General features: G+C 32.9%; 3 protein-coding genes and 6 pseudogenes across 3 annotated transcripts; all 9 read left to right on the forward strand.

The window, feature by feature from the left end:
• Positions 1-1,976: 1,976 nt before the first annotated feature.
• On the forward strand, positions 1,977-2,563 carry LOC137814107 (heterodimeric geranylgeranyl pyrophosphate synthase large subunit 1, chloroplastic-like; annotated as a pseudogene).
• Positions 2,564-7,554: 4,991 nt separating this feature from the next.
• Positions 7,555-9,426, forward strand: LOC137814103 (3,9-dihydroxypterocarpan 6A-monooxygenase-like). Its single transcript, XM_068616675.1, has 2 exons — positions 7,555-8,542; positions 8,658-9,426. Exons 1-2 carry the CDS (start codon positions 7,637-7,639, stop codon positions 9,264-9,266), a joined length of 1,515 nt encoding a protein of 504 aa, XP_068472776.1. The 5' UTR covers positions 7,555-7,636; the 3' UTR covers positions 9,267-9,426.
• A 20,247-nt stretch (positions 9,427-29,673) lies between these two features.
• On the forward strand, positions 29,674-31,558 carry LOC137814104 (3,9-dihydroxypterocarpan 6A-monooxygenase-like; annotated as a pseudogene).
• Positions 31,559-32,503: 945 nt separating this feature from the next.
• LOC137816007 (uncharacterized) lies at positions 32,504-37,507 on the forward strand (annotated as a pseudogene).
• A 146-nt stretch (positions 37,508-37,653) lies between these two features.
• Positions 37,654-38,082, forward strand: LOC137816009 (uncharacterized). The gene has a single exon (XM_068619112.1). The coding sequence runs from the start codon at positions 37,654-37,656 to the stop codon at positions 38,080-38,082; it is 429 nt and encodes a 142-aa protein (XP_068475213.1).
• Positions 38,083-40,257: 2,175 nt separating this feature from the next.
• Positions 40,258-41,669, forward strand: LOC137816010 (uncharacterized; annotated as a pseudogene).
• A 7,315-nt stretch (positions 41,670-48,984) lies between these two features.
• LOC137814110 (3,9-dihydroxypterocarpan 6A-monooxygenase-like) lies at positions 48,985-52,905 on the forward strand (annotated as a pseudogene).
• Positions 50,061-51,652, forward strand: LOC137814108 (T-complex protein 1 subunit gamma-like; annotated as a pseudogene).
• Positions 52,906-58,748: 5,843 nt separating the features above from the next.
• Positions 58,749-60,661, forward strand: LOC137814105 (3,9-dihydroxypterocarpan 6A-monooxygenase-like). Its single transcript, XM_068616676.1, has 2 exons — positions 58,749-59,760; positions 59,874-60,661. Exons 1-2 carry the CDS (start codon positions 58,855-58,857, stop codon positions 60,480-60,482), a joined length of 1,515 nt encoding a protein of 504 aa, XP_068472777.1. The 5' UTR covers positions 58,749-58,854; the 3' UTR covers positions 60,483-60,661.
• The last annotated feature ends 287 nt before the right edge of the window (positions 60,662-60,948 follow it).

The raw sequence follows: 60,948 nt of genomic DNA on the forward strand, positions 1-60,948 counted from the left end.
AAGACATATTTTGGAATTTAAAATAGGAATGGAAAGAGATGAGTGAAAGGAAACTTAGGAGATGGTGGAATTGTGAATGAGCATGCCACTTGGATGGTGAATTGAATCCAAGATAAGTGTAAATGCCGCCACTTGAGAGCTCACAACACTCACAAGATAAGACCAATGGTTTAGAGAGACAATGCTCACAAACTCTAACACAATTTGTGTATAGTAACTTTAGTCTTCATTCAACATATCAATACATGAGGTAGGCCTGCCTATTTATAGATTTAGGAGTCTTGAAAGAGAAGTAAAAAGGGTAGAATGGGAAATGGGAAAAAGTGGGCAGCCATAGGGTTTGACTAAGTCAATCCTATATTCTAGGCTTATCCTTCTAGAAACTAGGTCAAAATGCCTTCAAATGGGCTAGGAACAAGCTAGAATGCTACCCACATCCCCTATTATGCTAAAGACACTTTATTCTAGCTTATTTATACTATTTGGACCCCTACAAATGAGCTCAACTTATTTACAACTTTTTTCTAAATATTTAAGAAGACTAATAGGAAGAACTTCAAGTGCTCTGAACCTTATCCATTCCTCCTATTTATGAGGTCTTCATTTGCTTATTGAGATGACCCTTCACACTACAAGAAAAACATCAAATAGAAACCAATTTGTAGGGACCAAAATAATTAGTTGCAATAGTAACTAAATTAGAGATCATTTTAGAAACTAAAAAAAAAAAATTGGTTTCTAAATTAGTTTCTATTATTGTTAAATAGTTTCTAAATTGGTATCTAATTAGCTATCAAGGTTTTAACTACCAATTATTTAGTTTCTAAATTTGGTAGCAAAAACCTTGGTTTCTAATTAGATACCAATTTAGAAACCATTTAACAATAATAGAAACTAATTTAGAAACCAAAAATTTATTTAGTCCCTAAAATGGTCTCTAATTTAGTCACTATAACAACTAATTATTTTGATCTCTAAAATTTGTTTCTATTTCATGATTTTCTTGTAGTGTCATAGTTGGCATCCTTGGTCATCTTCTTGTGGACTTGGTTTTGGAGTCTTTGTGGGTTTGCATCACCTAGTTATGGCTTTTTCTTAGTTTCATAAATAACAACACCAAGAATTGGAAAGAAATATAAAAGGTAGCCTACACAAAACAAAGAGCTACAATATTATCTGGAACAAAATTCTATGTTACCCTTATTGGCACTTCATTACCATCATATTAACAAATTAGTTTCCTAAGTGGTTACGGTATAAACAGAAAAACTGATAACATAAAAAAGCTTAAGGAAAAGTAGAAATTAAAGGAATGAAATAATAAAAAAAATAAAGAATTGATTTACTTGGGGAAGTATCAGGGGCAACCAAAGCAATGCCCTTAGCAGCAACGACCTTGAGCACCAGCAACGACACCTTGAGTACCAAAGACTTCCAAACACTCAAAACCATAAAAATATTTGAAAACACAAGCAAACAATAAAACAAAATTCATTCAAACAAACCTAACAAAAAAAACCCAAAATTTCATATATATATGAAAAGGCGAGATAGATGACAAACAAACTTACCAAAGCTTAGTGTTGTCCAGGTGAGAAGTGAGGAAGAAAGTCGAACAAGAATGTGAGACAATGAGGAAAGACGGTGAGGAAGAACGTAAGACAGAGACGAAGAAAGCAAGTAGGCAGAACGCAAGAGCGAGGAAGAAAGCACGAAGAACGCCGCGAGAGGGAGACACAGTGTATTGTGTGTTGAGTGCATCTTTTTTTCACGAGAGAAGGAAGAAGAAAAGTTTTTTCCCGAAAAATTAGATTATATTTTATTTCAGTTTTTTCTTAGATCCAAAAGGCCACGTATAGATAACCGTGGCTTAAAGTATTACAATTTTTATAATCGTGGCTTAAAGTGTCAACAGGTTAAAAACTGTAGCTTCTTATAAATTTTAAGCCACATCTCTAAAATTGTGTCATTTACTATGTTTAGGAAACAATTTTATACTTATGGTATATTTTAGCATTGCCTAAACTAAAAAATGTTGTAATGACGAAGAGCGTGTCTCCCACCCGAGTGGTTTGCGAGATAGTGGAGTTGGCAAAATCAATCGGAGCAGAAGGTGTTACGGGAGGACAAGTGATGGATGTGAGTTCAGAAGGGTTGTTGAGTGAGGTGGTTTTGGAGAGATTGGAATTCATTCACCTTTGCAAATTGGCAGCATAGCTGGAAGGTGCGGTTGTGTTAGGGGAAATAATGGGGGGTGGGTCGGACGAGGAAGTTGAGATATTAAGGATGTTTGGTCGTTGCGTTGGGTTGATGGGTCAGGTTGTGGATGATATTCTGGATGTTAATGAATCGATGGAGGAATTGAGGAAGACGACGAGGAAGGACTTGGTGGCTGATAAACTGACATATCCCAAGGTTTTGGGGGTGGATAAGTCTAAGGAGATTGGTTGAAAATTGGTGGAGGATTCCAAGGAAATCTTGGCTGGGTTTGATACCCCAAAGATAGCTCTACTCTTTGTTGTAACTAATTACATTGTAGGAAAAATTAATTAGGAAATGAAAATTGATGCTTTGACAATTCTTGGAATGATATACAACTCTTGATGTGATGAGTTTAGAAATAAATATTTATAATAAAGGCTAAATTTATAATTAAATGGTATAAAAAAATATTAAGATAATATTATTCAGAGTTATAATGTACTTGCATAAAAACATATAGATTATCTATAAATCATTACTCTTAGAAAAATGAAAATGATACATTCACAGCAGTATGCATCTGTTTATAGTTCTCAAGACTTACATGGTAAAGGGTGTTTTCATCATTGGAAAAAAAATTGGGCAAACAAAAATTCGAAGGGTGTTTCTGTTATTGAAGGAAAGAGTTAGATTTTGAAATGTACAAAACTGTGTTAGGGAAGAAAGCGGGTTTTCGTTAACATGGATAGTTTACACTGAACAGTTTCTTCCAATTGTTGTGCGAATGGAAAGACGAACTGCGAACGAAAGTCCATGTAGAGTAAGTCAAATGTTAAGTATTTGTACTTCATTCAATATAACACAAGAACAATTTATAATCCAGAAACCTAAACAATTGTGTTGGATTAGAATTTTGTGAATTATTTGCAATATTGTCCAATGAGGTCAATAGCGAAAGAAGTTCAATAAAGTCACCGCTTGAGACTTACAATTGCAAATAATTAAAGGATTTATCAATATACATTAAGAAATCTTTCACACCGATAACAACAATAGGTTACACAAACTCCTCAAATGCATCAGTAATCTCAATGCATGTGTTCAAGTTCACTCCACTTTGAAAGCATATCCCTCAAGGAACATGCACAACATTGTATTGTTTGGTTCCTAAGGTGATGAATTTAGTTTTATTCTTTTGGCAGGATTGGTTGTGAGGTTCGGCGGGGTTCTTGGTGGCTAAACGTGATGTATCTCCTAGCTTCATTTGAGTGAGAATACATCAGGGATATTTGGTATCAAATTGTGAAAATATGCAAAATGTATTAGAGAATGGTGATTTGTGTATTTTTTTTTTAAAGTAGTGTTTGATAAACTTGAATAAACAAAGTTTAAGCTAGGTAAATACATTGTTAAGCTATTTCTATTAAAAAATGAGTGTGAAAAATTTTGTTAAATGCAACTTCAATACACACAATAAAGAAACTCTTAAAAAACTATTTTTTGCAAAACTTTCATTCTTTGATTAGATGCAAATAAAAAACATGCAATATTAAAATATAAGAGATTAGAAAGATTTATACATGTTATTTTTAGACTGGTTCATCTTACAAATCTAAACTACGTTTAGCTCTTGATCAACACCATCAATGTTCCACTAATATAGACTAATGTTACAAGTTACAAGCCAAATATTACTTGGACCTAAATACTTCCTACTAAACTATAACTATTATTTGGATTCAACCACTCCAAAAATATTCATTGGACATAATCACTTCTAACTTAGTACAACTATTGTTTGGAATAAAACACGGTTGACTAAAACACTTTAATAAACAAATGCTATTCTTAGTAGGTGGGTTTATGGCTAACTCAACCTCATAAATTTGGTTTGTAAGGTAGAAATTAGCCCCCTATTTATAGCCGATTTAGGATCTCCAACAAGAGCTGACAAGAGTTGAATAACAATGATATAATAATGTCAAAGAGCTTTACTATGATTATTTTTTAATGGTTTTGATACTATCTTAGTAAGTGATTTTATGCTTAACTCAACCTCACAAAATCAACTTGTAAGGTGAGGATTGCACCCCTCTTATAAATTATAATTCAAATTTATTCATAGTATACGTGGGATCTCTAGTAATTATGATCTAAACAATAACACACTAAAAGAAAATAACATCCTATCACAAATACTACTTTGAGTACATTCTTCTAGATTGCTATGAAGACAAACAATATTCTTCTTCACAAAAGCGAAGACTAAGGTCCAAACAAATAGCTTTTCTCTTTTTAGCGTAAATCATAGGTTCTTACACACCTTGCTAACTTTGTACGATTGGTGCGCTCTCCCTTGAGCGAAACATTTCTTAACCACAAATACTTTTGTTGCGACTCTTACTTATATTCTCATTTACTAAAATGGGAGACACTTGCATAATATTTGTGTTAAAAAGATTTTTTTTGTAAGAAATTTACAAATATAAGATTCTTCACTAGTCATATAATTCAGATATGAAAATTGTTAGAATGTATGGCCTTAAACGAGAAGGGTGGGGGAGGGGGGGGGAGTGAATTGTTTAAAGGGAGTTTTCGAAAACTTTTTAAGCTATAATGAAATTGTTTGCAAGAAACCAGATTAGGAATTCAGTTAGCCAAGAAACAAAGCTCAAAACAGTAAAGCACCAGAAAAAAATCGGTTGTTTCGAAGAAACAATCGGTTTTTTATACCAGTAAAAACAACAACAACTTAATTTAAAGAGTTTAAGGAAGAGAGAGATGCACAAATAGTTTATACTGGTTCACTCTTAAACCAAGAGCTACATCCAATTTCCCTAAAACCACTGGAGAATCCACTAAGTAATCAAAACCAGATTACATACACACACCACCAAAGAAGTGACCTTGATCCCCTCAAGAAACATACTTTCTTTGGCTCAGCACACACACCAAGAATGTTGATCTTGACAACCTCAAGAGCACACAACCCTTCTTGGCTTTACAACACCAGAATGTACAAAGTATTCAGAACGAAATACACTTGTTACAGAATGAACTGAAATCAATACAGATGTAATCATATTCCACTCTCTCTTGATAAACCAAAGCTCAAAGATGAAAACTCAAATCTTTGAAAAACAATTTGTGAAAAACTCAAATTTGTTTTTCTATCTCCTTAAAAAAATGAGATGCATATAAAATTACCTTCCGGACTCCATTTTCTGGAATATGTGTTCCGTATTTCTTTTTCCAGAATAAATTTTTTGAATTACGAAATTTCTTATTCGGAATGGGCTTTTCATTTTTGTTTCTGGATTTTCATTTCCAGAACACAATAATCACTCTTCCGGATATTCTTTTCTAAAATGTATTATTTCAATTCTGGATTTTATTATCTGTAATAGAATTTTGATTTTTGTTTCCAGATTTTTATTTCCTAAATTCAACAACCTCTTCCGGATTTATTTTTCCAGAATATATTATTTTCAATTCCGAATTTTATTTCCAAAATAAAGGGTATTTTTGGAAATTAAAATAATATGTTGGGTGCAGGTTAAAAATGATTGGGTGTAAGATGCATTTGCCTTGAAAATATACAGGTGCCGGAGACTTAAACCAATAGGGTTTCAGCGGTGTAGCTTGGGCCTAAGAATGGTTTGGGCTCTGACCAAATACTTATTTACTCCTGCTATTTACAATTCCATATTCTACTAAATGCACCTCTTTAAATCTTTTTTATTTAAAATGATATGTTTACTTTCATTTGATCTTTTTTTTTGTTTCATGCTCTAAAAAAATGTGTTAGATTAAAGCGGACTGTTTCTTCCTGCACCTCCATATCTTCTTCTGCCACCTCCATACACATCATGAAAATACATTTTTATCCTTTTTTGTCACCCTCATAAACTAGTTTCTGGATTATGTAATTCGGAAAACATTTGAAAAAAGACTTCCGGATTACATAATCCGGAAGCTAAATAAGAGTTCTGGATTATGTAATCCGGAAAGTAATAATGCATCTCAAAAAAGGTTTCCGGATTACATAATCCGGAAGCTAATTATAAATTTGAAAAATGACTTCTGGATTATATAATTCGAAATATTATAGAGGGACATTTTTGAAAATTCAAAAATTTATGGAGGTGAGAGAAGAAGGTATGGAGGTGCAGAAAGAAACAGTCATTAAAGTGTTTAGAGGAATATGTTTTAGAACACTCTACATCTCAGCAAGTATTTGTCGGAAAAAATCTTAAAAAAGTACCTTTATAAATATTCAAAAAATAATTTTTTTTCTACATAATGCATTCTGAAATGTAAAAAGAGTGTTACAAAAATTAAAATTAGTTCTTTAAATATTCTGAAACATTTTGGAATACATTTTTGTTTCATAGCATTTGAAAAATACTTTCTAATTTGTTTTCTTAATATTGTGAAAATTACTTTCTAATTTGTTTTCTTAATATTGTGAAAATTACTTTCTCAAACATAAAAATAAAAGAATATTATGAAAAGGATAAACAAATAATTCTCAAGCATTTTGTTAATCTCTTTTAGCATTTCAAAATACTAACTAAAATACATTTTATTTTCTTAAAAGAAAGTATTTCCTATAATATAAAACAAGGAAGAAAAAATAAAGATAAATATATTATTGAAATAAAAGAATTAAAATGAGTGTCTTTTTTATAATATAATGTAATAGTATATATTAACATTCCTTCCCCTCATTGAGTATAAAATTTACCTTTATCAATTAATAATTTTATATACACTACTACAAGAAAATCATGAAATAGAAACCAATTTTTAGAGACAAAAAATAATTAGTTACTATAGTGATTAAATGGTTTCTAAATTAATATCTAATTAGAAATCAATATTTTTGCTACCAAATTTAGAAACTAAATAAATGGTAGTTAAAACTTTCGTAATTAATTATATACCAATTTAGAAACCATTTAATACAAACTAATTTAGAAACAAAATGGTATGTAACTTAATTATTATAACAACTAATTATTATTTTTATTTAAAATTAGTTTTTATTTCATGTTTTTATATATATATTTTGCAATTCACATAGATCCACTTTTTATGGGTCCACTTTTCATAATTGAGAAGGTTTGGGAGTGCTCGATGTGTTTTGGTTTGACTACCTTAATCTTTAATCAAATTGGTTGAAATATTGCTATCAGTGGTGTGATTCCAAATATAAAATAACATTAATAAATTTGATTTCATATCTAAAAAGATAAAGTATACCTAGTATGATTTCCGTGTAAATATTTTTACATTTATTTAATCCGAAACTACTTATATAATGCATGGCAAATTACTATGTGAGTAAGACCCATAATGGTAGTGTTATGGAACTGAGTAATACTTTGGACTCCAAGAAAAAGAAGCAAATAGTGTGACCAAAAACTCATCTATGGATGCTGCTGGTGCAACCCTTTTGGGTTACATCTTCTCCTCCTCCTTAGCTTTCCTTCTTCTCACTCTACTTTTGAAGTACTTTGGCATTTTACGAACCAAAAATGGCAGTGTTGGAGCTCCACCATCTCCACCGTCGCTTCCCATCATCGGTCATCTTCACCTTGTGGGTTCCATCATACCGAAATCATTGCAAGCTCTGGCTCGCCGTTATGGCCCTCTCATTCAGCTCCGTTTAGGTGCCTCAACATGCGTAGTTGTATCCAACGCCCAAGTCGCCAAAGAAGTCATGAAAACACATGACCTCAATTTCTGTAACCGACCCCAGTTTGGATCCTCAGAGAACTACTTATACAAAGGCTCTGATTTCGTCACTGTCCCATATGGTCCTTATTGGCGCTTCATCAAAAAGCTTTGCGTTACTCAACTTCTCTCCACCACGCAGCTTGGGCGCTTACGGCACATCCGGCAGCAGGAGATAGAGAAGCTCTTGAAATCTCTCCTGGAGTGTTCCTCTGAAGGCAGGGAAACGGATTTGAGCCGTGATCTTTCTGCTTTGACCAACAATGTCCTGTGTCGGATGGCCATGAGTACGACCTGTTTGGACCACGACGTTAATGATGGTGAGGATATTTTTGGCCTGGTGACAGAGTTTATGCACTTGGGAGCCAAGTTGAGCATGGGTGAGGTGTTGGGACCATTGGGAAAATTTGACTTGTTTGGGTATGGAAAGAAGCTTGTCAGAATAGTTGGTAAATTCGACCGGATTATGGAGCGCATCTTACAGGAACATGAAGCGAACAACTCCGAAAGAGGGGACATGATGGATATTCTATTGCGAGTCCACAAAGATCCAAATGCTGAGATGAGGTTAACAAGGAATGATATCAAGGCCTTCTTCCTGGTAAGTTCTTATCTTTTGCCTTGGATATTCACTGTTTTTTTATGTAAAAAAGTTTCACATTTTTAGAACGGAGTAGAGTAGAAAAGTGACTATAGTTTTTGTGGTGTGTTGCAAGGATATTTTCCTAGCGGGAACAGACACGTCTTCAACAGCTTCCCAATGGGCCATGGCAGAAATCATGAACAATGCAGGAGTGTTGACAAAGGTGAGGGCAGAGATTGAAGAAGTGGTGGGTTCTAGCAGGTTGGTTACTGAATCAGACCTTCAAAATCTACCTTATCTCCAAGCTGTTGTGAAGGAAGTGCTAAGACTCCACCCTACGGCACCGTTCACTATTAGAGAATCAAAAGAGGACTGCACCATCAACGGGTATGATATAAAGGGCCAGACACGGACACTGATAAATATGTACGCCATCATGCGGGACCCAGAAGCGTGGGCGAACCCAGAAGAGTTTATACCAGAAAGGTTCTTGGTAGACGACAGTGATGAGACGAAGGGTGGTGATTTCAGGTACCTTCCATTTGGATCTGGGAGGAGGGGATGCCCTGGATCTTCACTTGCCTTAACGGTTATACAAGGGACAGTTGCATCATTGATCCAATGTTTTGATTGGAAGACGAAAGGGGGAGAGAGAGTTTGTTTGGAAGAAGGATCATCATTTTCTACAGGATTGGCAAAACCACTTGTTTGTTATCCTGTCACTCGTTTTAATCCTTTTTAAATCTACACTGCTGTTATCTCTATCAAAAGTACTGTTCTGTCATCTACTATGATGTTGTTTTTAGGTTCATCATCTACTCATTCACCATTGGTGTTGTTTGTTACCACTGTTGTCATGTAACTGTGATTTTGTAAACATATTTATAGTTTCTGTCAAATAATGAGGTGTCTCAGTGTGCATTGTGCATTGTGCTGTCTTCAATTAATTAACCAACTAAAAGGAGAAATCAAAAAGAATATTCGTTTTAATTACTTAATATCTTTGTTTCATAGTTTAGTAAAAAAAATTAATTACTTGAAAAATAAAAAATTTAGATTTAAAAGTTATTTTATTATTTTAAACTGAAAAATACTTTTATATTAAAATTTATTGAATACAGTCAGGTCTAGCTTAAAGAAATTGTATCAGTTTGGTTGGATTCATACTTTAATGATCAAAAAGTCTAGTTTCATCCGATCCTATATTGGATAAATTTTTTATTCAAATTAAGTACTCAAATAAATTTAATTTAATTTAATATATACCTAAATTCATTTAGATTGTTGGTTGAATGGACTGAGCTAAAATTAACCTCACTTCAAAATTCCTAAAGTATTGATCAGGAGTGCCTCATTGAAATAACATGACATGATATTGTTCACCTATTCAATGTAGCTTTTTTCAAAATCAGTTGTGACTATAGCCAAGGCATAGATATAAATACCAAAAAAAAAAACATCTCATGGCAGTAATGTTGTTCTTCTATTGCTTGATCCTCCAGTTCACCAAAATGTTGCAAAGTCAGCAGCCCACTAATTAGTATTGCAGAAAATAATTAGATACAATGAAATGATAGAATCCAAGTTCGAAACAAAAATAAAATACTTTGATTGGTTAAAAGTTTCTCTATAAACACTAATGACAGGAAAAAAAATGGCTTTTCCGAAGAGCTAATTTTAATTATGCACAACTATGCACATAAGCTTAATTTTAGTTTATAGAAGAAGTTTATTTAATTATTAATGCTTATCTTCGTCTTAAATATAAGTACTAATGGAGATGTTTATCTAAACAGGATTTAGAACAACTTGTAAGATGAAGTGTAGCTATTTTACCTGGATGGAGAATAGGAAAAAGCATGCAATTAAGGCCTAACAATGAATGGAGGTTGTAGAAATTGTCAATGCCCTTGTCAATGTGAAACATCCAAGCAACCAGATACCGATCAAGTTCAAAATGAAAGCAACAAATTGTAAGGTAAGATGATTGATCTTTTGAAGTTTTTAGTTCCAGATAGAGTCTTGTATGCAAGCATCCCTGTAAATTGCCACAGTGAATAAAAGAAGGTAGTTTCTAACATGAAAGTATCTATTGATATTGATTTACATTCAGCTTATGAAAAAAAATCATACATGGAGACAAAACAAAATCAAATCTTATTTGAACTTAAGTACATGATAAAATGCTTAAATTTAGTTATTCAAATAAATTTTGTGTTGAAAATATTTGCAGTTAAATGAATGTAGTTGAGTGTAGTGTAAAATCTGTAGAACAAATATAAATTATTCTCATGTGAAGCTGAAGTTCTTATCTCTTGAAGTTTGGTGTGATTTGAACATATGGAACTTGCAAAATCATAATTATGAAGACATGGCACAGGTATATGGATAATAGAAATTTGTGCGGGATTTCATAGTTTGCGTGATTAAGGTAAGGCTCTTGAGATGAACTGAATGCATTGGTTAACTTTAAACATGTTAGCAGCTGGTGGCATGCTTGAAAGTACCTTAAATAGATTTTATGTTTATTTTAGGTATTATCATTCTTCACCAATCCTTACACTTTTATTTACTCGTCCTTCATTGTAGAGTCTATGTATTGCAGGTTTGTCTAATGGTTATCAACAGTTTTCTACCAGTTTTTCTGTTGTCTCAGGGGGGAACATTTTGTCAATGGGGTGCAGAGAATTTCTAGCCAGAAGATTCCCACTCCTGGATTCTCAGTCAACAGGAGTCACTCACATATGAACATAGATTATAATATTAATGGAGATGCCTTTCCGGTGTAGAGTCTACTATGGTACCACTGTCACAACTTCAGTAGCAGAAGCAGCATGTTGGTGGCCAAAATAGTCATGTATTATTGCAGAACCTCAACAGTCAAATGGGTATTGGAGTGAGATCTGGTTTACTACAGAAGCCAATTACAAACTCAAATGGTGCTATAAATAGTGGATATGGCTTAATTGGAAACAATATACAGCTTGCAAACGAACCTGACACTTCTTTCAGCTATGCCTCCACTTATGCCAATTCACGTAAACACTTGCACCGGCACTTTGATCAAAATCAGAAACAAGTAAGGTAATATTTTTCTCACTCCTTCTAATTTTGTTTTACCTGTAACCCAACACCTGTATTAAGCTTCATAACCTTTTAGGACTATGTTTTTTTGTGAGTATACACATCTGTGTGTCTGTATACATATTACATGTTCTGTATTGAATGATAGCAAAGGGTAATAATGTAAGAGAAAGTTGTAGACTAGGGTACAAAAGAAATTGATGATTAAGTTTGTGTATGGAGTGAAAGCTATTAGTGTAAGAATATTACGTGGCACCTCACGATTATTTATCTTATTAATTGATCAATTACCATAATTATCATATTATATTATTGGTAATTACTTGATGGACGTAATTACTATTACCATAAATAATTAGGGTTGGGTGTATTATAAAAATAGAGATGACCAGACAACTAAAGGGACACCCTCATTCCCTAAAGGGATTTTCGAGCCTCTCATCTCTTTGTCTCACTACTCACATAATTCCATTCTAAACGATACACCCTAAAGGGGAAACCGATCAAGATCATGTCTTCGTCCCTCAGCCATACGATCACAGGTCTACTAGGTATTATTTAATCATTATTCTCGTTTCATTATATGATTAAGGAATCCTAATCCAACATGTGGTATCAGAGCGTTTATGTTGCTTAATCGATTCTTCTTTCGTTTTCCCTAAATTTCACTAGTGCAAAAAGAAGAAAAGGATACGCTTTATTTAGTGCGGCTTTTGCGCTACCAGCTTTCGTAAAAAACGCGGTGGCATTTTTGAAATTTTTTTGATTTACGAATGCGGTTATTTGAATAGCCGCATTCGTAAATCAAAGCACTTGATTTACGAATGCGGTTTTACCTTTAACCGCATTCGTAATTCCTTTTTTACCCTAAATTTTGAAGGGCGCCACACACAATTTCAAACTTTATTTCTCGTCTTTGTCTTCGTTTCGCGTTCGCACTCTGAGTTCGTCTCCTTCTGCTGCATCTGCATTCCATTTGTGCAATGTAAGTTTCTTGAACTCTCTTTCTTCCTCTTCATCTTCACAAATATATGCATAAATGTTTTTCGTTTTTCTTATATATGTTTTTTTCCTTGCATTGGTGGTCTCGAAGCACTGTTTCGTTGGCTGACATTCGTTTTTCTTACATTGTTTGGTTTATTTGGTTTATCGCATTGCTCAGTACTCTTTCATTGTCTTCGTGGTTTCTTGTGGATTTTTTGGTTTGCTCCGTTGCTGCTTCCCTGTCCGTCGTCGCTTCTGCTGCCGCCATCCCGTGAATCTTCATCTTTGGCTTCACACAAGATTGACGATGTTTTAAAATTTTTAATTTTTTTTAATGATTTGGCATATATAAGTGCGGTTAAAGCAAATAACCGCACTTGTAAATGGTATTTATATTTCTTGATTTACAAGTGCGTGTTGATCAAATGCGGTTATAAAGCCGCATTTATAAATTCAAAATAGCCGCATTTGTTTTATGTTTCTGCACTAGTGTTTGGAAGAAACGAAGATTTTGATTCAACCTATTGATTTTTGATGTTTTTATTTTGGTATATTATTGAACCACTTATTTTCGAAAATCCACATTGATATCATAAAAATAAATTTTAATTTTTTCGAGATCCATAATTATTTTAAGATTTTGAAAATTAAAATTTAATATGAATGTTATGTGTTCTTCATAATTTTCGTGAGTATTCTCTTATTTGGAATGGAATTAATTTTGATTCTATGTTCATCATCATTATTTGTTGTTCGTATGAATTTTCGAAAATTAGGAATAAAGAATTTTTGGAAATTAATTATTCCCTTAATTAGGAAATTTCGAAAATAATATTTTTCCTTAATTCAAATTTTCGAAATACAATTGATTCCCTTAATTAGGAATGAATTTGATTTGATTGTGTTTTCCTAAAAAAAAATAAAAATTGATATCTTAGTCTCCAAGTTTTTCCTTATTTAAGATAGTATATTCTTGCCTTATTAATTTTCGGGTATTATAATTATTATTACTATTTTCGAAAATAGCAGTCGTGTCAAACTTGGAAACATATCAATCTCATTAAAATTTTGAAGACCAAATCTAAAATCAAATCCTTAATATTCCGCTACTCACCTTATCGGGTTTACGAGTAACATATTTACGCGTTTCCTTTCATTTATCGAATTAAATATGGTAAATCTCATGATACCGTAATTATGTTTAAAAAAATACTTATTTTGTTAAACTCTTAAAAAATATATATATATATATATATATATTAAGTTTGACAAAATTAAAATTAAAATTTTTGCATAAACTTAATAATAGGAGTCTCCCTTCTGTCCAACGATGATGTGTTATATCTTGTTATTTGAGTCTAATTAAGCACCTTCACTTACTTGTGAGTACACTTCATTATTAAATATTCACATGACATTTGCCTAAAAACACAATTATTTCTATTTTGTCCAACGATGTTTGATGCACTTGTGTTTTGCAAACTTAATATGTGCATAAGCTTAAATGTTCACTTCTGTCCAAAGATGATGTGTCACATTCTTATTGCACATACCTTACTTATAATTGTTCATTATGCTTAAATAATTGGTAATTAACCAAAGTGAAAGCTGATTGTTTAAGTAGAACCTAATCTAGTATGTTATTTTGATGTTATAATAGATTTTATCACAACTTCATTATCATAATGGTTCTTATTTATGCCTACTTTAGATCTAAGTTTCCCTATGTCACTCTAACTTTTTCCTTAGCCTAAGTATCTTAATTCGTCGTCTAACCAGCCCCTAATATGGGAATTGAGACCTTGACTGGTGAAAATCAGTGAAGGTTTCCTAGTCCACTTCATTATGACTTCTCTTCCTTCTGCGTTTGAAGCCTTCAAAGTCAACTATAATACTCAGAAGGACAAATGGTCCATGAGTGAGTTGATTGCTATGACTGTTTAAGAAGAAGAGCGCCTGAAGCTGGAGAAACCAGATGTTGCTTACCTCGTGGCTGCTGAATCAAAGAAGCGGAAGGGCAAATTCCATAAAAAAAAGGAATCTAATAAGGTCCCTAAAACTTATGCAAGTGCACCCTCCAGCTCTAACAAATCCACTAGCAAGTCCTACTACAAGTTTTGCCGCAAGGTAGGACATAAGCAGTCTGAGTGCTCAAGCTTTAAGGAGTGGCTGGCTAAGAAAGGTAATCATCTAAATATGATAATTGAGTCCTTTAATTTAAATGTTCCAACTAATACTTGGTGGTTTGACTCTAGTTCTATGGTTCATGTGACCAATTCAATCCAGGGATTCCTTACAATCCGGAAGTTGGAAAGAAACCAAATAACACTTAAGATGCGGAATGGACAAGAACTATTTGTCGAAGATGTGGGAACCTTAGAATTACTTATGAAAACTGGAAAATGTATTAAACTTTATGATACCTTATATATTCCTGAGATTACTCGGAATCTTGTATCAGGACCAAAGTTAGACATTGATGGTTTTTATGTTTCCCATGGTCATGGCAAACTTACTATTTCTTTAAATTCTCAATTGTTTGGTACTAGTTTTCTGGATAACGGTCTCTATAAGTTAGAACTAGATGATAGCTTCTCCAAATCTTTGTTATCATATAATATTAATGAGAACTTAACAAAGACTAAGAGAAAACGAGACTTAGAAACTTCATCCATGTTGTGGCATCAACGTTTAGGCCACATTTCACGAGATCGCTTATCTCGACTTGTGAAGGATGAAGTCTTACCATCTCTCGACTAATTTTGGAACATATGTCAAATGCCTCAAAGGCAAAATAACATCCACGACTAAGAAAGGTGCCACTAGGAGTTCAAAATTATTAGAACTTATTCATACTGACATTAGTGGCCCTTACAACATCGTTGGAATAACAGGACATAATTCATTTATCACTTTTATAGATGATTATTCTTGTTACATGTACTTGTATCTCATTAAGGAAAAATCTGAATCACTTACAACTTTTAAAGATTATAAAACTGAAGTTGAAAAACAACTTGATCTTCAAATAAAAATTGTGCAATCAGATAGAGGAGGTGAATACTATGGTAGACATACTGATTTGGGACAAGCCCCTGGTCCATTTTATGAGTTTTGTAAAAGCCAGGGGATTGTGAACCAATACACCATGCCCGATACTCCTCAACAAAATAGTGTTGCTGAAAGGAGAAACAAGACCCTAATGAACATGGTGCGTAGTATGTTAGCCAACTCCAATTTGCCCTTATTCCTCTGGACCGAGGCATTAAAAGCAGCAGTTCATATACTCAATAGAGTTCCTTCCAAATCTGTCCCTAAAACTCCTTATGAACTTTGGACTGGAAGGAAATCGAGTCTTAGATATATGAAAGTATGGGCTTGCCTTGCTGAAGCTAAAGTTTATAACCCTTTCTTAAAGAAGCTTGACATGAAAACAGTAACTTGTCACTTCATCGGGTATCCCGATCACTCAAAGGGTTATAGATTTTATTGTCCTTCCCACGTCACCCGCATTGTAGAAACCAAGTATGCTCATTCCCTAGAGGATTTCAAAATCAGTGGGAGCAGTGACAATCCTTACCTGGATTTACTAGAAGTACAAGAGGCGGGGGGAAATCCACATCAACTACTAATTTGCCTCTGATCACTCCTCTTGTAACCACTTCGCGCGTCACTGCACCACCTACTCCACGCTCAGAACCTGATGCTACTCTAAATCCATCCGAGAATGAAGGCACCCTGAACAACAAACATCAGTACAATGCAGAACCCGCTAATCAGCTCAGGAGGTCATCTAGAACTAAAACTGCTACTAATTTTGATGATCATGTAACCTACTTGACTGAAGCAGAAATGGATGTCGGAAGGTATATTGACCCTACCTCTTACAATGAAGCCATTACTAGTGCTCAGTTTTCTGAATGGAATAATGCCATGCTCGATGAGCTTGATTCCATGAAGAAAAACAATGTTTGGGATCTAGTAGAATTACCCGACGGAGTAAAACCCGTAGGATCTAAATGGGTGTTCAAAACCAAGCTAGATCATAATGGAAACATTGAATGCTTCAAAACAAGATTGGTTGCAAAAGGGTTCACTCAGAAAGAGTGAATTGATTATCAAGAGACCTTTTCACCTGTCTCTCGAAAAGATTCCTTAAGGATCGTAATGACCCTCGTAGCTCACTTTGATCTAGATCTACATCAGATGGACGCAAGACCGCTTTCCTTAACGGCGACTTGTATGAAGACGTGTACATACAACAACCAGAAGGTTTTAAACCTGAAGGTCAAGAACACCTAGTCTGCAAGCTGAAGAAATCCATTTACGGGCTGAAGCAAGCCTCACGGCAGTGGTACATAAAGTTTGATGAAGTTATGAAGAAACAAGGTTTCCTTAAGAATCAAGTGGATCAATGCACCTACCTCAAGATGAGTGGGAGAAACTTTACTATACTTGTCCTTTACGTAGATGACATTCTATTGACAAGTAATAGTATAGACATGTTGCATGAGTCAAAGCGCATACTTTCGCATAATTTTGACATGAAGGATCTCGGAGAGGCTGCTTATGTTATTGGCATCGAAATATACCGAGATAGAGCTAAGGGGATTTTGGGATTATCCCAAAGGGCCTACCTTGACCGTGTCCTCACTCATTATAACATGCAGCATTGCTCTCCTTCTGTGGCTCCAGTAATTAAGGGAGATGTTTTTGGTTCTTTTCAATGTCCGAAAACAGACGCTGAAAAAGAGCAAATGGCGATGATACCTTATGCATCTGTAGTTGGAAGCATTATGTATGCTCAAGTCTGTACTCGTCGGATATCGTGTACATTGCTGGAATGCTAGGCGGGTATCAATCTAATCCTGGTCTAGATCACTGGAAAGCAGCTAAGAAAGTACTTCGATATCTACAAGGCACAAAAGACTATAAGTTGACCTATAGGAGAAGTGACAATTTAGAAGTGGTGGGTTATTCTAACTCTGATTTTGCAAAATGCAAAGATGACAAGAAATCCACTTCTCGGTATATCTTTATGTTAGCAGGCGGGCCTATCTCATGGAAGAGTCATAAGCAGCAATTAACAACAACCTCAACAATGATGGCAGAATATGTTGCAGTGTACAATGCAACTTGTCATGGAATGTTGTTGCGAAATCTTATCGCTGGACTCAAAGTCATTAACTCCATTTCCAGGCCATTGAAGCTTTATTGTGATAACTCAACTGCCGTTAGTTTTTCGAACAATAACAGTTCGAGTGGCGCTGGATTATATCTTGATACAAAGTACTTGTTCGTACGTGAGCGAGTTGAGGAAAATAAGTTTTGTGTTGAGTATATTAGTACTAAAAATATGCTTGAGGATCTGATGACTAAAGGTCTCCCACCTAAAGTATTCGAAGAACATGTTTCGAAGATGGGATTATCTAAAGACCTTATTTAGCATATTTGTACTTACTTATGTTTAATAAAATTTCCTCATTTACCTTGATTTGTGTGTCCTTAAATATGTTTATGCATGCCTAAATATACATAGACACTAACTGTACAAATCAAAGTCTAAAGGGCTTACTTATCAATTGATCCTAAAATTTACTTAAGTTTTAAATTTGTATTGTAGTATGATTAATGGGGGTCTTGAGTTGAATATTGATTCAAAGACTGTATTTCTCTGCTACAATTACAGTTTAGGACTAAAATGAGTATTAAAATCTGGCCAGACTTATCTAATGCTCATAATAAATAATCCTTTGGCCAAGTGGGAGAATGTAAGAATATTATGTGGCACCTCACGATTATTTATCTTATTAATTGATCAATTACCATAATTATCCTATTATATTATTGGTAATTACTTGATGGACGTAATTACTATTACCATAAATAATTAGGGTTTCCCCTTGGGTGTATTATAAAAATAGAGATTACCAAACAACTAAAAGGACACCCTCATATTCTAACATCACACGGCCGAAACTCATTCCTTAAAGGGATTTTCGAGCCTCTCATCTCTTTGTCTCTCTACTCACATAATTCCATTCTAAACGATACACCCTAAAGGGGAACCCGATCAAGATCATGTCTTTGTCCCTCAGCCAGACGATCACGGGTCTACCAGGGGAACCCAATCAAGATCATGTCTTCGTCCCTCAGCCATACGATCACGGGTCTACCAGGTATTATTTAATCATTATTCTCATTTCATTATATGTTTGAGGAATCCTAATCCAACAGTTAGAACAACTAGATCATCTCTTTTTATCTGTCATTGGATGTTCTTTTTTCCTTCTCTCACATTGTTGTGTTGATATGTTGTCTTTTCTTAATGAGCAATCATATAGTGACATCTTACTCCATTATACAACTTCTTATTAATGATATAAAAAAATGTATTTTTGTCATTTCATGTAAAATTTGAAATTTTAAGCATAGATAGAAGGTTAGATAGAAGGTTGTATAGTGGAGCAATATATTTTTCTTTCTTATAGGCACTTGGGCATATATATGTTCAGCTTGGTTAAAGTGAAAAAAGGGCATGACTTTATTAGGAGAGCTACAAAAATTGATTCTGGATGCCCACGTGAATGCTTCTAGAACACCGTTTGCATAAATATTTTTAACTATTTAGTGTTTTGTGTTGTGCAATATAATATTTATAATATTTGTTACACTTGTTTGATTACTTGTTGAGTTTGGAAAACTTTATTAGGTTTAAGTTGTTATTTATGTCTTTATTTGAGTTAGTGGGGATATTTAGTATTTTTTTTTTCTAAATATGAGATTATATATATTTGAATAAAAATTGTCATTTGTTTTGTCTCTTTTGTTTTTGGTGAAGTATTTTTTTTCCAATTAATATTGTTGTTAGCTCTTCCTTTTTCTGATGTGATTCTTATTTTTTGGTATATAATTTCATTAATTAAAATTTAATAGATTTCGAATTGATTCCTTTGGTGTTGCTAAAAGTGAAAAAATTGATAATTGAACTAACATTTTTTATATAGTTTCAGTTTTTGGTTGTTCTTGAAAAAGATTCATTGTATTGCAGACATTTCTTGAGCTGAGAGAATTATTAATTCTTTCTGACACATGAGCTGCACTAGATGCATTCAAAACTGTAATGAATTAAGAGTTTATCATATGTTCTCTTTTTGGTTTGAAATTTTTATAATTTATCATATGAATAGACTTTTAAAGTTTCATAATTTGTTATGATATAGATATTGTAATTGTGGTCCAGGCTCAGACTCTTTTTAAGAAAGGAGGTCAAGAAGTACCAATTGAATTACTAAATAATGTTTATAAGAAAATGATAAATAAAAAAATGGTAAGAAGAAGAAATGTTTCTTATTCTCTTATGTGTATTTTACATCACTTCATGTATAGGAAATATATAGGGATTTTCTCTCCCCCAAATTACAATCTAATTAGGTAGGATACTAATCATGGGATTCTATAATTATTAAATTAATTGCATATAATTGGGTACAATATCGTCAAATATTGCATACAATAATTGCATATAATTTGATAATTATTATTTCCTTAATACTCCCCCTCAAGTTGGTAGGTGAAGATCAAGAACCCCCAACTTGTGTCGTAGCGTCAAAAGTCGTTCCTTGCCCAATGCCTTCGTAAAAATATCTGCGAGCTGATACTGTGTTGGTACATAGGAAGGGGTTTGCTGCTATATGTAATGTCGTTTGATTGTCTCAGAAAGGTTGAGCTGGCAAGTTACATGTCACTTTTAAATCCTGCAACATATATTATTACGAAGTGGACTTTAAGCCTAACTCAACCCCATAAAACCGGCTCATAGGGTTGAGGTTTGCACCCACTTATATACAATGAAAGGCTCTAATCTCTAGTCGATGTGGGATCTCCAACACACCCCCCTCACGCCGAGACTACCAACTCGTGCGTGGGACTATATATTTTGGGTGGTCCGATAGCGGCCCGATAGCGGGTGGCACGATAGGCCCAACACAAACACTCGCTAGGATAGGCTCGAAATGACTCTGATACCATATTACGAAGTGGACTTTAAGCCTAACTCAACCCCATAAAACCGGCTCATAGGGTTGAGGTTTGCACCCACTTATATACAATGAAAGGCTCTAATCTCTAGTCGATGTGGGATCTCCAACATATATCGCAACCAAACTATCTCCAAACAAGTATTCGTCATTGCGCGGTATTCTGCTTCCGCTGATGATCTTGATACGTTTGTCTGTTTTTTTGCCATGAGATAATAGAGGAACCAAGAAAAATGCAATACCCAGATACTGATCTCCGAGTTGTCTGACAACCTCCCCAGTTTGAGTCGCAATAAGCTGTCATTGTCAAATTGTTTTCGGATGGCAATAGCAATCCTTGTCCTAGTGATCCTTTGATGTACTTTAGGACTCGAATTGCGGCATTCCGTGGATCCTGTATATATTGACTTAGGGCCCGAACCGAAAATTCTATGTCAGGCCGAGTAACCGTGAGGTATATCAGTCGTCCCACGAGTCGCCTGTATTTGAATGGATCCTTTAATAACTCTCCCTCGTCTGGTGTGAGTTTTAGGTATTGTTCCATTGGAAATTTGTCTGGACGAGCACCTGTGAGTCTCGTATCCTGCAAAATATCAAGCGCATATTTTCTTTGGGACATGTAAATACCAGCTTTGGAACGGGAAAATTCAATCCCTAGAAAATATTTTAGGTCTCCTAGATCTTTAATGCGAAATTGTTGTAATAAACAATCTTTAACACGTTGAATTTCTGTCAAATCATTTCCTGTCAAAAGAATATCATCCACATAAATCAAAAGGGCAGTGAATGATGAGTTATTATGTCTTGTGAATAGAGAGTAATCTGTCTTGGACTGTTGAAATCCTACAGATTTAATCACACGAGAAAATGTTGAAAACCATGTTCGAGATGCTTGTTTGAGACCATAAAGGGATTTGTTGAGTCGACATACAATGTCCTCCCCCTGTCGATGATGCCCGGGTGGCAAGTCCATGTAAATAATTTCATGCAATGTGCCATGTAAGAAGGCATTTTGCACATCTAGCTGGTGAGTAAACCAATTTCTGGCTGCTGCAATGGTGAGGAGACACCTTAAAGTTGTTAATTTTGCTGTTGGTGAAAAAGTTCCATAATAGTCGACACCTTCAATCTGAGTGTACTCCTTTGCGACAAGGCAAGCCTTATACCTGTCGACGCTACCATCTGAGTTGTACTTTATTTTATAGACCCATTTGCATCCGATGGGTTTCTGCCCAGCGGGTAACAGTGTCAAGGCCACGTTTGATTTAGGTGCAAGGCGGAAAGCTCTTCGTCCATTGCTTTTTGCCAATTTGGATCAAGGATAGTTTGAGCATAAGTGTGAGGTTCTTTGGTGGCTGTGATGTTAGCAATATATGCACTATGTGTAGAAGAAAATCGTGAATTAGAAAGAAAATGATGCATAGGATACCTGGTTCCATTCGGTCGGTCTTGGGCAGTGGTCGAATGATTGGCTTGGGATCCCGTTACGTCGAACAGGAAGGTCGGTTGGAGAAGGTTTGGTAATGGGTGATAAGTGTCTAATTTCAGTAATATTTCATATTAAAATATAGGCACTTATGAGGATTTATTGTTAATTTACATATAAAATAATCCATTTACGAATTTATACCTTTTTACATTTTTTATGATCTTTATTTGAATAAGAGTATTTTATTCCCAAATTTGGTGTTAATTGCAGATTTCTAAGGAAGATTGGAGATTTGGATTAAAGATAAATGATTTGAGCTAAAAAGATAAAGATAGAAGGTCCTAGAATGGAAAAAAAGATGCAAAGAAAGATTGGGCCTTTTTTATGTTTTATCATTTAGCCCATTAGCGCGACATAGGAAACAACCTAACCCTAGAAAATTAGGATAAATAGAGGGCTAGAGGCTCAACCTTAAGGTGCCAGATTGAGAGGAAAACACCATAGAGTGAATTGTAACCCAATTGGGAGAATGGAAGGTGCTAGAAGTATGCGTGGCTAATTCTACCCTTTGGGGTTGGGAGTAATCTGCTCAAACTCTTATGTATTGAGGTGATATCTTATATATTAATATTCAGTTCTTGGTTGATTATTGGTATTGTTGTTTTACTTTTAACTTTCCGTGACAAATTGAGAATCTTAAATCTGACCGGGAGGTATTTTTAGGGTTCAGACCTAAACAACAATACTTAACATATTTGAGTGTTAGGAATAGACTTGAAATGTTAATTGATATTAACGTCTGAGCTTCGTTCTAAGTTGTTCTTATAATTATGCGAGGGATCGATAGTTAGGGAACATTCTTAAGGATTTTATATGCGAGGAATCGATATAAATGATTTTTATACAGGCATCAATTTCAATTAAAGAACTTAATATTGACATGCTAATCAAAATACATGAGAGGGAGAGAGATGAAACCTAATCCCTATTTTTCCAATTGAAACAATTAATTCTTTGTTTGTTTTCTTATTGATCATCGCCAACACAACCACTTTCAATATACTTTTAATTGTTTTGTTCTATATTTAGCGATTATTGTACTTGATAATTCACTGTTCCTTGTGGAATCGATATCCGTCCTTAGGGACAATTATTACTTCTGACAAACGCGGTGCACTTGCCGTAAAAAGTCATCAATGGGTGCTAAACTTCTTGGCATGGAAGAAGAAGGTTGGTCTACTGGAGGTTCATGTGTATTATGACGAGTAGGAGAAGAAGGTTGGTTTGATGGAGGTTCAGGTGCATTGTGACGAGTAGGAGAAGAGAGTTGGTTTGATGGAGGTTCAGGTGCATTGTGACAAGTAGGAGAAGAAGGTTGGTTTGATGGAGGTTCAGGTGCATTGTGATGAGTAAGAGAAGAAGGTTGATCAAGTGAATGTTGGACAGGAGTGGGTAAGTCAATGTCAATAGTGGGCAAAATACCTTGTAATGGAGGTGAGGATTGTGTCTGTGACTGTTGGCAGTATGGGAAAACACTTTCATTGAGATGACATCCCGACTTGTAAAAAAAGTGCATGCATCTATATCAAATAATTTGTATGCTTTTTTACTGTGAGGATAACCAATGAAGATGCATTGTCGGGTGCGCGAATCAAATTTTTGCTTAGGTGAAACAACAGTTGCGTAACAGAGGCAACCAAAAGTTTTTAGGTCAGAAAGTGAACGTGGTTGATTATATAATAGCTCAAAAGGTGATTTATTTTTTAGTAAAGGTGATGGCAAGCGATTAATGATATATGTGGCGGTTAAAACGCATTCTCCCCAAAATTCTAATGGTAAATTGGATTGAAATAGGAGGGCTCGTGCTGTGTTTAAAACATGTCTATGTTTTCGTTCTACTACTCCATTTTTTGAGGAGTGTAGACGCAAGTGCGTTTACATTCAATACCTTTTCTGAGAAAAAAATCATACATTGAAATAAATTCCAGTCCGTTGTCAACGTGGATGGTTTTAATAGATGCCTGAAATTGATTTTGTGCAAATGTAATGAATGACTCTAAGAGATGTTGGGTTTCATATTTGTGATTCATAAGAAATAGCCAAGTGCATCTAGTATAGTCATCGACTATAGTGAGAAAAAAACGTTTTCCAAAATGAGTTGGGGTTTTATGAGGACCCCAAATGTCACAATGCAATAGATTAAATGGAGAATGAGATTTTATTGTGCTTAAAGGAAAGGGTAGCCTTGTCTATTTAGCTTTGGAACAAATACTACAATTATTATGAATGGGAATGAGATTTTTACTGATAGGGATAGGTAGTAAGGAAGATACAAGTTGTAGACACGCCGGAGAAGGATATCCAAGGCGCTTGTGCCATAAATCAGGATCGGTCGATATTTGAGATGCGTGGGCTTGGTTTGGAAGAGGGGACATGTAGTATAAGCCTGCATGTTGTTTACCCGAGCCAATCATCCTCCCCGTAGCCAAGTCCTATAAAACGCAACCATGTGGAGTAAAAACGACACAACAATTTAGTGAACTGGTTATCTTACTAATGGACATGAGATTTAAATTAAAAGAAGGAACACAAAGAACATCTTTGAGAGTGATTTTGTCATTGAATTTAATTGTGCCTGTAGATGAGATGGGCGCAGTTGAGCCTGTAGGCAGATTAACATTTGAAATAAATGATGATGAAGTGTGTGTGAAAAAATGTGAATCAGATGCAATGTGATCGGTTGCTCCGCTATCCAAAATCCATGGTTTCGTAAAAGCAGAATTAGAAAAGGAGTTATGGGCAAGCAGACCTGCAGAGCTAACAAACGTGTCACTTTTACCGTTATTGTTGAGCGAGTAAATAGTCCTTGCTGAATTTGCTCGGCATTGAAGCGTTGTACGAGGTTTCTATCGGCTTCATTATTGGTGCCTTCTTTGCCATACATGATTTTTTATTTAGGGGATAAAAATGGAGAGGCTGTCAGGGCACCAAGATCGGTGCTCTGATACCATATAAGAAAATGATAAAAAAATGGTAAGAAGAAGAAATGTTTCTTATTCTCTTATGTGTATTTTACATCACTTCATGTATAGGAAATATATAGGGATTTTCTCTCCCCCAAATTACAATCTAATTAGGTAGGATACTAATCATGAGATTCTACAATTATTAAATTAATTGCATATAATTGGGTATAATATCGTCAAATATTGCATACAATAATTGCATATAATCGTCAAGAAGTACCAATTGAATTACTAAATAATGTTGGTACGCCTCAGTTTGAAAGGATTTAAGTTTGATTTTTTTTAGTTGTAACTTATATGTTGCTCTTTTTTCTCAACATAATAGATGTTGGATAGTTGAATTTAGAAGGAGAAAATATTAATTTTATTATTCAATAATGAAAATATAGTGCTACTATAAGGACTATTTAACAATATTGTTTGAGAGAATGTAGTTTTTAGATTTTGCCTATCATCCATATGTACAAACTTTTGATTTATTTGAATAAACTTTAAGTTTTTGTTTTTATATTAACTTTTCCAAAAGCTTTTGTTTATTTATTTTTTATTTTTGCATAAGGTAGTCTTAGCTTATTAAAAATCTTATTGCATTTTTTTTTCTTTTATAAGTGTTCACAGAAAAATTTATCCAAACAACATAATTGTATTAGAATTGTAGTAAATGTAGAATATCAATGTAGAATAGGTTATTAGATATAAGTAAATCTGCATTAGCTAAAAAAGAAAACATTATCTAAATTTTTTTAAATGATAGCATTGTTTATTTTCATAAATTTTGTTTGATAAAAGTTATCAATATAATAAATTTACTTTTTTATAATAAAAATCAAACCTAAATATTTATGTTTATTATTCTAACATCAATCACTAAATGAATCTTAATGAATAAGATGAATGATTTAGTAAGTTATATGTATTTCTTATATCAATATAATTATTTGGTATTAATACGAAATTATACCTATATAGTATTATGAAACCCCGAAAAGTAAATAAAACAAAGTTGAAGGGTAGTAATGCATTAATGTTAGATGGTAGAAGAAGAACAAAGGGTCTGAGAAAATTGTTGGACTATTTTGGTTCGACATTTTTATTATTTATCACCTACTTTTTTTATATATACACCTCTTAGAAGTAATGGAGGGTTTGAAAACTGCCGGTTATAATGGGGGCTTGAAAACCATCGAGAATAACGGGGATTTTCAAAATCACCGGAAATATTGGGAGTTTTTAAATCGCCGGGAGTAATGGGGATTTCCTTAAAAGTAATTATTTTCTAGGAGTTTGTAAAAACCGTCGGTAATCCGTTAGCGACGCTGGATCTACCAGGAGAAAAGCAAACCATGGATAACGTACTTAACAAAGGCTAAAACCATTGAAAATATAAAAAATAACCCAGTTAAAAATAATTTTTTCCTACACCATACCACTACACCTGATTTCAACGGAAAGACGAAAATGTCCTAAAAGAATGAGGTGCATATAAAATTACCTTCCGGACTCCATTTTCTGGAATATGTGTTCCGTATTTCTTTTTCCAGAATAAATTTTTTGAATTACAAAATTTCTTATTCGGAATGGGCTTTTCATTTTTTTTCTGGATTTTCATTTTCGGAACACAATAATCACTCTTCTGGATATTCTTTTCTAAAATGTATTATTTCAATTCTGGATTTTATTATCTGTAATAGAATTTTGATTTTTGTTTTCAGATTTTTATTTCCTAAATTCAACAACCTCTTCCGGATTTATTTTTCCAGAATATATTATTTTCAATTCCGAATTTTATTTCCAAAATAAAGGGTATTTTTGGAAATTAAAATAATATGTTGGGTGCAGGTTAAAAATGATTGGGTGTAAGAAGCATTTGCCTTGAAAATATACAGGTGCCGGAGACTTAAACCAATAGGGTTTCAGCGGTGTAGCTTGGGCCTAAGAATGGTTTGGGCTCGTGACCAAATTCTTATTTACTCCTGCTATTTACAATTCCATATTCTACTAAATGCACCTCTTTAAATCTTTTTTTATTTAAAATGATATGTTTACTTTCATTTGATTTTTTTTTTGTTTCATGCTCTAAAAAATGTGTTAGAGAAAAGTGTTTAGAGGAGTATGTTTTAGAACACTCTACATCTCAGCAAGTATTCGTCGGAAAAAATCTTCATTTTCATGTTTTGAAAAGTACCTTTGTAAATATTCAAAAAATAATTTTTTTCTACATAATGTATTCTGAAATGTAAAAAGAGTGTTACGAAAATTAAAATTAGTTCTTTACATATTCTGAAACATTTTGGAATACATTTTTGTTTCATAGCATTTGAAAATTACTTTCTCAAACATTTGTTTTCTTAATATTCTGAAAATTACTTTCTCAAACATAAAAATAAAAGAATATTATGAAAAGGATAAACAAATAATTCTCAAGCACCTTTGTTAATCTCTTTTAACATTTCAAAATACAAACTAAAATACATTTTATTTTCTTAAAAGAAAGTATTTCCCATAATATAAATCAAGGAATAGAAAATAAAGATAAATATATTATTGAAATAAAAGAATTAAAATGAGTTATAATATAATGTAATAGTTATTAAAATTCTCTCCTTCCCCCTCATAATTTTTATTGCGCTAAAATATATTGAGTATAAAATGTTACCACTAGTGCAAAAAGAAGAAAATGATACTCTTTATTTAGTGTGGCTTTTGCGCTACCCGCTTTCATAAAAAACGCGGTGGCATTTTTGAAATTATTTTGATTTACGAATGCAGCTATTTGTATAGCTGCACTTGTAAATCAAAGCGCTTGATTTACGAATGCGGCTATTTGTATATAAATCAAAGCGTTTGATTTACGAATGTGGCTATTTGTATAGTCGCATTCGTAAATCAAAACTCTTTGATTTACGAATGTGGTTTTACCTTTAGCCGCATTCGTAAATCCTTTTTTACCCTAAATTTTAAGCACGCCACACACAATTTCATACTTTCTTTCTCGTCTTTGCCTTCGTTTCGCGTTCACACTCTGAGTTCGTCTCCTTCTGCTGCATCTGCATTCCATTTGTGCAATGTAAGTTCTTGAGCTCTCTTTCTTCCTCTTCATCTTCACAAATATATGCATAGATGTTTTCGTTTTTCTTATATATGTTTTTTTCCTTGCATTGGTGGTCTCGAAGCATTGTTTCGTTGGCTGGCATTCGTTTTTCTTACATTGTTTGATTTCTTGCATTGCTCAATACTCTTTCATTGTCTTCATGGGTTCTTGTGGATTTTTTGGTTTGCTCCGTTGCTGCTTCCCTGTCCGCTGTCGCTTCTGATGCCGCCACCGTTGTTGGCCCTCCCGTGACTCTTCATCAACGTTGCCTTCACACAAGATTGACGATGTTTTAAAATTTTTAAATTTTTTTTTTAATGATTTGGCATGTACAAGTGCGGCTAAAACAAATAGCCACACTTGAAAATTGTATTTATAAATGCGGCTATATAGCCGCATTTGTATTTCTTGATTTACAAGTGCGTGTTGATCAAATGCGACTATAAAGCCGCATTTATAAATTCGAAATAGTCGCACTTGTTTATGTTTCTGCACGAGTGTACCTTTATCAATTAATAATTTTATATATACTACAAGAAAATCAAATCATGAAATAGAAACCAATTTTTAGAGACAAAAAATAATTAGTTGCTATAGTAATTAAATTAGAAATCATTTTAGAGACAAAAAAAATGTTGGTTTCTAAATTAGTTTATATTATTGTTAAATGGTTTCTAAATTAGTATCTAGTTAGAAACCAATGTTTTTGCTACCAAATTTAGAAACTAAATAATTGGTAGTTAAAACATTGTTAGCTAATTAGATACAAATTTAGAAACCATTTAACAATAATAAAAACTAATTTAGAAACCAATTTTTTTTATTTTCTAGAATGGTCTCTAATTTAGTTACTATAACAACTATTATTTTTGGTATCTAAAATTTGTTTCTATTTTATGTTTTTCTTGTAGTGATAATTATTTTATCCATTCATATAAAATGTTAAAATTGAAACATAATAATAAAATTATTAAAAAAATTATCTTTTAATATATTTTAAAATATATTCCGTGTTATTAAAAAGAGATATGAAATTAATTTAAATTTTTTAACTACAATCTATATTAAAAGAACTTTAAATTTAATTAATTGTAAGCTTTTAGAAATTATAATGCGATTAAAACTATTCAATAATGTAATATTTAGTATAAGCTAAGCTATATATAATAATGTAATATTTAGTATAAGCTAAGCTATATATATATATATGTATAGTTTACTATTCACATAGATCCACTTTTATGGGACCACTTTTCGTAATTGAGAAGGTTTGGGACTATTTAATGTCTGTTTTGGTTTGACTACCTTAATCTTTAATCAAATTGGTTGAAATATTTTTATCAGTGGTGTAATTCAAATATAAAATAACATTAATAAATTTGATTTCATATCTAAAAAGATAAAATATAGCTAGTATCGTTAATAAATTTTACATTTATTTAATCTGAAACTACTTATATAATGCATGGCAAATTACTATGTGAGTAAGACCCATAATGGTAGTGTTATGGAACTGAGTAATACTTTGGACTCCAAGAAAAAGAAGCAAATAGTGTGACCAAAAACTCATCTATGGATGCTGCTGGTGCAACCCTTTTGGGTTACATCTTCTCCTCCTCCTTGGCTTTCCTTCTTCTCACTCTACTTATATAATGCATTTTACGAACCAAAAATGGCAGTGTTTCTCCACCATCTCCACCCATCATCGGTCATCTCCACCTTGTGGGTTCCGTCATACCGAAATCATTCCAAGCTCTGGCTCGCCGTTATGGCCCTCTCATTCAGCTCCGTTTAGGTGCCTCAACATGCGTAGTTGTCTCCAACGCCCAAGTCGCTAAACAAGTCATGAAAGCACATGACCTCAATTTCTGTAACCGACCCCAGTTTGGATCCTCAGAGAACTACTTATACAAAGACTCTGATTTCATCACTGTCCCATATGGTCCTTATTGGCGCTTCATCAAAAAGCTTTGCGTTACTCAACTTCTCTCCACCACGCAGCTTGGGCGCTTACGGCACATCCGCCAGCAGGAGATAGAGAAGCTCTTGAAATCTCTCCTGGAGTGTTCCTCTGAAGGCAGGGAAACGGATTTGAGCCGTGATCTTACTGCTTTGACCAACAATGGCCTGTGTCGGATGGCCATGAGTACGACCTGTTTGGACCACAATGATGGTGATGATATTATTGGCCTGGTGATGGAGTTTATGGACTTGGCAGCCAAGTTGAGCATAGGTGATGTGTTGGGACCTTTGGGAAAGTTTGACTTGTTTGGGTATGGGAAGAAGCTTGTCAGAATAGTTGGTAAATTCGACGGGATTTTGGAGCGCATCTTACAGGAACATGAAGCGAACAACTCCGAAAGAGGGGACATGATGGATATTCTATTGCGAGTCCACAAAGATCCAAATGCTGAGATGAGGTTAACAAGGAATGATATCAAGGCCTTCTTCCTGGTAAGTTCTTATCTTTTGCCTTGGACATTCACTGTTTTTATGTAAAAAAGTTTCACATTTTTAGAACTTAGACTCAGTTTATAAAACCAATTTTCATAGTTTATTGCCAAAAAAGAAAGTGTAAGGTAGCACAGGAGTAGAGTAGAAAAGTGACTATAGTTTTTGTGGTGTGTTGCAAGGATATTTTCCTAGCGGGAACAGACACGACTTCAACAGCGTCCCAATGGGCCATGGCAGAAATCATGAACAACCCAGGAGTGTTGACGAAGATGAGGGCAGAGATTGATGAAGTAGTGGGTTCTAGCAGGTTGGTCATTGAATCAGACCTTCCAAATCTACCTTATCTCCAAGCTGTTGTGAAGGAAGTGCTAAGACTCCACCCTACGGCACCGTTCAGTCTTAGAGAATCAGCAGAGGAGTGCACCATCAATGGGTATGATATAAAGGGCCAGACACGGACACTGATCAATGTGTACGCCATCATGCGAGACCCAGAAGAGTGGGCGAACCCAGAGGAGTTTATACCAGAAAGGTTCTTGGTAGACGACAGTGATGTGACAAAGGGTGGTGATTTCAGGTACCTTCCATTTGGATCTGGGAGGAGGGGATGCCCTGGATCTTCACTTGCCTTAACGGTTATACAAGGGACAGTTGCATCATTGATCCAATGTTTTGATTGGAAGACGAAAGGGGGAGAGAGGGTTTGTTTGGAAGAAGGATCATCATTTTCTACAGGATTGGCAAAGCCACTTCTTTGTTATCCTGTTACTCGTTTTAATCCTTTTTAATTCTACACTGCTGTTATCTCTATCAAAAGTAGTGTTCTGTCATCTACTATGATGTTGTTTTTAGGTTCATCATCTACTCATTCACCATTCGTGTTGTTTGTTACCACTGTTGTCATATAATGAGGTCTCTCATTCTGCATTGTGCATTGTGCTGTCTTCAATTAATTAACCAACTAAAAGAAGAAATAAAAAAGAACATTCGTTTTTAATTACTTAATATCTTTGTTTCATAGTTTAGTAAAAAAACGTAATTACTTGAAAAATAAAAACTTTAGATTTAAAAGTTATTTTATTATTTTAAACTGAAAAAATACTTTTATATTAAAATTTATTGAATACAGTCAGATCTAGCTTAAAGAAATTGTATCAGTTTGGTTGGACTCATACTTTTATGATCAAAAAGTCTAGTTTCATCCAATCCTATATTGGATAAATTTTTTATTCAAATTAAGTACACAAATAAAATTAATTTAATTTAATATATACCTACATTCATTTAGATTGTTGGTTGAATGGACTGAGCTAAAATTAACCTACTTCAAAATTCCTAAAGTATTGATCAGGAGTGCCTCATGAGATGATATTGTTCACCTATTCAATTTAGCTTTTTCCAAAATCAGTTGTGACTATAGTCAAGACAGATATAAATACAAAAAAAGAAAACATCTCATGGCAGTAATGTTGTTCTTCTATTGTTTGACCCTCCAGGATACCAAAATGTTGCAAAGTCAGCAGTCCACTAATTAATATTGTAGAAAATAATTAGATACAATGAAATGATAGAATCCAAGTTCGAAACAAAAATAAAATACTTTGATTGGTTAAAAGTTTCTCTATAAACACTAATGACGGAAGAAAAAATGGCTTTTCCGAAAAGCTAATTTTAATTATGCACAACTATGCACATAAGCTTAATTTTAGTTTATAGAAAAAGTTTATTTAATTATTCTTGCTTATCTTCGTCTTAAATATAAGTACTAATGGAGATGTTTATCTAAACAGGATTTAGAACAACTTGTAAGATGAAGTGTAGCTATTATACCTGGATGGAGAATAGGAAAAAGCATGCAAGGTCTAACAATCAATGGAGGTTGTAGAAATTGTCAATGCCCTTGTCAATGTGAAACGACCAAGCAACCCAGATACCGATCAAGTTCAAAATGAAAGCAACAAATTGTAAGGTGAGATGATTGATCTTTTGAAGTTTTTAGTTCCAGATAGAGTCTTGTATGCAAGCATCCCAGTAAATTGTGAGAATAAAAGAAGGTAGTTTCTAACATAAAAGTATCTATTGATATTGATTTACATTCAGATTATGAAAAAAATCATACATGGAGACAAAACAAACATCAAATCTTATTTGAACTTAAGTACATGATAAAATACTTAAATTTAGTTATTATTCAATCAAATTTTGTGTTGAAAATATTTGCAGTTAAATGAATGTAGTTGAGTGTAGTGTAAAATCTGTAGAACAAATATAAATTATTCTCATGTGAAGCTGAAGTTCTTATCTCTTGAAGTTTGGTGTGATTTGAACATATGGAACTTGCGAAATCATAATTATGAAGAAATGGCACAGGTACATGGATAATAGAAATTTGTGCGTGATTTCATAGTTTGAGTGGTTAAGGTAAGGCTCTTGAGATGAATTGAAAGCATTGGTTAACTTTAAACATGTTACCAGCTGGTGGCATGCTTGGCAGTACCTTAAATAGATTTTATGTTTATATTAGGTATTATCATTCTTCACCAATCCTTATACTTTTATTTACTTGTCCTTCATTGCAGAGTCTATGTATTGCAGGTTTTTCTAATGGTTATCAACAGTTTTCTACCAGTTTTTCTGTTGCCTCAGGGGGGAACATTTCGTCAATGGGGGAGCAGAGAATTTCTAGCCAGATGATTCCCACTCCTGGATTCTCAGTCAACAGGAGTCACTCACATATGAACATAGATTCTAATACTAATGGAGATGCATTTCCGGTTACTACAAGAAAAGCTTGATTTAGCTTCCAAATTTTTGCGTGGGCCATTTGTGGACGCTACTCTCGTCGGCCAAAATGAGTAAAAGTCCACGCAAGATTTACATTGGACGCAAAACAGACGCATATATTGATTTAAGATTTTTTTTAAAAACATTTTTGCGTCGGCCGCGGCCCACGCATAGACGTCGGTTTTGTGTCGGTCGCGGCCCACGCATATGCGTCCGCTATAGCCCACGCATGTTTAGAATTTTAAAATTTAAATATTTTTAACGTATAATAAATATTTTAATATTTAATTCTTTATTATATTTATTTTAGAATTATTTCTTTAATGTTATAATAAATTATTTAATTTATCAATTTTGAATATAAATTAATTAAATTAGATTTATTAAATTAAATAAGTGTTTGATTTAAAATTAATTGAGTAAAATAAAATATATATTTAAATTATTTAAATGTTATATAAAATATTTGTTTATTTTAAATATTATTTATGTTAAATTTATTTTATTTATATATTGTCATAACTATTTTATTTTTGAAATTATGATATAAATTAGTTAAATTAAATTTATTAAATTGATAATAATAATATTAAATTTATTAAATTGATGATAATAATATTAAATTTATTAAATTTATTAAATATTAATATTAATACTAATAATATTAATAATATGTATAAGAATATTAATAATATTTATAATAATAATGTTAATTATAATATTAATTATAATGTTAATTATAATATTAATTATAATATTAATTATAATGTTAATTATAATGTTAATTATAATGTTAATTATAATATCTATACTATATATAAAGGAAGGGGATTCCCTTTTAATTGTTATTTTATTTTTTCTAATTTTATCCTTATATTTTTATTTAATTTTATTTTAAAAACAGTTTTAATTTTATTTTATATCTTAAATTTAAAATTAAACATTATAAAATGAGACTTGTTCGGAACATTTCAAAATTGTATATTTTTCTGTTCATCTTTTATATCATCAAACACCTTTTTCAAAGGTCTTTTCTATTTTCTGTAATATCGTTCCAGATTCACAAAATCAACCAGTAAGTCTTTTTTTTTCAATTATAAAATAGATAAAGTAGAAGATAGAAATGCAATATGTGAATTTACTTTTTCTTTTATTCATTTATGCATATCTTTAAATTTAGAGTTTTGTTCTTGAGTTTTGTTCTTTCATGCAATGTATGATGACAATAACACCATAAAAAAAATTTAGGATTTTAAGAGAAAAAAAACTTACCGGATAAAAGTGCATCATTGAGAAATGATCATAAACAGTCCGCATGTTGGTGTAGTGTTCGTTCTTGAATTTTCCGAACATTCAAACTTCGTTCTTGAATTTTCAACTGATACTGATGGAGGGTAGCACCATTTTTTAAATAGCTTTTCTAATTATATGAGTCTTGGAATCTCTTTTGGATTTTTGAATATAAAACTTTGCCTTTAATTCATGAAAAATATCACTTTATGTGCATGGGTTCTGATTTGGAATTTGGGATTTAGTGAATTGCGATTTTGTTGGGTACAAAGAAATCAAAATTGGAAGCCAACCAAATCCATTAGATTGCAAAAAGAAAAGAATAGATGGGTCGAGGTTGGATTCGAATGGATGAAATCGTTACCGAGTTGACGGTTAAGACACTGTTACTCATTGATGGCATAAAATAAAAACATAATTAAATTATATTTAATAAAAAATAAAAAATTAACTGTAACGGTTTTCTATACTTACTTAAATTATTAACAGTAGCGACTCCCAATACTTAATTTCAAGAACTAAACTTAATTTTTTGTATTTAAATAATAAAAAATCACATAAATTAAAAATATATTTAAATTATACTTAAAAATATGTTTTTTTTTAAATATTATCATATTTTACAATACATATTTATTTTCTGAAGATATTTTTTATTTATGCTATCTAATTTTTTTTCATATACTTATTATTTATTTTATATTTTTATTTCATAAATCAATATTGTTTGGTGCTTTTGATTGCTTTCGTTTACCACTCATATAAAAAAAAAAGGTCAACTATAATTCTTGCTGTAGGTTTGTTTTGCATTAGTGATTTGTTATTAAAATTAGTAACACTTGCTTTTGATGTGTACTATAGTACTATTATTTGATGTTTTTTAATTGTTTATGAAAGTGATTTCATAATTTGTTTTACTTTTAGTTTTGATTTATATTCTAGAATTTTTTACATAATTTTTCTAAGAAGACGAAGAATGACCATTGAACAAAGGACAAATGAGCTATCTACACAAAGCAGAACTTATAAAGAAAGGAGATTGAAATCTATTCGACATTTGGCTCGATCAATCAATAATGCAAGTAACAAACATGTTATATAACACAACAAATTTTTTTATTTTTTTTATAGTTTTATAGATTCATTCATTCATTTAACTTGACATTTGAAGGATCTAATGATAACGAAGCAGGACCAAGTAACACACATGTTACTGAACTTGGTTAGTACACTTTTATGCTTAAGATGTCAATTTCCAAAAAGTATAGTATTTAAAAAGTCAGATGCAATATCTATACGAAGAAAAACTTATAGAGAAAGAAAAAACAATATTCTTGATATGACAAATATTGTTCCAGGAAGGAGATTGTCAATCTATTCGACATTTGGCTCGGTCAATAAATGATGCAGGTAACACATATTGTTGCTTTAAATTGTTCTATGTAATTTTATTCATTTATTTAACTTCACAGGTTCTACTTTTACTCCACAAAACTTTCAAGGATCAAATGATAATGAAGCAGGACTAAGTAATACAAATATCATTGACATTGAAAATGGTTAGTATATTTTTATCGCAATATTTACGTGATGGAAGTTCAATGAAATACTTCACTTTTTTGAAAGATTATTACACATGTAGGAAGGCAACAAAGATTTCGACGGATACATAACTGTGCTTGAAATTTTAGAAACACTGTTGCGATGGTAATGTTTCAATTGTCAACTCCGACTACATGTGCACATTGTCATGCACAATTATTTTACCATGAATCACGTGATATGTGTTGCTCGGGTGGAAAAGTATTACTTCCCCGTGTTACTGCTCCGGATGAGTTGGTTCAAATATTTTCTGGTTGTTCTTCTGAAAGTAGACACTTTAGACAACATATTAGAAGTTACAACCATGTGTTTTCATTCACTTCACTTGGTGTTCACATGGATGAAAATATAGTTGCAACTGGTCATGGTATATATAGTTTTCGTGCTCAAGGTACAATGTATCACAGGATTGGAGGCTTTTTTCCAAATGAGGGGTCTAGGCCACGTTTTTTGCAATTGTACATTTATGACACTGAACATGAATTACAAAATAGGATGTTGGAAACTCCTCATCTCCATCAAACTATTGTTAATAAGTTGCAACAAATACTACATCGGTGCAATCCTTTTGTGCATGTATTCAGACAACTTGCTCAAGAACAAAATATACATGAATGTACTTTACTCATTAAAGAGCGTCCTGTCAATCAACCACAATATAATCTTCCAACTGCATCTCAAGTAGTAGCAATAATTGTTACTGGGGACACATAATCAATGGCACGTGGACGAGACATTAAAGTTGTAAGTCATGATGGGAACTTAATAAACATTCAAGAAACTGTGGGATATTATGACCCTTTACAATATCCACTATTATTTCCTTTTGGAACATATGGTTGGGATCTCAACACAAAAAATCATACTGGCCAAAATATCTCATGCCGAGAATATTATAACTACATGCTTCAGGTAACTTCCAACATAATTATATATATCATTTCCAACAATTTACATACCAATGTTGTGTCATAAAATTAATACACATACATCATTACTTCAATGTAGATTTGTCCCAATGATCACTCTACAATATTACAAGCAGGACGACTTTTACAACAATATGTTGTAGACAACTATGTGAAGATTGAAGTAGGAAGGTTACGATGGATTCGAAATCATCAAAATAATATTCGTGCTGAAGTGTATCAAGGTTTGCAAGATGCTTTGCATGAAGGACAAACTCACACAGGTACATAATGTATCTAACATACTACATCTATTACATTTAAATATATCAAAACTCATACTATTTTTTTATTCAAGGAAATGTTGGACATAGGACAATATTACCATCATCATTTATTGGTAGTCGTCGAGACTTGACACAACGATATGAAGATGGCATGACAATTGTTGCTCATGATGGTAAACCTGATATTTTCCTTACAATGACATGCAATCCTTCTTGGAATGAAATTTCTTCAGAGCTTAAACATTTTCAAACTCCACAAGATCGTCCTGACTTGCTCACAAGAATATTTCGAGCAAAATTTGAACAATTGAAGGAAGATGTGATTGATAAAGGAGTTCTTGGAAAAGTTAAAAGTTACATGTATGTGACTGAATTTAAAAAACGTGGACTACCCCATGTGCATATGTTACTTATCTTACAAGATAATGATAAATTACGTGATCCAGAAGATTATGATAGCATTGTTAGAGCAGAAATACCAAAAAGTGAAGAAGAGCCACAGTTGCACGAAGCTGTACTGAAACACATGATACACGGGCCTTGCGGAACTCTTAATCCAAGATCACCATGTATGAATTAAAATCAATGCAAGAAAAAATATCCTAAAGAGTTCTTGGAAGAAACACGTCAAGGTAATGACTCATATCCACAATACAAAAGACGTTTCAATGCACCAGTATCTATAAATAGAAATGTGACTGTTGACAAGAAATGGGTGGTTCCTTATAACCCTTGGTTGTTGTTAAATATGATTGTCATATAAATGTTGAAGTGTGCAGTAGCATCAAAAGTATTAAATATTTATACAAGTATGTCTACAAAGGTCCAGATCGAGTAGCAATGGAGGTTCATAGAGGATCAATTGTAGATGAAGTTCAACAATATATTGATGCTAGATGGATTTGTGCTCCGGAGGCTTTATGGAAAATATTCAGATTTACACTTTATCGAATGAATCCAAGTGTAGAAAGATTACAAATTCATTTACCAAATCGTCATCAGGTGCGCTTCTATTTTATTTTTCTATAAAAGAAATAAATGTTTTCGTAATGTATAGTGATCCAGCCGGTTGACCAGAGCGCAAGAGTCTTGCCACGTCAAAGGTATCTTCCTCTGGATCGACTCTGCACCACGCTAGCTTCCGTCCTTCACACCTCGATTCTCCTCAAGAACCTGCAAAAGACAGAGTGGCGCCGCTGCGGCCGATCGCGCTCCGACGCTCAAGTCAGTGACGGAATCACCAAAACTCTAAGAGAGAAAAGCTAAAACTCAAGGAACCGTGCAAAATCTCTCTCTCAGCGTACTCAAGTATTCTCAAAGCGTAAAGAAGTGTTCTAAACGCGCCTACCTCAGAATCTGTTAAGAGTTCCTTATATACCTGTGCATTTTCTCTCTCCTGACAGTTACACCTCTGGACACGTGGCTCGCATCCATCTGTACACGTGTCACCATCTGGAACGTCTTCTACTTCAGCGTCACTTCTACTCTTCAGGCTGTTCGACTAAGTTATCCATGCAAGGAGTAACTCGGTGCATAGCTGCCTTGGAGCGCGATCTCTTCTAGTGGCGAGCACGGGGTGTCACCATGCACACCTTCTCTGTGGTCTCGCCTGCCGCTATCATGATTTGCATTACTTGCTCATCGTGCATGTTCTGGTAAACTGTTCCCTTGCCTCAACCTCTGGCCAGGGGATGATCATCTGATAACTTCATCCTTCGTACTCGTGCCCTTTGAAAGCCTTGAACAAGCTTCCCTGATCTTTCGGCGATGTCCCCCTCTCGGCGATCTCTAACCACTTGGTCGTCTAAGCTCGCAGACGGCGACTACGGCACAAGTCTGGTGACCGCCGGTTTAGATATGCTAGAGATCGGAGCACGCCAACTTAACGATTGGCGACTACACAGACCTCCCGATGTACTTCCCTTCTGTCAGTCAGGTGTTCCGCTTAACACGCCTATATTATCGCTCGCTGCCACGTCATCACTCCCGACTACCTGGTCGGTAAATATAGTATAAATTCATGTAAACTGAAGTTGCACCTCAGATTTGAAACTTTCTTTGTTGGTTCTTATTTTATCTATTTGTCCTTCTGTAGTTTTAGAGAGAGAAGATGAAGAGATCAAAGTGGTGCAATATTTCAATTCATCATCTCTGTTTTTTACTTTCTATTTCAGGTGCGCTTCTATAAGCATCAAAACATAAGTGATGTATTAAATGATGACAACACTTCTAAAACCATGCTCACAGAATTCTTTGCACTAAATTGTCGAGATCCACATTCTAGAAGTTATTTGTGTAGAGAAATTACACAACATTATTGTTGGCATAACAGACAAAAGGAATGGTACCCAAGAAGGTCAAGGAAGAAAGTTATTGGTCGAATTTATACTGTATCTCCTTCAGAAGGAGAAAAATTCTTCTTGAGTATTTTGTTATCCCATATAAGAGGGCCAACCAGTTGGGAATACCTATTATCACTGAATCAAACATATTTCCCCACATTTAAAAAAGCAGCTGAAAAATGGGGATATTTTTAGAAAGTGATAATAGCATTCATGAATGCTTAGTCAAAGCATCAAGTTTACAGATGTTCGAAGTCTTTAGAATGAGTTTTGTATCTTTATGGCAGAAGATTATACTTCAAGAAGTACTTCTATGGGCATCAACGTTAATATGCTATTGAGGGATTTGAATGATCTTCTTATTCAACATGGTAAAACAATCAATAATTTTGATTTACCAGCATTAACATTGGATGCATTTGAAAATACTTCAGTACCAAGAATTATACAAGAAGAGTTATCAATACAAATACCTAATGAAGATGTTGACAATGTACACAGATTGAATATTGATCAGTTGATTGCTTTCAATACCATTTTAGATGTAATTCATCGTAAGCAAAGTCAAGTATTTTTTGTGGACGGACCAGGAGGAACCGGTAAAACATTCCTTTACCGTACATTAATTGCATATTATAAAAGTAAAGGAAAAATTATTTTAGCGACAGCCTCCTCTAGTATAGCTACAACATTATTACCTGGTGGTCGAACTGCACATTCTCGATTTAAGATACCTATTAATGTAGAAGTTGGTTCCTTTTGTTCAATAAGCAAACAATCTGATCTTGCAAAGCTACTAAGAGAAACAACAGCAATTATTTGGGATGAAGCACCAATGACCAATAGATATGCTTTAGAGGCATTAGATAGATCATTAAAGGACATTCTAGATTGTGATGCTCCATTTGGGGGGAAAGTGATGATATTAGGAGGAGATTTTCGCCAGGTACTACCAGTTGTTCAAAAGGGTACAAAGGCACAAATGATTTTTGCATGTATTGTTAAGTCTCTTTTATGGAGTAACACAAAGGTATTGCATTTACAACAAAACATGCGATCATTGCAAGATCACAATTTTGCAGAATACCTCATGCGCATTGGAGATGGGATTGAACCTACAATTCTTGATGATATGGTGAAAATACCCCATGAACTAGCAATACCATGGGAAGGAGAAAGTTCATTACAAAAACTTATACAAGAAACATTTCCCCAATTGCAATTTCATACATGGGATGCATCTTATATGGTTCAGAGAGCCATATTGACTCCAAAAAATGAAGATGTTGAAATACTTAATAACATGATTATTGATCATTTTCCAGGAGAACAACATAATCTATTGTCATTTGATGAAGTTGAAGGAGACACACATAGTCTATACCAACAAGAGTACTTGCACTCCATTGCTCCAGGTGACTTGCCACCTCATATTTTAAAGCTTAAAAAAGGTGCACCATTAATGTTGTTGCGAAACATAGACCCTAAATCTGGGTTATGTAATGGGACGAGATTATTGTGTCGTGGGTTCTACATGAACATGTTGGATATTGAAATCTTGACAGGTCAACATGCTGGAAAAAGATCTTTCTTACCAAGAATTAAACATAAAACAACAGAAAGTGCAGGTCTCCCATTTGTGCTTATTAGGAAACAATTTCCTATGAAATTAAGTTTTGCCATTACTATAAATAAATCACAGGGGCAAACTATACCTAATGTTGGAATTTACCTTCCACGACACGTTTTTAGTCATGGTCAATTATATGTTGCAGTATCAAGAGGTGTTTCTCAAGCTTCAACAAAAATTCTTATTAAAAAATGATACCTTGAAGGAGAAGATGGAAATTTTACCAAAAATGTTGTTTATAAAGATATTTTATTATCACAAAATCAGGTATTGTTCGTTTTATTTATGTGTGACGCATAAATATAAGTATAGGTGATTATTCTACTGACATTATTTCTTTTATATATATATATATATATATATATATATATATATATATCCAAGGTAACATAATATACAAGGAGCCCTTACAGTTGAATGAAGATATCAAAACAAAGCATTCACACATTTATCTACACAAACAGGTAATTATCAATATATGTATATTGCATATATATGTGTGTATTTTGCAATTTATTCATAATTGACATTCTTTCATAGGAAACAAAATTTGTAAAGACTGGAACAATTAGAAGGATGATCAATCACTCACATTGATTAAGCCAATTGACATCAAGGTATAATGATTTTACATAATGATGATGATAATGATATTTTTTCATTCAATGTACTATAAATTTATAATGTTATAAATAAGTGTACAAATAATAATATTTTTTAATTTTTAATTTTAATTTGAATATTAAATATAAATACATATAAATGAAAAAAATAAAAAATGCGGATACACAGGCGCGCCCGCTAGTAATATTAATAATAATTTAATAATAATGTTAATAATAATTTAATAATATGAGTATAATTTATTTTATTATTATTATTAATAATTATATTAATATGTATATATTATATTAATAATAAGTATAATAAAAATGATAATATGACTAAAGAATTTGTTTGGTCTAGTGGTTAATGCTTCCCTGGTCACTGGAAGGACTTGAGTTCGTTTACAAGCTGTATATTGTTTCCAATCAAGCCATATCCACTATTTATAGCACCATTTGAGTTTGTAAATGGCTTCTGTAGTAAACCAGATCTCAATCCAATACCTATTTGACTGTTGATGTTCTGCAATAATATTACATGACTATTTTGGCCACCAACATGCTGCTTCTGCTACTGAAGTTGTGACAGTGGTACCATAGTAGACTCTACACCCACTACAAGAAAATGATGGATTTGTGTGAGACAGAAATGGACGCAAAACTTGAAAAACGGACGCTTATGTGTCTGCTAAGCATCCCACGAAAAAACCCTGGAAACAAATCGAAATTAGCGTTGGACGCATTTTATGCCTCCACTTATGTCAATTCACCTAAACACTTGCACCGGCACTTTGATCGAAATCAAAAATCAGTAATGCAAGGTAATATTTTTCTCACTCTTTTTAATTTTATTTTATCAAGGAATGAGACTAAGACCTTCACCTATAACCCAACACCTGTATTAAGCTTCATAACCTTTTAGGACTATGTTTTTTTGTGATCAGTATACACATATGTGTGTCTGTATACACATTACTGATAGCAAAGGGTAATCAATGTAAAAGAAAGTTGTAGAATAGGGTACAAAAGAAATTGATGATTAAGTTTGTGTATGAAGTGAAAGCTGTTAGAACAACTAGATCATCTCTTTTTTTCTGTCATTGGATGTTTTTTTTCCCTTCTCTTATATTGTTGAGTTGATATGTTCGCTTGGGCATATATATGTTCAGCTTGGTTAAACTGAAAAATGGCAGGAGTTTATTCGAGAGCTACAAAAATTGATCCGTGATGTCCAGGTGAATGATTATAGAACACCTTTTGCATAGATATTTTTAACCATTTAGTGTTCTATGTGTTGTGCAATATAATGTTTTCATACACTTGTTCGATTACTTGTTGAGTCCTTGTTTTACAATGGAAAACTTTATTAGGTTCAAGTTGTTATTTATGTCTTTATTTGAGTTAGTGAGGATATTTAGTATTTTTTTTTCTAAATATGAGACTATATATATTTGAATAAAAATTGTCATTTGTTCGGTCTCTTTTGTTTTTGGTGAAGTATTTTTTTGGATAATGATACATGGACAACCTAAAATTTTTATAGAACCATATTACAACTCCCAATACTATTATTTTAATATTTTTTTATATCATTTAATTACAAAATTTACCCTTTATTATATATATTTATTTCTAAATCCATCACATCAAGGGTTGTATACAACTCTTGGAATTGTCAACCTCTCATTTTCTTTTTTTTTTCCAATTAATATTGTTGTTAGCTCTTCCTTTTTCTGATGCGGTTCTTCATTTCTTAGGTATATAATTTAATTAATTAAAGTTCAATAGATTTCGAATTGATTCCTTTGGTGTTGCTAAAAGTGAAAAAAATTGATAATCGAACTAACATTCTTGATATAGTTTCAGCTTTTGGTTTGTTCTTGAAAAAGATTCATTGTCTTGCAGACATTTCTTGAGCTGGAAGAATTATTAATTCTTTCTAACACATGAGTTGCACTATATGCATTCAAAATTGTAATGGGTTAAGAGTTTATCATTGTTCACTTTTTGGTTTGGAAATTTTATCTTTATGAATAGACTTTTTGAAGTTTCATAATTTGTTATGATATAGATATTGTAATTGTGGTCCAGGCTCAGACTCTTTTTAAGAAGGAGAGGTTAAGAAGTACCAATTGAATTACTAAATAATGTTGGTACGCTTCAGTTTGAAAAGATTCAAGCTTGATTTTTTTAGTTGTAACTTATATGTCGCTCATTTTTTTCTCAACATAATAGATGTTGGATAGCTGAATTTAGAGGGTAAATTTCCTATCTAGCACCATTTACACTTTTATTTCCCCATCTAACACTCTTTTGTTTTTATTTCCTTATCTAGCACCCTTTTGTTTTTATTTTCCTATCTAACACCCTTTTATTTTTTATTTCCCTATCTAGCACCATTTCAAAAATAAATAAATAAATAATAAATTAAAAAAATTGATAATTTTAATTTTCAATGCATTAAAAAATAAATATTTTTAATGTTTAAAATAGTTAGAAATATAATTAATGAATAAAAAATGAGTTTTTACAAAATAAAATTTAAAAAAATAATAAATTTAAAATGTTTAGTTTAAAAATTATTTTTTTAAGAATGAAGAAAATAAAAAATTAAACTCTACAACAACATAAAAGTTGAATCTATAAACATAAATTAGTATTTATTTTTATTATTATTGATGATGTAATCATGTTAATTTAAAGTAAAAAATACAGGACATATTTATAAAAAAATCAAGTTGAATAAGAACTGATATGGACATAAGAGAACAACATGACTGAACAAAAAAAATATTCATATTGTCAAACACCAGGACACATCTAAAGAACCTGTCCCAGCATTACTGGATTGTGCAATTCTCGTCATTAATTATACCATTGAAGAAAATATTAAATGAATGACCATCTTTAATTTATTTTCCTTTTTATGACCAACATATACTTATTTAGTATCGCCTTATATCTCTTATATTTATCTTATTTGGATTTTTTTTATATATTTTATCTTTATCTTATTTTGTTTTGCCTTTATTTTATATCTTTTATGTTTTTAGTTATTATTTTTTTTCTACCATTCTTGATTTATTTATGTTTTTATTTTATTTTATTGTTGCTGTTTTTATTTTCTAGACTTATTTATTTTTGCATTTTTTTCTTCTCATTTTTAAGTATTAAGTGTAACATTTGCTTTAGTTTTTGTTTTAGGATTTTGCATTTAAGGTAGACACTTCAATATTATTTATGTGTCCACTATTAATTAATACTAATTGACTTTGGTTTTTTTATAATTATGTCCTGTATTTTTTACTTGAAATTAACATGATTACATCATCAATAATAATAAAAATAAATACTAATTTATGTTTATAGATTCAACTTTTATGTTGTTGTAGGGTTTAATTTTTTATTTTCTTCATTCTTAAAAAAAATAATTTTAAACTAAACATTTTAAATTTATTAATTTTTTATTTTTATTTTGTAAAAACTCATTTTTTATTCATTAATTATATTTCTAACTATTTTAAACATTAAAAATATTTATTTTTTAATACATTCAAAATTAAAATTATCAAAAAATAAATAAATTATTTTTTATTTATTTTTAAAATAGTGCTAGGTAGGGAAATAAAAAATAAAAGGGTGTTAGATAGGGAAATAAAAACAAAAGGGTGCTAGATAGGGAAATAAAAACAAAATGGTGCTAGTTAAGGAAATAAAAGTGTAAATGGTGTTAGATAGGGAATTTACCCGAATTTAGAAGGAGAAAATATTAATTTTATTATTCAATAATGAGAATATAGTGGGGTAAATTCCCTATCTAGCACCATTTACACTTTTATTTCCCTATCTAGCACTCTTTTGTTTTTATTTCCCTATCTAGCACCCTTTTGTTTTTATTTCCCTATCTAGCACACAAGTAATGTTGGGACATGTTCTTTATGTATGTCCTGGTATTTGACAATATGAACATTTTTGTGTTCGATCATGTTGTTCTCTTATGTTCATATCAGTCCTTATTCAATTTGGTTTTTTTAAAATTATATCCTCTATTTTTTACTTGAAATTAACATGATTACATCATCAATAATAATAATAATAAAAATAAATATTTTTATGTTTATAGATTCAACTTTTATGTTGTTGCAGAGTTTAATTTTTTATTTTTTTTATTCTTAAAAAAATAATTTTTAAACTAAACATTTTAAATTTATTACTTTTTTATTTTTATTTTGTAAAAACTCATTTCTTTATTCATTAATTATATTTCTAACTATTTTAAACATTAAACATATTTATTTTTTAAAGCATTCAAAATTAAAATTATCATTTTTTTAAATTTATTATTTATTTATTTTTGAAATGGTACTAGATAGGAAAATAAAAAATAAAAGGTTGTTAGATAGAGAAATAAAAACAAAAGGGTGCTAGATAGGAAAATAAAAACAAAAGAGTGCTAGATGGAGAAATAAAAATGTAAATGGTGCTAGACAGGGAATTTACCCGAATATAGTACTACTATAAGAACTATTTAACAATATTGTTTGAGAGAATGTAGTTCGTAGATTGTGCATATCATCCATATATACAAACTTTGGTTTATTTGAATAAACTTCTCCACAAGTTTTTTGTTTTTATAATAACTTGGCCAAAAGCTTTTGTTTAGGTAAGGTATTCTTAGCTTATTAAAAATCTTATTACGTTTTTATTTTTTTATCTGGTAAGTGTTTACAAAAAAATTTATCAAAACAGGCCTTTAGCAAAAACTATTTCCTTTCATAGTTTAATATTAATTGAGTGCAACTCCTTAGAAAAAAAAAATACCCATACCTGTATTCATAATTGTATAAGAATTCTATTCAATGTAGAATATCAATGTAGAATAGGTTCCATTTTAGATATAAGTAAATCTGCATTAGCTAAATAAAAAAAACATTATCTAATTTTTTAAAATGATAGCATTGTTTATTTTCATAAATTTTGTTTGATATAATTATCAATATAATAAATTTACTTTTTTATAATAAGAATCAAACCTAAATATTTATGTTTATTATTCTAACATCGATCACTAAATGGATCTTAATGAATAAGATGAATGATTTAGTAAGTAATATGTATTTCTTATATCAATATAATTATTTGGTATTAATACGAAATTATATCTATGTAGTGTTATGAAACATTGGAAAGTAAATAAAAAAAGTTGAAGGGTACTAATGTATTAATGTTAGGTGGTAGATGAAGAACAAAGGGTCTGAGAAAATTGTTGGACTATTTTTTTTATTTATCACCTACTTTTTTATATATACACCTCCTAGAAATAATGGGGGTTTGAAAATTGTCGGTAATAATGAGGGTTTGAAAACCATCAGAAATAACGGGGGTTTCCAAAACCACTGACATAACGAGGTTTTCCAAAACCATCGGAAATAACGGGGATTTCCAAATCGTCGGGAGTAATAGGGGTTTCCAAACTGCTGAAAAGTAATTATTTTCTAGGAGTTCGTAAAACTGCCAATAATCTGTTAGCGATGTTGGATCTAACCGGAGAAAAACAAATAACGTACTTAACAAAGGTTAAAACCGTCAAAAATGCAAAAAATAACCTTGTTAAAAACAATTTTTATTTTTATTTTTTAATCTCTTTTAACATTTCAAAATACTAACTAAAATACATTTTATTTTCGTAAAAGAAAGTATTTCCCATAATATAAAACAAGGAAGAAAAAATAAAGATAAATATATTATTGAAATAAAAGAACTAAAATGAGAGTTTTTTTATAATATAATGTAATAGTATATATTAACATTCTCTCCTTCCCCTCATAATTTTTATTGCGCTAAAATATATTGAGTATAAAATAATACCTTTATCAATTAATAATTTTATATAATATTTTTATACATTCATATAAAATGTTAATATTGAAACATAATAATAAAATTATTAAAAAAGTTATCTTTTCATATATTTTAAAATATATTATGTGTTATTAAAAAGAGATATTAAATTAATTTAAATTAATATAAAATTTTGTAGGTACAATCTATTTTAAAAAAACTTTAAATTTAATTATTTGTAAGTTTTTAGAAATTATAATGGGATTAATGTAATAATTAGTATAATATATATATATATATAGTTTACTATTCACATAGGACTAGGGGTGGCAAAGTGGGGCAAACCGTGCGGGCTAGTCCGCGGCCCGCTAAAAAAACACGGGACGGGTTGTTTATTTCAACCCGCTGGCACGTTTAGGCCCGCCTCACATAACCCGCAACCCGCACGGGCCAAGTGCGGGTCAGAGCGGGTTGGCTCGCATAACTTTAAAATGTATAATTTTTTTTTCTACATCCCCATATTTTTTTCATGTAGCCTCATATTTTACATTCTGAAATTTTTAATAACATCTTATTACGCATGTTTCATTAAAATAATATTATGAAACCATTTACCTAATGCATCTAAATAAAATAAATTCAAATTTTGTATTTTCTTTTTTCTTAATAAATATGTCTTATGCGGACTAGTTCGCAAGCCCGCGAGCCAACCCTTATATAAGACGGATTAAAAAAATCAACCCACAAATTTTATGCGACGGCCAAGACCCGCATTGCCACCACCACTTTTCATAGGACACATTCATAATTGAGAAGGTTTTGGACTATTTGATGTCTGTTTTGGTTTGACTACCTTAGGTTTTAATCAAATTGGTTAAAATATTGTTATCAATGGTGTGATTCCAAATATAAAATAACATTAAGCAATTTAATTTCATATTTATAAAGATAAAATATAGCTAGTATTATGTATGGTGTAAAATATTTTTAAATTTATTTAATTCCAAACTACTTATATAAATGCATAGGAGATTAGTGTGTCACTAAGACCCACAATGGTAGTGTTGTGGAAATTGTAATAGTGTGGACTCCAAGAAAAAAAAGCAGATAGAGTGACCAAAAACTCATCTATGGATGCTGCTGGTGCTACCCTTTTGGGTTACATCTTCTCCTCCTCCTTAGCTTTCCTTCTTTTCACTCTACTTTTGAAGTCCTTTGGCCTTTTACGAACCACAAATGGCAGTGTTGGACCTCCACCATCGCTTCCCATCATCGGTCATCTCCACCTTATGGGTTCCATCGTACCAAAATCATTTCAAGCTCTGGCTCGCCGTTATGGCCCTCTCATTCAGCTCCGTTTAGGTGCCTCAACATGCGTAGTTGTCTCCAAGTCGCCAAAGAAGTCATGAAAACACATGACCTCAATTTCTGTAACCGACCCCAGTTTGGATCCTCAGAGAACTACTTATACAAAGGCTCTGATTTCATCACTGTGCCATATGGTCCTTATTGGCGCTTCATCAAAAAGCTTTGCGTTACTCAACTTCTCTCCACCGCGCAGCTTGGGCGCTTACGGCACATCCGGCAGCAGGAGATAGAGAAGCTCTTGAAATCTCTCCTGGAGTGTTCCTCTGAAGCCAGGGAAACGGATTTGAGCCGTGATCTTTCTGCTTTGACCAACAATGTCCTGTGTCGGATGGCCATGAATACGACCTGTTTGGATGACGTTAATGATGGTGAGGATATTATTAGCCTGGTAACAGAGTTTATGCACTTGGGAGCCAAGTTGAGCATGGGTGAGGTGTTGGGACCTTTGGGAAAGTTTGACTTGTTTGGTTATGGGAAGAAGCTTGTCAGAATAGTCGGTAAATTCGACCAGATTTTGGAGCGCATCTTACAGGAACATGAAGCGAACAACTCCGAAAGAGGGGACATGATGGATATTCTATTGCAAGTCCACAAAGATCCAAATGCTGAGATGAGGTTAGCAAGGAATGATATCAAGGCCTTCTTCCTGGTAAGTTCTTATCTTTTGTGTTGGAGATCCCACATCGACTAGAGATAAGGACCTTTCATTGTATATAAGTGGATGCAAACCTCACCTTATTGAGCCAGTTTTATGGGGTTGAGTTAGGCTTAAAGTCCACTTCGTAATATGGTATCAGAGCCAGGTTCAAATTCTCACGAGCTTCCTCGGCAAGAAGTTGGAGATGGAACAACATCTGTCATCATTCTTGCTGGTGAGATGCTTCATGTTGCCGATGCATTCATTGACAAAATTCACCCTACAGTTATTTGCCGAGAGGATGCTCTTTCTGTTCTTGACAAAATTGCAATGCCTATTGATGCTCAGGATCGAGGTATAATGCTGGGGCTAGTAAAAAACTGCATAGGTACCAAATTCACAGGTCAATTTGGGGATTTAATTGCTCTGATTTAGCTATTGATGCTACTACAACAGTAGGTGTTGATATTGGCCAAGGTTTGAGAGATGTAGATATTAAAAATTATATTAAGGTTGAGAAGGTCCCTGGTGGGCAGCTGGAGGATTCTAGAGTACTCAAGGGAGTTATGATAAACAAAGATGTGGTTGCCCCTGGCAAAATGAGGAGAAAGATTGTTAACCCACGCATCATTCTTCTTGATTCTCCCCTTGAGTATAAAAAGGGTGAAAACCAAACAAATGCTGAACTGCTCAAAGAAGAAGACTGGAGTCTTTTATTGAAGATGGAAGAAGAATATATTGAGGAGCTATGCATGCAGATATTGAAGTTTAAGCCTGACTTGGTAATCACGGAGAAGGGTCTGAGTGATTTGGCTTGCCATTATCTGAGCAAGCATGGAGTTGCTTGCTCAGATAATAATAGAATTGCTAAGGCATGTGGTGCTGTTATTGTGAACAGACCAGATGAATTGCAGGAGTCTGATGTTGGTACTGGTGCTGGGTTATTTGAGGTTAAGAAAATTGGAGATGAGTACTTTTCATTTATTGTTGATCACAGAGCTAGTAAGGATCTCTTAAATGAAGTTGAAAGAAATCTACAGGATGCCATGTCTGTTGCAAGGAACATAATAAAAAATCCAAAACTTGTTCCTGGAGGTGGTGCAACAGAGTTGACAGTGTCAGCTGCCTTGAAACAGAAGAGTTCTTCTATCGAGGGCATTGAAAAATGGCCGTATGAAGCTGCTGCGATTGCTTTTGAATCCATCCCACGAACTTTGGCACAAAATTGTGGAGTAAATGTCATCCGGACTATGACAGCTCTACAAGGAAAACATGCAAATGGAGAAAATACATGGATTGGTATAGATGGAAATACTGGCAGCATCACTGACATGAAAGAGGGCAAGATCTGGGATGCCTACAATGTGAAGGCGCAAGCTTTTAAGACTGCCATTGAAGCTGCTTGCATGCTTCTGAGGATTGATGATATAGTGAGTGGGATCAAGAAGAAGCAGGCCCTGGAGCTTCAGGTTCTTCAAAACCCAAGATTGAGACCGAGGCAGATGCTGACAATGAGCAAATCCTTCCTGATTGAGAATCTAGGTTCAACTGACATTGCTTTTTGATAGAGTTAATGACGTACTAGTTTCTTGGTCTTCATTAAATCTTATTACTATTAGAAGTTTTGGGTCCTTGACTGGGTTTTTGTTTTTTGTGCCTTGTACTTTTTGCAAGAGCAAATTGTGAACTTTGTTTATTTTAAATACTATATTAACTGGTGTGTGATTTATTGGGTGTTTTTGTCTACTGTTGAGATTTTGTGCCGGGGTCAAACATGCTAGTTTCATCAATTTTGTTGAGTCGGTTTTATGGGGTTGAGTTAGGCTTAAAGTCCACTTCGTAATATGGTATTAGAGCCATTTCGAATCTATCCTAGCGAGTATTTGTGTTGGACCTATCGTGCCACCCGCTATCGGGCCGCTATCGGATCACCCAAAATATATAGTCTCACGCACGAGTTGGCAGTCTCGGCGTAAGGGGTGTGTTGGAGATCCCACATCGACTAGAGATTAGAGCCTTTCATTGTATATAAATGAGTGCAAACCTCAACCCTATCAGCTGGTTTTATAGGGTTGAGTTAGGCTTAAAGTCCATTTTATAACATGGTATTAGAGCCACTCTTTCTTAATATTTTGCCTTGGATATTCACTGTTGTTTTTTATGTAAAAAAGTTTCACATTTTTAGAACGGAGTAGAGTAGAAAAGTGACTATAGTTTTTGTGGTGTGTTGCAAGGATATTTTCCTAGCGGGAACAGACACGTCTTCAACAGCGGCCCAATGGGCCATGGCAGAAATCATGAACAGGTGTTGACGAAGGTGAGGGAAGAGATTGATGCAGTGGTGGGTTTTAGCAGGTTGGTCACTGAATCAGACCTTCCAAATCTACCTTATCTCCAAGCTGTTGTGAAGGAAGTGCTAAGACTGCACCCTACGGCACCGTTTGCTCTTAGAGAATCGGCAGAGGACTGCACCATCAACGGGTATGATATTAAGAGTCAGACACGGACACTGATCAATGTGTACGCCATCATGCGGGACCCAGAAGAGTGGGCGAACCCAGAGGAGTTTATACCAGAAAGGTTCTTGGTAGACGACAGTGATGAGACAAGGGTGGTGATTTCAGGTACCTTCCATTTGGATCTGGGAGGAGGGGATGCCCTGGGTCTTCACTTGCCTTAACGGTTATACAAGGGACAGTTGCATCACTGATCCAATGTTTTGAATGGAAGACGAAAGGGGGAGAGAGGGTTTGTTTGGAAGAAGGATCATCATTTTCTACAGGATTGGCAAAACCACTTGTTTGTTATCCTGTCACTCGTTTTAATCCTTTTTAATTCTACACTGCTGTTATCTCTATCAAAAGTACTGTTCTGTGATCTATTAGTATGTTGTTTTTAGGTTCATCATCTACTCATTCAGCATGGGTGTTGTTTGTTACCACTGTTGTCATGTAACTGTGATTTTTTAAACATATTTATAGTTTCTGCCAAATAATGAGGTGTCTCATTGTGCATTGTGCTGTCTTCAGAATAAGTTGGGAATAAGCTGCCAAAAGAACAAAAGATATAGCGATTAAATAATGAAGTAATCAATTAATTAACCAAAATAACTAAAGGACAAATCAATAAGAATATTCGTTTTAATTACTTAATATCATTGTTTCATAGTTTAGTAAAAAAAATTAATTACTTGAAAAATAAAAACTTTAGATTTAAAAGTTATTTTATTATTTTAAACTGAAAAATACTTTTATATTAAAATTTATTGAATACAGTCAGATCTGGCTTAAAGAAATTGTATCAGTTTGGTTGGACTCATACTTTAATGATCAAAAAGTCTAGTTTCTTTCTATCATATCGGATACATTTTTTATTCAAATTAAGTACACAAATAAAATTAATTTAATTTAATATAAACCTAAATTCATTTAGATTGTTGGCTGAATGGACTGAGCTAAAATCAACCTACTTCAAAATTCCTAAAGTATTGATCAGGAGTGCCTCATTGAAATAACATGATATGATATTATTCACTTATTCAATGTAGCTTTTTCCATAATCAGTTGTGACTATAGCCAAGGCATAGATATAAATACAAAAAATAAAAAAATCTCATGGCAGTAATGTTGTTCTTCTATTGTATGACCCTCCAGGATACCAAAATGTTGCAAAGTCAGCAGCCCGCTAATTAATATTATAGAAAATAATTAGATACAATGAATTGATAGAATCCAAGTTCGAAACAAAAATAAAATACTTTGATTGGTTAAAAGTTTTTCTATAAACACTAATGACGGAAGAAAAAATGGCTTTTCCGAAAAGCTAATTTTAATTATGCACAACTATGCACATAAGCTTAATTTTAGTTTATAGAAAAAGTTTATTTAATTATTTTGTTTATCTTCGTCTTAAATATAAGTACTAATGGAGATGTTTATCTAAACAGGATTTAGAACAACTCGTAAGATGAAGTGTAGCTATTATACCTGGATGGAGAATAGGAAAAAGCATGCAAGGCCTAACCATGAATGGAGGTTGTAGAAATTGTCAATGCCCTTGTCAATGTGAAACATCCAAGCAACCCAGATACCGATCAAGTTCAAAATGAAAGCAACAAATTGTAAGGTGAGATGATTGATCTTTTGAAGTTTTTAGTTCCAGATAGAGTCTTGTATGCAAGCATCCCTGTAAATTGCCAGAATAAAAGAAGGTAGTTTCTAACATGAAAGTATCTATTGATATTGATTTACATTCAGATTATGAAAAAAATCATACATGGAGACAAAACAAACATCAAATCTTATTTGAACTTAAGTACATGATAAAATACTTAAATGTAGTTATTATTCAATCAAATTTTGTGTTGAAAATATTTGCAGTTAAATGAATGTAGTTGAGTGTAGTGTAAAATTTGTAGAACAAATATAAATTATTCTCATGTGAAGCTGAAGTTCTTATCTCTTGAAGTTTGGTGTGATTTGAACATATGGAACTTGCAAAATCATAATTATGAACACATGGCACAGGTATATGGATAATAGAAATTTGTGCGTGATTTCATAGTTTGCGTGGTTAAGGTAAGGCTCTTGAGATGAATTGAATGCATTGGTTAACTTTAAACATGTTATCAGCTGGTGACATGCTTGACATTTCCTTAAATAGATTTGATGGTAATATTAGGTATTATCATTCTTCAGCAATCCTTACACTTTTATTTTCTTGTCCTTCTTTGTAGAGTCTATGTATTGCAGGTTTGTCTAATGGTTATCAACAGTCTTCTACCAGTTTTTCTGTTGCCTCAGGGGGGACATTTCGTCAATGGGGTGCAGAGAACATTTCGTTGATTCCCAGTCCTGTATTCTCAGTCAACAGGAGTCACTCATATTATCACATATGAACATAGATTCTAATACTAATGGAGGTGCCTTTCCGGTGTAGAGTCTACTATGGTACCACTGTCACAACTTCAGTAGCAGAAGCAGCATGTTGGTGGCCAAAATAGTCATGTATTATTGCAGAACCTCAACAGTCAAATGGGTATTGGACTGAGATCTGGTTTACTACAGAAGCCATTTACAAACTCAAATGGTGCTATAAATAGTGGATAGGGCTTGATTGGAAACAATATACAGCTTGCAAACGAACCTGGCACTTCTTCTGACAGCTATGCCTCCACTTATGCAAATTCACCTAAACACTTGCACCGGCACTTTGATCAAAATCAGAAACAAGTAAGGTAATATTTTTCTCACTCCTTTTAATTTTGTTTTATCAAGGAATGAGCCTAAGACTTTTACCTGTAACCTAACACCTGTATTAAGCTTCATAACCTTTTAGGACTATGTTTTTTGTGAGTTTACACATCTGTGTGTCTGTTTACATATTGCATGTTCTGTATTGAATGATAGCACAGGGTAATCAATGTAAAAGAAAGTTGTAGACTAGAGTACAAAAGAAATTGATGATTAAGTTTGTATATGAACTGAAAGCTGTTAGAACAACTAGATCATCTCTTTTTATCTGTCATTGGATGTTCTTTTTTCCTTCTCTCACATTGTTGTGTTGATATGTTGTCTTTTCTTATAGGCACTTGGGCATATATATGTTCAGCTTGGTTAAAGTGAAAAAGGGCAGGACTTTATTAGGAGAGCTACAAAAATGATTTGGGGATGCTCACGTGAATGCTTCTAGAACACCTTTTGCATTGATATTTTTAAATTTTTTTGTGTTCAGTGTTGTGCAATATAATATTTATAATATTTGCTACACTTGTTTTGATTACTTGTTGAGTTAATGTTCTATAATGAAAAACTTTATTAGGTTAAGTTGTTATTTATGTTTTTTATTTGAGTTAGTGGGAATATTTAGTATTTTTTTTAAATATGAGATTATATATATTTGAATAAAAATTGTCATTTGTTCTATCTCCCTTGTTTTTGGTGAAGTATTTTTTTTTCCAATTAATATTGTTGTTAGCTCTCTTCCTTTTTCTGATGTGATTCTTCATTTTTTGGTATATAATTTCATTAATTAAAATTCAATAGATTTCGAATTGATTCATTTGCTGTTGCTAAAAGTGAAAAAATTGATAATTGAACTATAACATTCTTGATATAGTTTCAATTTTTGGTTTGTCAAAAAAGATTCATTGTCTTGCAGACATTTCTTGAGCTGAGAGAATTATTAATTCTTTATGACACATGAGCTGCACTAGATCCATTAAAAAATGTAATGGATATAGAGTTTATCATATGTTCTTTTTTTGGTTTGGAAATTTTATAATTTATCATATGAATGGACTTTTGAAGTTTCATAATTTGTTATGATATAGATATTGTAATTGTGGTCCAGACTCAAACTCTTTTTAAGAAGGGAGGTCAAGAAGTACCAATTGAATTACTAAATAATGTTGGTACACCTCAGTTTGAAAGGATTCAAGTTTGATTTTTTTAGTTGTAACTTATATGTCACTCCTTTTTTTCAACATAATAGATGTTGGATAGTTGAATTTAGAAGGAGAAAATATTGATTTTATTATTCAATAATGAGAATATAGTGCTAATATAAGGACTATTTTACAATATTGTTTGAGAGAATGTAGTTCGTAGATTTTGCCTATCATCCATATGTACAAACTTTTGATTTATTTGAATAAACTTCTCCACAAGTTTTTTGTTTTTATATTAACTTGTCTAAAAGTTTTTGTTTATTTATTTTTTATTTTTGCATAAGGTAGTCTTAGCTTATTAAAAATCTTATTGCATTTTTTTTTAATTTTTGTCTCTCTTAAGTGTTTACAGAAAAATTTATCCAAACAAGCTTTAGCAAAGACTATTTGCTTTCCTAGACTAATATTAATTGAGTGCAACTCCTTAGACAATGAAATACCCATACCTATATTCATAATTGTATTAGAATTCTAGTCAATGTAGAATATCAATGTAGAATAGGTTCTATCTTAGATATAAGTAAATCTGCATTAGCTAAAAAAAAACATTATCTAAATTTTTTTAAATGATAGCATTGTTTATTTTCATAAATTTTGTTTGATAAAAGTTATCAATATAATAAATTTACTTTTTTATAATAAGAATCAAACCTAAATATTTATGTTTATTATTCCAACATCAATAACTAAATGGATCTTAATGAATAAGATGAATGATTTAATAAGTAATATGTATTTCTTATATCAATATAATTATTTGGTATTAATACGAAATTATACCTATATAGTATTATGAAACCTTGAAAAGTAAATAAAAAAAAGTTGAAGGGTAGTAATGTATTAATGTTAGGTGGTAGAAGAAGAACAAAGGGTCTGAGAAAATTGTTGGACTATTTTGGTTCAACATTTTTATTATTTATCATCTAATTTTTTATATATACACCTCTTAGAAGTAATGGAGGGTTTGAAAACTGCCGGTAATAATGGGAGCTTGAAAACCATCGAGAATAACGGGGATTTTCAAAACCAACAGAAATAACGGGAGTTTCCAAATCGTCGGGAGTAACGGGGATTTCCAAACTGCTGAAAAGTAATTATTTTCTAGGAGTTCGTAAAAACCGTTGGTAATCCGTAGGCGATGCTGGATCTATCAGAAGAAAAGCAAACCATAGATAACGTACTTAACAAAGGTTAAAACCGTCGAAAATGCAAAAAGTAATTCCATTAAAAACAATTTTTTTTGTAGTATTTTTTAATCTCTTTTAACATTTCAAAATACTAACTAAAATATATTTTATTTTCTTAAAAGAAAGTATTTCCCATAATATAAAACAAGGAAGAGAAAATAAAGATAAAGATATTATTGAAATAAAATGAGTGTTTTTTATTATTGAAATATATTATTGAAGGAAGAAGTAAGAGGACATGGAAGCTGTCTGGCTGCAGAGACCGGGGGTTTTCTTTGGCAAATTCTGATGTTATCAAAATGCAGCTATCTTTGTCATGATGAAAAGGGATGGGAGGGAGTTCTTTTTTCACATCTTTTCAGTAGCTGTTCAGTAGGTTGCTAATTCCAGGAGTTTCTTCTTTTGCTGGTTTATGTGCAGATCAAGTTCCTTTGGTTGGGACTCCTTAATAATTTAAGTTCTAGTGTTAAGTGCTTTAATTCTCAATTTGTTTTGTTCTTTGTTTAAAAAAGTGGTTATGTATAAAAAAAATATAATATAATTGTATATATTAACATTCTCTCCTCCCATCATAATTTTTATTGCGCTAAAATATATTGAGTATAAAATGTACCTTTATCAATTAATAATTTTATATAATTTTTTCATCCATTCATATAAAATATTAAAATTTAAACATAATAATAAAATTATTAAAAAAATTATATTTTAATATATTTTAAAATATACTCTGTGTTATTAAAAAGAGATAATAAATTAATATAAAATTGTGTAGATACAATCTATATTAAAAGAACTTTAAATTTAATTAATTGTAAGTTTTTAAAAATTATAATGCGATTAAAACTATTAAATAATGTAACATTTAATATAAGCTATATAGTACAAATACAGGTATATATATATATATATATATATATATGTATAGTTTACTATTCACAAAGGACCACTTTTCATAGGACCACATTCATAATTGAGAAGGTTTGGGACTATTTGATGTCTGTTTTGGTTTGACAACCTTAGTTTTTAATCAAATTGGTTGAAATATTGCTATCAATGGTGTGATTCCAAATATAAAATAACATTAAGGAATTTAATTTCATATTTATAAAGGTAAAATATAGCTAGTATTATGTAGGGATAAAATATTTTTACATTTATTTAATCCCAAACTACTTATATAAATGCATAGGAGATTAGTGTGTCACTAAGACCCACAATGGTAGTGTTGTGGAACTTGTAATAGTTTGAACTCCAAGAAAAAAAAGCAGATAGAGTGACCAAAAACTCATCAATGGATGCTGCTGGTGCAACCCTTTTGGGTTACATCTTCTCCTTCTCCTTAGCTTTCATTCTTTTCACTCTACTTTTGAAGTCCCTTGGCATTTTACAAACAAAAAATGGCAGTGTTGGAGCTCCACCATCTCCACCATCGCTTCCCATTATCGGTCATCTCCACCTTGTGGGTTCCGTTGTACCGAAATCATTCCAAGCTCTGGCTCGCCGTTATGGCCCTCTCATTCAGCTCCGTTTAGGTGCCTCAACATGCGTAGTTGTCTCCAACGCCCAAGTCGCCAAAGAAGTCATGAAAACACATGACCTCAATTTCTGTTACCGACCCCAGTTTGGATCCTCAGAGAACTACTCGTACAAAGGCTCTGATTTCGTCACTGCCCCATATGGCCCTTATTGGCGCTTCATCAAAAAGCTTTGCGTTACTCAACTTCTCTCCACCACGCAGCTTGGGCGCTTACGGCACATCCGGCAGCAGGAGATAGAGAAGCTCTTGAAATCTCTCCTGGAGTGTTCCTCTGAAGGCAGGGAAACGAATTTGAACCGTGATCTTGCTGCTTTGACCAACAATGTCCTGTGTCGGATGGCCATGAGTACGACCTGTTGTTTGGACGACGTTAATGATGGTGAGGATATTATTGGCCTGGTGACGGAGTTTATGCACATGGGAGCAAAGTTGAGCATGGGTGAGGTGTTGGGACCTTTGGGAAAGTTTGACTTGTTTGGGTATGGGAAGAAGCTTGTCAGAATAGTTGGTAAATTCGACGGGATTTTGGAGCGCATCTTACAGGAACATGAAGCGAACAACTCCGAAAGAGGGGACATGATGGATATTCTATTGCGAGTCCACAAAGATCCAAATGCTGAGATGAGGTTAACAAGGAATGATATCAAGGCCTTCTTCCTGGTAAGTTCTTATCTTTTGCCTTGGATATTCACTGTTTTTTATGTAAAAAAGTTTCACATTTTTAGAACGGAGTAGAGTAGAAAAGTATTATAGTTTTTGTGGTGTGTTGCAAGGATATTTTCCTAGCGGGAACAGACACGTCTTCAACAGCGTCCCAATGGGCCATGGCAGAAATCATGAACAACCCAGGAGTGTTGACGAAGGTGAGGGAAGAGATTGATGCAGTGGTGGGTTCTAGCAGGTTGGTTACTGAATCAGACCTTCCAAATCTACCTTATCTCCAAGCTGTTGTGAAGGAAGTGCTAAGACTCCACCCAACGGCACCATTCGCTCTTAGAGAATCGGCAGAGGACTGCACCATCAACGGGTATGATATAAAGAGCCAGACACGGACACTGATCAATGTGTACGCCATCATGCGGGACCCAGAAGCGTGGGCGAATCCAGAGGAGTTTATACCAGAAAGGTTCTTGTTGGACGACAGTGATGAGATGAAGGGTGGTGATTTCAGGTACCTTCCATTTGGATCTGGGAGGAGGGGATGTCCTGGATCTTCACTTGCCCTAACGGTTATACAAGGGACAGTTGCATCACTGATCCAATGTTTTGAATGGAAGACGAAAGGGGGAGAGAGGGTTTGTTTGGAAGAAGGATCATCATTTTCTACAGGATTGGCAAAACCACTTGTTTGTTACCCTGTCACTCGTTTTAATCCTTTTTAATTCTACACTGCTGTTATGTCTATCAAAACTACTGTTCTATCATCTACTATTATGTTGTTTTTAGGTTCATCATCTACTCATTCACAATTCCTGTTGTTTGTTACCACTGTTGTCATGTAACTGTGATTTTTTAAACATATTTATAGTTTCTGCCAAATAATGAGGTGTCTCATTGTGCATTGTGCTGTCTTCAGAATAAGTTGGGAAAGCTGCCAAACGAAAAAAAGATCGCGCGATTAAATAATGAAGTAATTAATTAATTAACCAACTAAAAGGACAAATAAAAAAGAATATTCGTTTTAATTATTCATTATGCAAATCACCATATAATATTATTCAATTTCTTTTATCAAACATGGGTACGGGATGATAAATGTTATTCAATTTTTCCAAATACAAATAAGAATGACATTGAGTATATAATTAACGGTTCTGTATCTGTAATTTGTCCATTTTTTAATATTTT

The sequence above is a fragment of the Phaseolus vulgaris genome, chromosome 1 (assembly GCF_000499845.2).
Source record: "Phaseolus vulgaris cultivar G19833 chromosome 1, P. vulgaris v2.0, whole genome shotgun sequence".
Lineage (NCBI taxonomy): Eukaryota > Viridiplantae > Streptophyta > Magnoliopsida > Fabales > Fabaceae > Phaseolus > Phaseolus vulgaris.

Bases quoted from the DNA above. Each gene is read 5' to 3' on its own strand.
- LOC137814103 (XM_068616675.1), top strand. From the start codon at position 7,637: ATGGATGCTGCTGGTGCAACCCTTTTGGGTTACATCTTCTCCTCCTCC. The intron at 8,543-8,657 runs GTAAGTTCTTAT...GTGTGTTGCAAG, and splicing joins ATATCAAGGCCTTCTTCCTG to GATATTTTCCTAGCGGGAAC.
- LOC137816009 (XM_068619112.1), top strand. From the start codon at position 37,654: ATGACAATTGTTGCTCATGATGGTAAACCTGATATTTTCCTTACAATG.
- LOC137814105 (XM_068616676.1), top strand. From the start codon at position 58,855: ATGGATGCTGCTGGTGCAACCCTTTTGGGTTACATCTTCTCCTTCTCC. The intron at 59,761-59,873 runs GTAAGTTCTTAT...GTGTGTTGCAAG, and splicing joins ATATCAAGGCCTTCTTCCTG to GATATTTTCCTAGCGGGAAC.